This window comes from Impatiens glandulifera, chromosome 8 (genome assembly GCF_907164915.1).
Source record: "Impatiens glandulifera chromosome 8, dImpGla2.1, whole genome shotgun sequence".
In the NCBI taxonomy this organism is placed as follows: domain Eukaryota; kingdom Viridiplantae; phylum Streptophyta; class Magnoliopsida; order Ericales; family Balsaminaceae; genus Impatiens; species Impatiens glandulifera.
Genome location: NC_061869.1, coordinates 29,142,224 through 29,214,312, shown reverse-complemented (window position 1 = coordinate 29,214,312; position 72,089 = coordinate 29,142,224). Strand labels below are relative to the sequence as shown.

Here is a 72,089-nt window from a genome sequence, read left to right as displayed (position 1 = left end):
GATGAAGTTATTTCGTCGGCATCCTAAGCTCGGGTTATGGAAACACTGTTGGTTCTTGTAGCAGACTCAATTCCAAATCTGAGTCTTTTACTTGATGTCGCGCGAGTAGCTGCATGTACTCGTCTTAGATGGCTAACCGACTTTCTTTCTGTCGGTTTCGCAACGACAGATCTTCTGCCACTAGCTTGTTTTCCGAAAGCTTCGGAGTTAATCTCCTTGGTTTTATTCATCCTAGAAAATATAATGACCAACATTGACAACAGTTATGATTTTCTTGGGCTTAAAGAAGTACCTAGACCGGCAGGAACATATAAGTGCTTCATGATTCATCCGATCTATACTAAATAGCCGAGGCTTCTTTGGTATGGGAGGACACCATTTCGCTGAGAGTGTTGAACAAAACACGTCTCTAGTTGATAAGGTCACCCCTAATGATGGAACCCATCATTTCGAACTTGGATTGAGTGATGGTGTCGAAATTTCTGCCTTTTCCTTGGAGCAATTTGGATACGATGTCGAAGAGAAGGCAATATTCGTATTTTAGATCCATTTTCTTTCTACTACTGCTAACGGGAACATCGCTATCTGATAGGATGATTTGTAGATCAGATGTTACGCTGTGAGACATAGGTTTAGTAAAGTCTCGTCCATGAGTCGGATGCTTCAAAACTCGTGTGAATAGTTCTTCAGTAATGGTGAACTCGGAATTATTAACCTTAGCCCAGATATATTTTCCATTTATCTTCTCCGAATCGAATAATAATCGTACTGATTCGTTATAGGTAAGACTATTTCCTTCCAAGAAGTGCCTAAGACCGAAATCTTCAATAGATCTGAACATCAACTTCATCAAATTTGTTCTAGATTCGAAGATTTATTTGAAATCAACCTGTAAAACATTGTTAGAGGATGAGTTATCCTTAGCCATATTGAAGGATTGAGAGAGGGGCAGAAGATGAAAAGATATATTTTTAGAGAGAAGGTGGAACAAAAGTTTGGGTTTTAGGGTTTTTTAGAGGATGTTGTAATCCCAGATTTTCGGCATGCACCTCATTAAAAGGAAAATGTCAAACGTGTTTTTAACTGCCATGAATTTGAACCGTCACTTTTAATAACGCGTATTCCCAAACGCTATTAAAAGGGGAAATATGGCGCCAATTTGAAAAGTAGTGTGTTTCCAAGATAAAATGATTATTATTTTTAATCATAACTGTTGTAATGGAAATTGACGTTAATTATGCAATTTAATTAATACACATAATTTTAAATAATCCATTACTTCATTAAATAGGATAATAACATACAACTCACATATAATTTAAAAAAACTTAATTTTAACTAACCGATTTTAAAACGCAAAATGACCGATTTTGCTTTTTCAAAAATTCAAACATGTTAATATGAAGAGTTAGTGGAAGATCTAATAGGGATCTAATGACTTGAGGACTCTATACTTGATTCTTTCCTAACATTTGTCGTTTCTACCCTATCGATCCAGTTCATGACCCAGTCTTTGGTCAAGATATGGGATGATCTTAGATGGGTTCCTGGTCCAAGGTTAATGTTGTGATCTTGGAGAACGTGACCAAGCTGGGAGACATACCCAGTCATCTTCTTTGGTGAAGAGATCATTCTCTTTAGATTATCAAAAATGACTTTTGACTAGTTGATTGGAGTGCCTCTATTTATGGCGATCATCATTTCTAAAAATTTCTTTGTGTAGAAGTGTGTGGACTTTCTTTTCAACATAGATCTTGCAATGACATCGTTGAGAATCTGGAAATCAGGTCTCAACAGAGATTTAACTCCATGAGTTTCCACACAAGTGGCGGAGTTTGAGGAAAGGAATGTCATATCGTGAATAAAATTTTCTGGAGATGGATGGAACTCACAAAATCCTTCCGTAGGAAGGTCGAAAAGCCGAGCAAAAACTTCCTCATTCAGAATAACTTCTTTTCCTTCAACTTTTGACAAGATGGAATCATCAACTACTCTTGTGTTTTCGAAGAGTTCAAAGACTTCCTCTTCATGAATCAGTTGAGATCCTTCTAGGAACTTTTTTAACCCGGAGTTTTCTAGAGATAGAAATAACTGAAGAACTTCCTCGTCTTCAATAGAAAGAACGGAATCGAAATCTACGATTAAGGTGTTGCGAGCAAAAGTTGGATTCATTTGAGAAAAGAAAAAGGTTGTTTGATTGTGAGAGAGAGCTTTAGATCTTGGATTCGCCTAGAGAGATCTGAAATGGATCTATGTGAACTATTCTTAAAGAATTCATCTTTAAATAGGAGGAAATTACCACTTAAGAGTCATCCTAGAGTCTATTCGTCATAAGAATCTAACCGTTACTAGAGTATTATGTTGTTCATAAATGTAAACGTTGAGAGACATAGGTCTTCACGTTACTCGAGATTTGACCTTTTTAATATTATAGAAGAAATAAAAGCAGATGAAATTAATTAAGACAACTTTCTCATTTTGTCTTTAAAGATGATACTACCTAAATGTTTACATAAATAACTGGTTGGCTTTCTGCATGTCCTTTATTCAAGGGACCGGTCATTTGTTTTGAAGAGAAACTGAGCCGAGCGGTTTTTTGTTCAACCTTAAAATGATTGGTCCTCTTAAGCTCTAGATTGCTTGAACCGTCCGGTTTGTTTTACACGTGTCTCGATTGAATTATCTTTATTAATTTCAAAGGGGGAAAGTCACCCGGTTTTATCTACTTCAGGTTGTTTTTCTTCTATACTTATGCATGTGAGAGGTTTTAAAAAACTGAAAATTAGAAAAACCGACTAGTTTGAGAAAATACAGAAATCTTGAAAAGTCGATAAGTTTAAGGGAATACTGAAATCAAAATTTTATGCAATTGAGATATTTTGAAAAGAGAAGGCTTGTCCATGAGAATGTGCTCAGTTTTCATGAAAACAAATGTAATTAACATGTTTTTCAAAAGCAAGGGCTTCTCCCTTAATGTATGTCTGGTTTTTCATGAAGACAAATGTGATGAACCCTTTTTGAAAACGAGGGAGTTTATCCTGAATGCATGCCGCATTTTTAAAGATGTTTAATTAATATTTGTAAGACCCAAAATATTTCTAAAGTAAAAAAACTTAGTCTCTTGGAGTGGCTTGGTGGATATATCAGCCACTTGTTGATTGGTTAAGACATATTCTAGGCGGATATGTTTCTACGTCACATGATCTCGAATGAAATGGTGTCTGATGTCTATGTGCTTGGTCCTTGAGTGCAACACTGAATTATAGGTTATGGAAATCGCGTTGGTGTTGTCACAAAATATTGGGAACTCTATAGCCTCGACACCGAAGTCTCTTAGTTGTTGTTGAATCTAAAGCAATTGGGCACAGCACCTTCCTACGGCAAGGTATTCTGCTTCAGCTGTGGAGGTAGCTATTGATATTTTCTTCTTACTGTGCCATGAAACAAGTCTATCGCTAAGGAATTGACAAGTTCCACTTGTGCTTTTTCTGTCCACTTTGCAACCTGCATAATCTGCATCAGAGTAGCTAGCCATATTGAAACTAGTATCCTTCAGATACTACAGTCCCACATTTTGAGTACCCTTAAGATATTTTAAGATTATTTTAGCAGCTACATAATGAGATTATTTAGGATTGCCTGAAATCTTCCACAAACTCCAACAGCGAATAATTTGTCTAGCCTGTTTGCGGTTAGGTAGAGTCAAGATCCAATTATCCCACGATAAGCAGTTACATCAATACTTTAACCATCTTCATCCTTGTCAAGATTGACTAAAGTACTTATTGGAGTTGAAGCAGTAAAGCAGCTCCTTTGTGTACTTTGCTTGGTTGATGAATGTGTCTCCTTCAAGTTGACGAAGTTGAAGGCCCAAGAAGAAACTTAGCTCCCCCATCATGCTCATTTCAAACTTATCTGTCATTAACTTAAAGAATTTCTCACACAGTTTGGGGTTAAGTGAACCAAATATAATATCATCCACATAAATTTGTGCAAATAAAATATGATCATTTTTCTCGAATTTAAATAGTTGATGGCCTCCACCCAAAGCCTTTGAGTTGCACCGGAGTCAGTTATCATTGATCTGGTTACCTCCTTTAGAGTTTTGTTTCTCCTTTCAGCCAAACCGTTTTGTTGTGGAGTTCTAGCACTAGACAACTCATGTCTAATTCCAGATTCCTCAAGGTAGAAAGATAGAATCCTATTTGTGAACTCAGTACCCCTATCACTTCTAATTTTATTACCTTTCATGGATTTTTCATTTTGTACTCTTTTAAATATTTTAATCAAATTAGGAGTGGCTTGATATTTTGATGGTATGAAGATAACCCATGTAAAACTAGAATAAACATCAATAATTACTAAGGTGTACCTCATTCCTCCAAAGCTTAATACTCTAATTGGACCGAAAAGATCCATATGTAACAACTCTAAACATCTTTCAAATTGAATTTTTCCTTTACTTTTGAAAATTGATTTAATTATTTACCCATTTGACATGCAGAACATACTCTATCTTTTGAAAAGGTTAATTTAGGGATACCTTTAACTAGTTCTTTAGAGTAGATAGTGTTAATAGTTTTAAAGTTTAGATGATGTAGTCTCTTATGCCAAAGCCATTTTTGATCATGTTAAGCTATCATGCAAATAGAGTTAGTTGCCTTATTTTTCCAGTTAATATTGTCAACAAGGTACTTCCTTGTTGATACTTAACTATGCATGATTGTCTAAGGAATTCAACAGTATATCCTATATCACACATTTGACTAATGTTAAGCAGATTGAAACACAGATTTTTAACAAGTAGCAAATTGTTTATGGTTAGATTACCATGGACAATCTAACCCTTTCCCACAGTCTTACCCTTGGAGTTGTCGACGAATTTGACTGTTGATCCAGATTTCTTTACAATGTTGGTTAGAAGTTTGTTATTTCCGGTCATAATCCTTGAGCATCCACTATCCAGATACCATTATGATTTCTCCAAGAAGTTAACCTGTTTTTCCTGTAAATAAAGTTATTTACACCTTTGGTACCCATATTTAATTGTGTCCACGGTTAATTAGTCCATTGGGGATCCATACTTGTATTATTCTTATGGATCTCAGGGTGTTAGGCTCAATAACCCTACTAGAATTAGGTTTGACATCTCTCTGTCTTCTTTTGAATGATTCATCGTGTTTTGAAGGTGGGTTATGATGATACCTCTTTGGTCTTTTGTCATGTCCATACCCAGCTGAACGACTGAGTTTCCTTCTCTCAGGATTAAGCCAACGTGACTTATCGGTTGGATCCACATATTTTAGTTCCTTTTTAATTACTTCCTCATTTGAATCGTGACTTGGTTAATATACCCTTGACAAAGTTTATGAAAGGAAGCTTTCCTTTCTTGGGTTTAAACTCTTTTCATGACATACTTGGATTGTTGTTATTATAGCCTAGACCAAATTTGCAGTTTGCGGTCCTCTAATGACTCGTCATCTGATTCATAGCATCGCCATATCTCATCCATACATCAATCACATACTTGGTTCTTTCGTTTTCCTCAGTCAACGATTGAACTGTCTCCTTGAGCTTCTCATTCTCAAAGGATAGTTCAGTTGTGCTACCACTCACTTTGGTAGGTTGGTTTGAAACGAGCTCGGACAGATTCTTGTACTCAATGACCATGTCATTAAGTGCAGTAATTAAATCATCTCAAGTAAACTCTTTAGTGGCAAAATCAAATACATCTTCTTCGTTGGCCATGAGACATCTGACTTCATTATTGTCACTATCGCTTGACTCTATATCACTTTGAGCCTATTTGTCTCTACTTTCCTCTATCATCATTTCCTTTTGATCCTTGTTGGATGATTTTTTATCTTCCTTATTCTTTAGTTCGGCTGGATTTCTATCATCTCTTATTGGCTTTTGACATTCTTACTTGTAGTAACCATGAGCGTCACAGTTGAAACAACGTACATTAGCCTTGTAGTCATTGTTGTTGTTGTAGGATGAGTGTGGCTGACTCTTCTTCATGAATCTTTCAAATTTATTTGCGAGCATAGCCATTTCATCTTCGCTGAATTGTTCAGTTGACTTGATAGGTATAGGGACTACTGGTTCCATAGATGATACCAAAGGTTTGGTCACATTTAAAGTTCATGGATCATCTTCATTTCTTGAGTTCATCTCGAACTCCTAAGCTTTCAAATCTTCAAATACATCGTGCAACTTCATCTTATTAAGTCTTCTGGATTCCCTCATTACCATTGTCTAGACATCCTAAGCGTTGGGAAGAGCTCTTAGCGCTTTGACGATTCTCTCCTTTTTTCGTAAGATTTTCCCTAAAGGGAAAGTTCATTCACAATACTTGTGAAACGATCACCGAACTCTTTCATGGTTTCTCCAGGGCGCATCTCTACGTTGTCAAATTTCTAAGTGGCCACCATGATCTTGTTTTCCTTGATTCGTTCGTTGCCCTCATTAAGTTGGATGATAATCTCCTACACTTCCTTGGAAGTAGTGCATGCTTTGATTTTTGCAAACGTGTTTTTATCCAAAGTGTTGTAGATAGCATTCCTGGCCAGATTATCAATATTCTTCTTACTCTTATCGTCATTTGTCCACTCGTTTCATTCCTTGTCAATCTTTATTGGAACATCAGACATAACGTACATTATGTCATCTTCTACTTAAGCTAAGTACACTTGCATACGTAACTTCTAATCAATGAAATCTTTACTTTCGAACATTAGGGCCTTATTGACGATAGATATATTGAAATGTGAGTGAATGAGAGTAGAAACATCTTGCCATGATACCACTTGCCATGCCATTGAACGCTTACACACACACCGTTCGATAATAACCTTGTTAGAGGTTGATTATCTCGTCTCCACTCTACACAAACCATCACAAACTTTTGAACCGAGTTCAAGTACGAAAGTGTTTGTTTCGATTTGAAGCAACAAATTATCACAAAGATCAATAAGATATGGAAAAACGCACACAACACAAGACACGAGATTTATAGATGTTCAAAGTATAAACTCCTACATCACCCATTCTTCTCAAACCTTTGAGAATGATATTCACTAGAATATTCAGTCTGTTTACAACACGTATACAAACTCAGTCGAACAACCAGGACTTAGGTACTATTTGTTTTCGACATTCCAATATACTCATTCTATTGAACATAAACGAATTTTATCAACTTAACATGCTCACCACTGACACAGAATATGTAGTATTGTAATACACTTGAGATTCTAACACACTTTGAGAACTTGTAAATTTCGAAAGCTTGAAAAATTTTATAGCAAAGGTTGAAGGTGTCCAAAGGTACTGAAGAAGATTGACTTCTATCTTCTTAGGTAGGCAAAAATATCAACGGATATATTTGCAATTTCAACGGATATCACTATTTCATAAGACATGTTGGAAAAAATTAAGAGTTAATTAACTTAAAAGAAATTGTTTGGAAAACTATGTAAAGAGTTAATTAATAAAAAAATGCTAAATATTAATCAATTGAGTTTTGATGATGTTTAGATATAAACGAAGCTAAGTAGTTACTTGTTTCTATGTAGGTGCATCAGATTTGGCTAACTTAGACATGGTCTAAATAGACTAATTACATACGTAGTTAGACGTGTCAGTCTAATAGATACGTAGTTAGACATGTCAGTCTAATAGATACGTACTTAGACATGTCAGTCTAATAGATACGTAGTTAGACGTGCCAATCTAACAAATAAGTAGTTAGATGTGCCATCTAAAGACACATAGTTAGACGTGGACGTCTAACTCCTTTAGACTTGGATGTCTAATGGAGAACGTCTAATATCTCACTTCAGCACTTGTTTGAAGTTAGCATACATGGGCGTCTAACTCCTTTAGATTTGTCTATTTACATCCAATGAATGAACGTCACGTACGTGAATATTCCTCCCACTACTTGTTCAGTATAGGACAATTGCAGAAGGATATCATGCGCACTACCGTTCAATACCGCCACGTTCCATGAGCACAGAGCCTATTGTACTTTGTCATTTAGGCGGACATCCTATGGGCGCGTGCCACATGTCCATGAAGAAGATTCGATCGATGGTGTCATTCTACTACATATAGATGCTCAAAGACAAAGAATGAATCTCTCGGTCCATCAGTTATTGAATTGAATTTTTGTTACTCATTTTCTCTTGTACTTACTAATTGTACATAATTTTCCAAGTTCAAGAGAGAATCAAAAACATTGTCTAGCTAAGAGATATTATTGATCATATTGTAAGTTGAACAGAGTGTGTTCTATTCAACAGAGTGTTAGCTATTTAGTAAACTGTATATTATTCAAAGAAGTTTAGTGAAATCCTTTCGGTTGTTGGGAGAAGGGGTGACTTAGGAGAGTTAGCTCTGAACATCCATAAACAACTTGTTGTGTTCTTTATCTTATGTCTTTCATCATTCATTGGTTAAAAGCTTCAAACCCAAACAAATAGTTTCGCACTTGAATCGTTTTCAAGAGTTTGTGAAGAATAAAAAGTGATATTAATCCCTAACATGATTTTTATCAATCCGTTTATCCGAAGTTGTTATCAATAGTCAAACCCCCGTCTCTATTTATTAAACTAATCCTATCAATTGGTATCAAAGCTCTGCTTTCTATTATCAAGCAAGAAGAACCTGAATCATGTCGAAAGATGCTAACTCTTATAAGATTCCTATGTTTTCGAAAGAAAACTACATGGTGTGGAAGAAGAGAGTTTGTGTCCATCTTGCTTCCTTGTATGATGACATGTGAAGTGTTGTCACTGAAGGACTCATCAAGATCGACAAAGAAAAATATGAATGGACAAATGAAGATAAGAGGAAGAACAACCTCAACAACTTGGCCATGGATGTCCTGTACAGATCCCTTGACGATAGCATGTTCAACTACATCATATCTTGCGAGTCTGCCAAAGAAATTTGGGACAGACTCACTCAACTCTATGAAGGCAACACGCAAACCAAAGAGAATAAGATTACGGTTGGCACCCAGCAGTTTGACAACTTCAAGATGCGTCCAGGAGAGACGATGACTGAGTTTGATGCAAGATTAAGTCAGATTGTTACCACCATATCCATTCTAGGCAAGACCTACAGCAACAAAGAGATTGCTATAAAGGTCATGCGAGCTTTTCCTTGGGAGTGGGACATCAAAAATTTTGCGATGAGGGAATCCAAAGACCTCAATAATATGGAGCTCTTCCCAAGAGTCACTAGTTGCCAATGAAGAAAAAGCATTTTCCTAGCAGCTCATCAACGACGCAGTGGCTCTTCTCATGAAGAAATTCGGGAAATACATGTAGAAGAGCATTCCTAACTCAATCTCTTCAAATAATATCAATGATGATAAAGCTAAATCAAAAGCGAATGTTAAGTGTTTTAACTATGGTATTCTAGGTCATTACAAGTCCGAGTGTAGAAAGTCGAAACGTGATGAGAAGAAGAAAGACAATGAAGGCGAGTTTAAGGCCCTCATGGTGGCAGACAACAAGGCCAAGTGGATTCAAAGCAACTCAAATTATTCATCATTCAGCGATAGACATCTAAATAAGACAAGAGCAGTTGGACGCTCACGTCTAACCAAACACACGTCTTGTACGTGTTGTTCATGCGTAATTAGACATCTATGTCTAATAGACGGTTAGACATCTATAAGACACATGATTAGACGCCTACGTCTAATAGACTCATGCATCTAACAGACGCTCGGTCCATATAGATTGTAGAAGTAAGTGAAACATCTAACTACGTGTGCCATTAGACGCTTTATCTTCAGAAATAATTGAGGATAGTTGTCCTTTATGCGATGTCGTCTAACTTTCCTGCTCAAAATATTGAACAGTCACTTCCTAGAAACTTGAAAACGCGTGTCTCTCAAGGATAAAGAAAATGACTAATATACCCTTAAATTTAATGATGACTACCTTTGGGAAAAGGTGTCTAACATTAAATTGGTGAGCCCCGTGTGTTAAATGTGACGGTTAAACCATGCAATTGTTGGGATTCTATTTAAGGACATCGTGCATGCGTCAGATGCCTTTTACGATCACTAATTTCTTAAGAACCCTAGTTTTCTCTAACTTCTCTCTATGAAATTGTTTCATCTTCTTCATTCTTTCTCAAAATGGCTAACAAGAACATCACTCTTGGTCACTACACTCTGCAGGTGGATTTCTCCTCGGTGTATTCTTTCAATCAAAAAGATGTGGTAGATATGTTCCGATCCTTGGAGTATTCCGGTCTTGGAAAGTATCTCAATGGTCCGTTTATTTTCTATGAGGAGGAAGTTCGAGAGTTTTTCAAGACGGCGGTCTGGGTCATAGAATCCATTACGACGACTGTGAATGAATCGCCTTTATCCTTTTAACGAATCTGAATATGTGGAGTTCTTTGAACTTCCAACTAAGGCCCATACCTTTAATCTTGTATTTCCTGTAGAAACTATCACGGAGATGAAGACGGTCTTCTCAAACGACGGTTCTGAAATAAGGCTGAACAGGAAGAAGAAGACTTTAAAGCCACATTTTATTCTCTTAAACGATATTGTAGCGAAGGCTCTCAAAGGCAGAGCACGCTCATTCAATTCTTATAGCCAGGATTGCTTCGACTATATGACAGCTATCTATAAAGGTATTTAAGTAAACTGGGCCTCTACACTCTTTTCTAATCTATGTGAGTCGATTTACTCCAAGAATAAGGAGAGGTAGGCTTCGCAGCCCAACTCAGTCGTTTTCTGAAGCATTTGGGTGTCCCTATGGGCGAGGGTAAAGTTGTTAACCTGAGTCACATATAAACAAATTTCTCCATGAAGAGCGCTCTTGTGAGAATGAAGCTCTCAAAGGAGATAGGTTCTGGCTCTTCCAACCAACAAACAGGTGGCCAGTCGTCACTCGTTCTAAAAGACAGGCCGCTTTTGTGCTGTCTATAGGGAAAAACAAACCAAATCTGTAATGGAGTCCGCAACGAGCACGAACAGCCAAAAGAGCTCCCTAATGAAAGATTCGGGAGTAGTTGTAGACTCCAGGGCAAGAAGAAATCTTCCTCTTATTGTCGTTGTTCCTATTTCATCTCTCTCCATCCCTAGACCGTTGTAGAAACCGGCTAAGCCATCTGGTCCTGCTGCAGATCAGAAAAAGGCGTCCAAGGAGTCTAAAGTATTTGGTGCGTCTAAGGCATCTAAGGCATCTAAAAATTCCAATAAGGTAATCTACTCCACTTCTTTTTCCTCTGAGCCCATTTGTGATGTTCCTGTGACAGAACAAGCTGCAGGGCCGACTGTTGAGCCAGTCGGTCCAATTATTGAAAATATTGGCATGGTTCCTTCGCTTGTCCGTCCCGAAGTGCCAACGGCTATTGTCGCTGCTAGTATTATTGAAAATCCCACTGAAACAGAGCAGGTCATTGTTCCAAGGTCTGATGTTGTTGAATTATCTGAGCAGAGTCCTACTCTGCCGGTTGTCGAGCCTCTTGCTACCAAGATTGTTGAAATACAATCTACTTTTATAGGGAAGGGCGTTATGTTTGTTCTTCAGGAAGGGGTGTTACCAAAGCCTAATACCTCTATCGAAATTATGAGACAAACAAGGGGAGGTGCTGACATCACTATCCTTGAACCTCTGCCTACTCCTAAACCTAAACCTGTTGAGGTTCCTGGAAAAGGAAAGGGGATTGTCGTTGAATCTCCTAAGAAGGTGTTTGAATTTAACTGCAAGTTGAACTGAAGGCTGTTGAGAAAACCAACATCTTTGACACTTGGGTGAATTAAAGAATGGAAACTCAATTCGATGAGATGTTCTCAGAAGAAAAGATCGTGAAAGAATGGAAGAGTGTAATAAAGAATGAAAAAAGAATATTAAGATATACTATGACAGACATGGTTACTGAAGCCCTCAATCGAAAGGAACTGGTGGTGGCAAACATCATGGTACATATCCTTCTTCCCATGATTGAAAAGAGAAAAGACAACTTTAACCCTCTGGACAGAGATGCTCGTACAGAGCATAATACTTTGAAGAGGTTGGATCTCATTATGCATAGTTATTGCACAACCATTCTCCAACAGGCTCATAGTAGAGACTCTTCTAGTTTAAGTTTATTTCATGATTCTTTTGATGAAGACGAGCCTATGGAGATTTTTTATGTTGATTAGTCCGGGTTAGGAGAAGATGAGCAGGCTGCTGTCCATCTTGTTGAAATAGAAAATATCTCTTTTGAAGAGACGCGTCTATCGGACCTAATGACTACTTAACAAACCCCTATCTTGGGTCAAGATGAAACTATTCTAGATGAAGAAGATGAGGTTTCTATTGAGGCTATTCTTTCTAATATTCAATAGAAGGAGACATCAGAGGTGGCTCCTATTATTCATGAAACTGTGGAAGAACCTTCGGTGGGAGAAAAAAACATGAAAGATTGCTGATAAGTCTTCTGGATCAGACACTGAGGTGGAACCATTGAAGGAGATAGACTTGGAGAAGAATCCCTTTGTTGAGGGGGAACAAAATGACAAAGAGGATTCTTTTGAGGGTATTCCTTTGGAAGAATGCTTAATTTTAGGCTCTCCTTTTCCTCGTTCATCCCCTATCAGGACAACTACAAACATTGTTGATTACGTTAATAAATTACTTCTGCATTCTGACGATATTTCAGGAGGAATTCAACAAGTATGTGCTGATATTATTAATGAAGAAGACAAATCCAAGGATGCGTCCAGGTCCCATCTTCTCACTCCAAGGATAAAGAACTTGAATGTTCTTTACAAGTGAACACGTATATAAGTCCAATTCGGACCACTCTGGCTCATTCTCAAGGTGTGTCCTCAGATGCTCAGTCTTTCGAATAGACTTTTCATGGAGATGCAAAATTTTGTTCTATAATGCTGGATGCAATAAATTCCATCAATCTGAATATGACGAATATGCAGTCCATATTGGTAAATCTTGAAAAGGGATCGGTGTTAAGTCATAAAGAGATGTCATCATTCCTCGCTATTCAGAAAGAATTGGAGAAGACTATGCACAAAAACACATACGAAATCAACATTGCAAATTCCAAGTGTAACAAGTTTGAGAAAAGTGTTATTAATACTCAAACATAGAAGCATGCCGAGTCAAAGTCTTTCAACTTGGAACTTTATCAGGTCCTCGTATCTTCAATAGATCTCCTTCAAGCTTAATTGGTAGAAGTGACCAAATCAATGAGTAGAGCAAAATCAGAAAGAATGAAGCATGTTGATTCTCTTGTTAGGTCTATTCAAGCCATTGAACTGGCCGAAGCCAATGCCTCTAAAGAAAGAACTCGTGTTGTACTCCCTGATGCGGCTATAGTTGATAATGTTAAAAAAAGGGAAAGTAGCTCAAGAGGAGACAGTTCAAGAGGTGGAGTTGCTAGAAAAGCTGCTTCTAGAGGAACTCGATCCAAACGAAAAGTTGTAGAAGAGAATGAAGAAGGTCTAAAACCACGAAAGAAAGGCTCGGGTCGTGGAAGCGGCAGAGGCGGAGGAAGTGGAGGCGGTCAAAGTGCTTTCACTCATTATCACAACCTCCTAACTGGCTATTCTCTAGATGAAGACAATGCAGACACAAACGTGAAAAGGGAAGGATAATAAATCTCTTTCTTTGCTTCTCTCATTCTCATTCTAAAACTTATGATTGGAAGATTTTAAAACTTATGTTGGTTTAAAACTCATGTTGGGATATTTTTGTGAACTATTTTGATCGTATTTGCTGGATGTTTACACTACTTCATTTAAGATTGCATGGTTTTAACATCATCAAAAAGGGAAATTTTTAAGGAAATGTTTTTGCGATTAAATGAACTCAACTGATTTTGATCATTTAGTTTAAATCATTAAAAAGGGGAAAATTGTTGGGAAAAATTAAGAGTTAATTAACTTAGAAGAAATTGTTTAGAAAACTACGTAAAGAGTTAAATAACATAAAAATGCTAAATGTTAATCAATTAAGTTTTGATGATGTTTAGATATAAAAGAAGCTAAGTTGTCTAATTGTTTCTATGCAGGTGCATCAGATTTGGCTAACTTAGATGTGGTCTAAGAAGGCTAATTCGACGTGTTACGTAGTTAGACGTGCAAGTCTAACAGATACGTAGTTAGACGTGCAAGTCTAACAGATGTGTAGTCAAACGTGTCAGTTTAACAGATACGTAGTCAAACGTGCTAGTTTAACAGATACGTAGTTAGACGTGTCAGTCTAACAGAGACGTAGTTACACATGTTAGTCTAACAGATACATAGTTAGACATGATAGTCTAACAGATACGTAGTTAGACGTGTCATTCTAACAGATACGTAGTTAGACGTGCTAGTCTAACAGATACGTAGTTAGACGTGCTAGTCTAACAGATACATAGTTAGATGTGTCAGTCTAATAGATACGTAGTTAGACGTGTCAGTCTAACAGACACGTAGTTAGATGTGGGCGTCTAACTCCTTCAGATTAGTCTGAAATGACTCATAGTTAGACGTTTGCGTCTAACTCCTTCAGATTAGTCTGAAGTGATATGCAGTTAGACTTTGCAATCTAACTCCATTAGACATGGTAGTCTAATAGGATGTGAAGTTAGACGTTGCAGTCTAACTCCATTAGACGTGGTAGTCTAATGAAACTCACTATTAGATGTTGGCGTCTAACTCCCTTTGACTTGGTAGTCTAATGAAGCACGTCTAATGCCTCGCTTCAGCAGCTGTTTGAATTTAGCATACGTCTACCCACGATCAACTAGTTGTACGCTACTCCTACTCCACTTTCTCTTGCAAACCAGTATGCCAGCTATTTGCATCCAATGAATGAACGCCACGAACGCGACTATTCCTCCCACTACTTGTTCAGTACAGGACAATTACAGAAGGATATCCAGCGCATTACCGTTTAGTACGGTCATGTTCCATGAGCACAGAGTCTGATGTACTTTGTCCTTTAGGCGGTCATCCTATGGGCGCGTGCCATGTGTCCAGGAAGAAGATTCGAACAAATGTGTCCTTCTATTACAAATAGATGCTCAAGGACAACGGACGATTCTCTCATTCCACCAGTTATTTAATTGAATTCTTGTTACTCATTTGCTCTTGCATTTACTGATTGTACATCATTTTCCAAGTTCAAGAGAGAATCAAAAACATTGTCTAGATGAGAGATATTATTGATCATATTGTAAGTTAAACAGAGTGTATTCTGTTCAACAAAGTGTTAGTTAATCAGTAAGTTTTATTTGATTCAAAGAAGTTTAATGAAATCCTTCCGGTTGTTGGAAGAAGGGGTGACGTAGGAGAGTTATCTCCGAACATTCATAAACAACTTGTTGTGTTCCTTGCCTTCTGTCTTTCATCATTCATTGGTTCAAAGCTTCAAACCCAAACAAACAGTTCCGCACTTGAATCGTTTTCAAGAGTTTTTTAAGGTTTGCAAAGAATAGAAAGTGATATCAATCCTAACATGATTTCTATTAATCCGTTTATCCGAAGTTGTTATCAATATTCAGACCCCCTCCTCTATTGATTACATCGATCTTATCAAGACCATTGTCTTCACTTTGATTTCTTGAAGTCCAGAGTAGTACAACGTATGGTATATTCTTTGATCTTGACTGTACTTTGGATAATAGTAAGCCAAATTCTCATTAATGCGATTTCAATCTCCAATGAGATTATAATTCAGAATGTTTGATATGTCGGATTTTGGTTCTGTTAGATTGAGAAGATCTTCAGCAATATTTGCACTTAAATGGAAATGCTTATTTGGGAAGTATAATGCTGACATCTGATATTTCCGGAAATATTCATATATATATTCCCTAGGTTGACTAATTATGGAAGTTGTAAAATATCGGGTGCCGAATTATGGAATGCCGAAATGTGGAAAGACGGAATGTAGAATGTAGAATGTCAGATATGCTTGTAGAAGGCCGATTTTTAGAAAACCAGAATGTCTAGAATGTCAATTTGTACCGGAAGCCGATATTGCCAAGAAACCGATTTGTACTGGAATTTCGATATGCCTCGGATGTTGATTTGTACTAGAAGCCAATATGCCTCAGATTTCAATTTGTACCAGAAGTCGATATACCTTGGATGCTGATTGTACCAGAGGCCGAAATCCTCTAAATGTCGATTTCTCCATAAGCCGATATCTGCCAACTACCAATATCTCCAAAAGCTGATATCTACCAACTATCGATATATCCAAAATCTGATATCTCCAAAATCCGATATCTGCCAACTTTCGATATCTTCAAAAGCCGATATCTACCAACTACTGATATCTCCATAAGTCGATTTTGTTTAGTCTTCATATGATAATTTTGACACGATTAGATTCTTATTTAAATAGTTAATTAATATTGGTACTTAATTAACTATTTTAACTTATCACTAGAGGACATATCTAGTAAGTTCTATTGCATCGTGCCCAACGCATCCATAAACGCCTTGTGGAGGCTCACATCTCTCGGAGAGGCTTTCTCAGAAGAACTAGGGCAGAGAAGACAGTCTGCAAACCAGTAGGAACAGATCGAATAGGATTGGCATGAAGACTAACTTGAATCTAGTGCTCTGTTCTTGGTTTTTGGCGGGTACTTGGGGAGCAATTACCATTGCCTTGGAGTCATCTTTAGCTCCTTGGATCTCAGCACAAAGCTCATTGACGTAACCTAAGATGTCATCAGAGCGAAGAAGATGTTCAGAAAGATGTTCATGAAAAGAGTCGATTGTCCTCACAGGAGATAAGTGATGAAAAGTTGAAAGAGTGGGCATCCTTTCTTCTAACGTCTTCTCTTCGGACAAAGAGAAAGACTTAGCAATTTTGGATTTAGGAGCCCCTTGGGAATGGATATATTCCCCCTCAGCAGACAGGTTTTTCTCTTGTTCAGATGACTTTGAGAGTTCCCCCTCAGCGAATGGAATCGGCCTTTGTTCGGATGACTTTGAGGTTTCCCCCTCAACAGACGGTGACTTCCTCATTTCAGACGTCTCCTTCTAAATGGATTGTGTCTGCTCAACTTCAGAAGCAACAACCTCCTCTTCCTCAAAGCGATGAATCTCTTGTTGAGCTTCAGACGGGAGGGGTCTCTACTCAACATAGTGAAAGGCCTGAGGAGCCAGCATGTCAGAAATTTTCTATTCAACCCTAAAATATATGTCGGGGGCTCGCCTTGAGGAGTCAGCATGTCATCGATGGATATCATGTCCTCATCGTCGTCTGAGCAGTTGAGATCTTCGCGTGATGGTTTGATCTGAAGACCAATTGATTAATACAACTTCGTGCCATGAACGAATCGGCTAGAAGTGGAGCTATAGGACTCCATGAGTAAACGGATGCGATTTAGAATATTCGCGTCCACTTAAGCTGTCTTATAAAGAAGTTGAATTTTTCTTTCCATTGACAGTAATATGGGAAGAGTGCTTTCCCTATTGTGTTTTCCACGACAAGCTCTCTTCGCTTAAGAGAGCTTCATGGACATTCTTCATTTTCGTCTAGGAGAAGATAGACTTCTCCGTTTTTAACAATTCCTTCCACTCTTTCGCTATATTCTTACTGGTTATCATCTTAGTGAATGGAGATTGGAATATGTGGCTCATCCATGTATCGAAAGCTTCGATTCTTTCAACTACTTTCACTTCAACCTCTTCCATGATAAGGTCGATTTGCAGAAAATCGGAATGTCTAGACTGTCGATCTGTACCGGAAGCCGGTATTGCCCAGAAAACGATTTGTACTAGAAGTCAATATGCCTCGGATGCTGATTTTTACTAGAATTCGATATGCCTCGGATGTCGATTTATACCGGAACTCAATATACCTAGGATGCCGATTTTGACCGGAAGTCGATATCTCCAAAAGCCGATATCTCCAAAAGCCGATATCTGCCAACTGCCAATATCTCCAAAAGTCGATATCTGCAAACTGTCAATATCTCCAAAAGCCGATATCTGCCAACTGTCGATATCTCCAAAAGCCGATATATTCAAAAGTCGATATCTACCAACTACTGATATCTCCATAAGCCGATTTGGTTTAGTCTGCATATGAAAATTTTTACACGATTAGATTCTTATTTAAATAGTTAATTAATATTGCTACTTAATTAACTATTTTTACTTGTCACTAGAGGAAATATCTAGTAAGTTCTACTGCATCGTGCCCAACGTATCCATAAATGCCTTGCGGAGGCTCACATCTCTCGGAGAGACTTTCTCAAAAAAAATAGGGGCAGAGAAGACAGTCTGCAAACCAGCACGAACAAATCGAATAGGATTGGTATGAAGACTAACTTGAATCTAGTGCTCTGATTCTTGGTTTTTGGTGGGTACTTGGGGAGCAATTACCATTGCTTTGGAGTCATCGTTAGCTCCTTGGATCTCAGCACACAGCTCATTGACTTAACCTAAGATGTCTTTAGAGAGAAGGGGATGTTCACAAAGATGTTCATGAAAACAGCAAATTAAGATAAGTGATGAAGGGTTAAAGGAGTGGACATCCTTTCTTTTGACGTCTTCTCTTTGGACGAAGAGAAAGACTTAGCATTTTCGGATTCAGGAGCCCCTTGGGAATGGATATGTTCTTCCTCAGCAGATGGGGTCTTCTCTTGTTTAGATGGCCTTAAGAGTTCCCCATCAACGGATAACGCATGTTCTTGTTCGGAAGGCTTCGAGGGTTCCCCTCAGCGGATAGAATCGGCCTTTGTTCGGATGATTTTGAGGTTTCCCCCTCAACAGATGGTGACTTCCTCATTTCAGACGTCTCCTTCTAAATGGACTATGTCTGCTCAATTTCAGGAGAAACAACCTCCTCTTCCTCAAAGCAAGGAATCTCTTGTTGAGCTTCAGGAGTGTCTGCTCAACATATTGAAAGACTTGAGGAGCCAGCATGTCAGAAATCATCTGTTCAACCCTGAAATATGTCGAGGGCTCGTCTTGAGGAGTCGGCATGTCATCGATGGATATCATGTCCTCATCGTCGTCTGAGAAGTTGAGATCTTCGCGTGATGGTTTGATCTGAATACCAATTGATTCATACGACTCTGTGCCTTGAACGAATCGGCTGGCAGTGGAGCAATAAGACTCCATGAGTAAATAGATGCGATTTAGAATCTTCTTGTCCACTTGAGCCGTCTTGTAAAAGAAGTTGAATTTTGCTTTCCATTGACAGTAATATAGGAAGAGTGCTTTCCCTATTGTGTTTTCCACGACAAGATCTCTTCGCTTAAGAACTTTATGGACATTCTTCGTTTTCGTCTAGGACATTCTTCCTTTTTTAACAATTTCTTCCACTCCTTCGTTATATTCTTATTGGTTATCATCTTAGTGAATGGAGATTGGCGTCTATGTCTCATCCACGTATTGAAAGCTTCGATTCTTTCAACTACTTTCACTTCAACCTTTTCCATGATAAAGTCGATCATTTGATCGACTTCAAATGTGTATTCAGGAGCAAACATAGCCACATCTTTTCCTTTCCCTAGAACTTCGGCAGGTTTAGGGGTAGGAACTAGTTCTCTGAGAAAAATGAGACATTTCCTTTACAAAAGCATTTTCTGGAAGAGTTCCAGCAGACGGGACAACAACATGGACAACATCGGTCTGAATGAGTGCTTCTTCAATAATAACAATAGAGGATGAGGGCACAGCCTCCTACTCTTATTTAGGAATAGTTACTTCAATGAAAACAACGGCTTTGTCAAATACTGGTTCAGCAGAGAAGACAATCGTGTTTTTCTCCTGAAATTTCTCAATATGTTGACAACCTGACTCCATAGTTGGTCCATCAGCTTGTTCCACCACGGGAACTTCAATATTGGGCACTACGGCCACAAGGACAAAGGGGTTACCTTGAATGGCGTCTGATCCCCAGCACGAGAAAGCGATTCTATGAGCATGTTTTGCTAAAAAGTAAAAATTCCACTCATGGTTGTAGGAGTAGTGACGTTGGAGGACGTCTGAACATCTTTAGACGCCTCCATTGGATTCTTGTTGATTTTTGTCTTATCAGCAATAGGATCAGACATCTCAGTCTACTTCTTCTTTGGACTAGGCATGATGTTCGCTGATTGTGATAGCGAGAGCGAGGAAAGAGGAATAGTAGCGATGGGGGGTTTCTCTCATCTCGCCCTTTTAAAGATTGAGTCAACTTCTCCAGAATCCCTAATCGGTGTCCTCTTCTTGATGATTGAACTGGAAGCGGACTCCATAACGGAAGGCTTAGCCCACTTTGTAGGCGTCTTGCGGTTAGAGGACGCCGGGCGCTTGGACCGAGTGATCAACTGACCACTCGTCTGAGGAACAGAGGGTTCAGACTTTAACTCCTTCACGAGTTTCATCCGTGCCAAGAAGCCCTTCACAGAAATATCCGTCAATATTTGGCAAGGATTAACAGTCGCACCCCTACCTACTAGGACATACAGATGCTCCAAGAGCCAGTCGAGTTGGACTGAAAATACCACACTCTACTTGCTCGATTGAGAAACCATCTAGAAGAGAGTTGAGAAAAGAAATGATGCGCATTTGACTGGCATCCCTCTAATTATAGCCACCATATACTCAAATCGTTCTTGAGTATAGAGATCGAAGGACCCTTGAAGCGATTTGACTACACTATCGTTTAGAATGCATAAAATGTATTTTAGAACTTTCTTCTTCCCATTGATGTTAACCATATTTCCTATGTCCGAGAAGAGGGTATGCATTTATGAAATAGTCTAGGCCGGAATCGCGACGTTAAAGACACGACCCTCCGATGGAAGTTGGAAGAACTCGGCGAATAAGGCTTCAAAGAAATAAATTTTTGCACTGTACACCGTCGCTTCGATAGAGTCACCAACAACTTTCCCTGACTTGAAAAACTCTCAGACTTCTTCTTCATAGAGAATAGAAGGACTTCCGAAGAATTTCCTGAGGCCAGACGCCTCCAGAGTTTTGAACATATCAACAATATCTTGTTGTTCATGAGAATAGACAAAATTAAAATCTACCTGTAATATGTTTTGAGAGAGTGACACAATTTCTTATCAAACATATTGGAATCAGAAGAAAAAATGATGAAGAAGTTAGGTTTTTTTTAGAGAGAAGGCAGAGAAGAAATTAGGGTTTTCAGAAAGAAATCTCAAGGATGGCGTGAAAAAGTCTTTTTGGCATGCAATATGTTCTTAAATAGAATTTGAATAGTCACGTATCTAAAAGACATCATTAAATATCCGTCAGTTAATTTAAGAGCCTTTTCCAAGAAGAGTCATCATTTAAAAATCTTTCATAAAATCTCTCATAAATGCAAAAAAAATTGTTTTATAAAGCCATTATAAATATTAGTCATATTTTTAACATTAAAAGACACGTGTCTCAATGTTAATTGATATTTGGAAATATTTATCAGATTTTATTTTATCTAATAAATATATTATCTCCAAATAATTTCGAAAACAGTGACTGTTTTTACTGTTTGAGTGGAAATTAAAGTGACAGCGCATAGAAAATAACAATTGTCCTCAACTCGTCCGAAGATGAGACGTCTAAGGACACTCGTAGTTAGACGTCTATGATATCCGCATTCCTAACGTCTAAACTGGGTAGATGTCTTGTTCGGACAGAGTCTAACTACGCAAGGCTATAGACGCTTCAGACAATTGTCTTCACAATTAGACGTCTAACCAAGCCTATATGCAAGTTGCTTAAACATAACTCGCCTAAGTACATGGTTTTTCTTTAGATGACTGATCTAATCAGTCCGATTGAAACCTCCGTCTACACACGTCTTTCCAACCACTTTAAACAAAAAATTTATCCCTCAATTTGTGCATGTGTAATTTGAATAACAATTAATTGAGGTCTACAAGACCCAAAATATTAAGAAAACTTAGTCTCGGTGAGTGGCTTCATGAACACGTCTGCCACTTGCTAATTTGTTGGGACATATTCTAGACGAATATGTTTCTAACTAACATGCTCCCAGATTCCTCCATGCAACTGACCTGTTGTACATATAGAAAGACATATTTACATATTTTTGGTACCCACATTCACTTGAGGCCTCGGTCAATCAGTCCTTTGGAAATCTATATTTGATTTATCTTGATAGATTTCTCATGTTGTGTTGTGATTAGTGCGTAGATTTTGTCTTAGCAGACGTCTTCCTACTAGCAGCTGATCTGTTAACCTTGAGGATAGTTTTTGTCTAAAACTCCTTGACTTCCTTTCATGTTTTGGTTTACCAGACTTATTGGCTGCTCTCTTTCTGGGCTTCATCCAACTTTCAGTTGGCTTTACATAAATAATCTCATCATTTATTGTTAAGTCCTCACAACTTGGATTAGTCCCTTTATCAATTAAACTACCCTTGACAAAGCTTATAGTCTAAAGCTTGACTTTCTCCGGGTTTAACTTCTTTAACGATTGGTTTGGGCTGGCATTCTCAAATCCTAAACTGGATTTGCATCCGACGGGCCTCAGCATACTTATTTGTTGTCTAACTACATTTCCAGACCTCGTCCAGGAACTTACCACATAAGTCAAACATTGGTTTTCATAAAATAGTGTTTAAACCTTTTCTTTGAGCTTCTCATTCTCATATGAGAACTCAGCCACTTTGTTTTCAAAATCTTTTGGTTCTGAAGTTTGGATGAAAATGATTTATCACTTTCATATTTCATTCTCATTTCATTACAAGAGTCTGACAACTTCTTGTACTCAATGACCATGTCATTAACTGCAGTATTTAATTCATCTCTTGTGAACTTTTTAGATGAGAAGTCAAATACCTCATATTCTTCTTCTGCCATGAAGCAAATGAATTCTTCATTATTGTTTTCGCTGGATGATGAATCATTTGAGTCACTTTGAGCCCACTTGACTTCGTTATCTACAGCCATGAGAGCCTTCATCTCCTTCTGATTCTTCTTGTCATCTTTCTTCTTCTCATCTCGTTTTGGCTTCCTGCATTCCATTTTGAAGTGTCATAGTTTATCGTAGTTGAAAGATTTCAAGTTAGCTTTATAGTTACTCTTATCAATATTGTTTTTATTTGAAGAGCTTGAGTTAGGATTGCTCTTCTTCATGAATTTACCGAATTTTTTCACGAAGAGAGTCATAGCGTTGTTGTTGATCTACCCTGCAACAGTCTTCACAGTCGTGGAAGCAGGTGGCTCCTCAACAGTCACCAATGCCTTGGTAGAGATGACGGATGTGGAATATTCCTCTTCGTTCCTAGAGTTTATGTCAAATCGTAGGCCTTCAGATCGGCTAACAAATCATAGAGCTCTATTTTGTTGAAGTCCTAAGATTCCTTCATCGCCATCATCTTAATATCTAATTCTCTGGGCAGAGCACGCATGAATTTGATCGCAACCTCTCTATTTCTGTAAGTATTGCCCAAAGTGGATAGAGTAGTGATGATTTTACTGAATCTCTCATTGAACTCATTCAACATCTCTCCAAGACGCATCTGTAAGTTATCGAACTATTGTGAGGCAATCATGAGTTTGTTTTCTTTGGTTTGCTCATTGCCCACAGTTGTGTCAGCTTCTCCCAAATTTCTTTGGTAGTGGGGCATGTGATGATCTTGTTGAACATGTTATCATCCATAGTCTTTTAGATGATGTCTTTAGCCATGTTTTTGAGGTTATTCTTCCTCTTATCTTCACTAGTCCATTCAGATCTTGGCTTCTCAATCTTTATCGAACCATTGGTGATGACAAACCACATGTCATCATCTATAGCAGATAAATGAGTTTGTACTCTCAAATTCCATATGTTGTAGTTTTCCTTACAAAACATAGGAACCTTGTTGGTGGCAATCATAGACATGATTTTGGATTTGATGATGCTTGATAATAGAAAACAAGGTTCTGATATCACTTGTTAGGATCGGTGTTGACAATAGACATTAGGGTCTGGCTATTATAACAATTTATGACTTCAATTAAGTTTTAACTCTTTTAGAAGTTAAAAACATGTTTCTATTTTCGTAAATCTTCACAAACTCTTGAAAAAGTTCAAGTGTGGAACCATTTATTGGATTTGAAGCATTAGATGAACGAATGTAAATGGTAGAAAGTAAAGAACACGGGGAGTTTTATGGATGTTCGGAGATAAAACTCATATATCATGCCTTCTACCACAACTGGAAGGATATCCACTAGAAGGATTTGGTTGGTATAGAACACACTACACAAACCCAATCAGAAACCATAGGGCTTAACAATTGCCTACTTCTGAACTTCTAGCTAACTCTCTGTTGAACAGAACAACCTTTATTCAACTTACAACACGAGATTTCATACAGAAAAGACAGTATATGAATTACAGTATGATCACAACTTGATAATAAGTAATTTACTCTAGAGCTTTTAAAAAGAGATTGGACAATAAGATGGAAAGAGCAAGTATGTGAGCAAGTGATTTCTTCAAGTTGTTCTCCCATTTTCCATAAGTAGCAATTTATACTTGAAGTAAACCAACGATCGAATATTCTTTATGGACACGTGTTCTCCTTTTGTTAGATAACCGCTAATAGTACGAGAGTACATCAGATTCTGAGCATTGGAATCGTAGCCTTACCAGACAGGTAGTGCACCGAATATCCTCTAAATTGTCTTATACTTGAGAGATACAACGTGGGCAATTTGAGTGATAAACGCGTACATGGAAGTCTTTAATTTGTTGGCTTGTCAAACTATTGAAAACGGTAACTACAGATGAGATGAATGAGTACGAAGTTAGACGCTCCTTTGGACGTCTAAGAGAGTTAGACTGCGTCTAACCGCGCTTCCCTTTAAACCACTTCTAAAGGAGTTAGATTGCGTCTAACTGCGCTTTCCTTTAGACCACGTCTAAAAGAGTTAGTCGGTGTCTAACTGTGCTTCCCTTTAGACCATGTCTAAAGGAGTTAGACGACATCTAACTACGCTTCCCTTTAGACCACGTTTAAAGAGGTTAGACGACGTCTAACTGCGCTTCCCTTTAGACCACGTTTAAAGGAGTTAGACCGCGTCTTACTGTGCTTTCCTTTAGACCACGTCTAAAGGAGTTTGACCGCGTCTAACTGTGCTTCCCTTTAGGTCACGTCTAAAGGAGTTAGACCGCGTCTAACTACGCTTTCCTTTAAACCGCGTCTAAAGGAGTTAGACCACGTCTAAATGCTCTTTTCTTTAGACCACGTCTAAAAGATTTAGACCACGTCTAACTGCACTTTTCTTTAGACCATGTCTGAAGGAATTAGACCGCATCTAACTAGACCGTCTTCTTTAGATCTGTACCTGCACAAAGACAAATAACTTAACTTAATTTTGTTCAAACCATATCATCAAAATTATGTTATGCTTATACATTTACGTTAATTAATTGTTTTTTTCTTAATTATTTTTCTCTTTTCTTAGTTTAATTTGAACCAACACACTTTAACAATGTTGTATACTTTGGAAGAATTCACATATAATCAATCACTTATGTATAGTGGTAATGGTGTATGAAAGAAATATTAGAGCAAGATTTAGGTAGATATAAGGTAATTAATATAATCAAATGATTACATGATTACTCTTTAGTATGTATAAAAATAATATGTATAGATATAGACTATTTTCAAATTATCAAAGCCTCCTATTGTTTAAATGACGGTATTTGACTTGTTAGTTGATATTTGAGTTAATGTATAAAGTTTATGTTTTTGGCATATCATGAAAAAAATTTCATCCAAGTTTAGTAGTCATGCCAAATATAAGTTGATAAAAAAAGATGAATGTTGTGTACCATTCATTTACTTCTAACGAATGTGAGAGCAGGTGGAGTAAATTCATTAAATAATTCAATTTGGGGGGAATGATTGGTTGAATTCTCTATATGAAATCCGTCATAAATGGTTGTCAACTTTTGTGAAAGATAAATTTTGGGTTGAGATTTCAACGAGTTAAAAAGTTAGAGTATGAATATATTTTTTGATGAGTATTTTCATTTCGAAACAATTGAAACAATTTTATGTACATTATGACAATGGCATGAAAAATAAGATTGAAAAAAAAAATACTTTTGATTTTATATCTTTCAATTCTTGCTTTCTAGTCATTAAGTTTTATTTAATAGAAAAGCAATTTCAAAAAGTCTACACCATAAGATATTCACGATGATTCATGATAAAATTAGAGATTTGATGTATTGTTACACTTTATTAGTGAAGTGAGAATGATCCACTATTGTGTTTAAAATGGTGGAAACAATCTTTGGGAAATGGGGTGGAAATGGAAAGGACAATTCAATTTGGGTGCACTTTAACGAGTCACGGTGTGAGATGAAGTTGAAAAAAAAAATACTTTTGATTTTATATCTTTCAATTCTTGCTTTCTAGTCATTAAGTTTTATTTAATAGAAAAGCAATTTCAAAAAGTCTACACCATAAGATATTTACGATGATTCATGATAAAATTAGAGATTTGATGTATTGTTACACTTTATTAGTGAAGTGAGAATGATCCACTATTGTGTTTAAAATGGTGGAAACAATCTTTGGGAAATGGGGTGGAAATGGAAAGGACAATTCAATTTGGGTGCACTTTAACGAGTCACGGTGTGAGATGAAGTGTTTGTGTCGCCTCTTTAAGTTTTGAAGAATTGTGTGTAGATATTTGATTTATGTTCTTTTTCAATTAAAAATTACTAGAATTTTATACAAGTATGTTTTGAGTCGATGGGGGAAAGATGTTAAGAGTGGATGTCAGGGAATGAACAATATTTATGATGACGCATGTCATATTAAGGAAGATAGACAAAGATCACTGTGAAATGAAATCTCAAACCTTGGGTAAAAAAATGACGAGAGGTTGTTGATTGTAAATGAGATGTTGAAAGAAACAAAATAAAAGATAATGGATGTTAATGAAATTCATTCTTGAAGGGTGATGAGAGTAGATTTATGAAGAGGTTGCACAACCCATTGAAAATAAGGTTTCGTGGACGTCCACTAACGGAAAAAAAGAAAAACAATCCAAGCTTGAGCAAATTGTGAGCAATAAGGTGGCCAATCATCGAAAAAACGTTTGGATTGTAATTTTAGTAATAATTGTTTCTAGTTTTTATTTATTAACACTAAATGTAATATATCATAGAAAGAAGTAGTATCAGTTTTGAATCATTCAATTAAGACATTTAATAATTTATACAGCCAGTCAAAATGTAAGTTAAATATATTAAATTCATTGAAATTTTTGTTTAGCATTTTCAACTTTAATTGCCTATAATTTTATTAATCTTCTCTTTTTTTTAGGTTGTAGTAAAATCGGTTGTATATGATAGTGCCCATAATTGAGAAAAAAGAGAAAGTAATGGACCTTCAAACATCATTATGTTAATGTATTGTATTGAATATAGAGTTCTTTCTAATTAACTTGGCATATTACTGTATTTGTGAGCAAAATTAGTTTATTATGACCAATTATGCTTATGTTTGTAATTTGTTTCTATTATTTTGTATTCAATTTAAATTATGAAATAACTAGTAAGATTCTAGTGCGATACAAACAGATCAAATAATTATAATAAATAAAATATATATTCAATGTTTAAAATTTTTAATAAATCACGAATAATAAATTAAAATAAAAATAAAACACTCTTATTTCACATTTTATTACTTCGGTAAAATAACTCATTTCTTACATATCTGATAACATATTTTTTCTCAATAGGACTTTAATATCGTGAACCTTACACTTTCACTTTGGACAAATCAAAAATCTCAAACATTACCAATCTATTGTTTACCTTCAATTTAGCCCATCAATGCTCAATCGAGCTCTCATCTCGTGACCTTAAAGCAATCCGACTGACCAATCTTTTCATTCCACAATTATCTACAAATTCAAATTGAACTTCTCATCTCGTGATCTTAACTTTTTATTCAAATAACTTATAATATTCTTGCACATTTTAACCATCAATGTCAATTTCTTTTCAATCGACATCTATCTCTTTACCTTACTTTTACTTCGACTAATCAAAAATCATCTAATTTCACATTTATCCACCAGTCCTAATCAATCTCTATTCTCTCAAAGGCATTACTTGCACTTAATCAAACAATTCATTTTCTCACATGTTTTTGTAATATACAACCCATATTTTTATCATCACTTCAACTAACCATACATCACATTTCTTATCTTCTCACGTATCTCATCACATATTTTTTTCTCAATGAACCTCTCATATCTTGACCTTACACTTTCACTTTGGTAAAACATTTAATTCATATTTTTTAACATTTTACAGAGTCACCTCACACTTTGGTCAATCAAATATTTGATTTATATTTTTTAACTACTTTCAATTATTACCTAACTATTATCCTTCGACAAACCACATCCCAATCACATTTGGTTAAAAAATTATCCCAATCACATTTGGTTAAAAAATTATACTTATTTTGTTATGATGTAAATTCAAAACATATATATAACATTTTAATTTTAATTTTAACCGTTTTAAGTTTATGAGTAAGTCAACCCACAATCCAACCTAAATATTCATTTACTCGCACATATAGATCTAAATTAATCACAACTCTCGATCCCACAATCTGTACACTTTAAAATTAAGTATCAATTTATATATATATATATATATATATATTAAAAGTAAAACTTATATGGTTAAAAATATCTCGCGTTTATCCAAGTTAATGTTAAAATTAAAATATAAAATCTTATTACTTAAATGGTTAAAAGATTGTACTTGTTTTTGTTAATTTGTAAGTTCGAAACATACTTATATCATTTTTATTTTAATTTTAAGTATTTTAAGTTTATGGGTGAGTCAACTCATAATCAGACTCAAATATTCATTTCCTCTCACATATATATCCAAATTAATCACAATTCTCGGGTATTTAAAATTAAGTATCAAAATATATATATTAGATTCATAAATGGAAATAAAAAAAATTAAAAATATACTAACAAATCAGAACCCATCACAGTCGGAGGCAAAGGAGAGAAGGGAGAGGCACACAACTCCTATACCTATATATAACTTGATCAACCTGATCTCTTAATACAATAATAAATAATCACAAATCCCATACCTATATGGAAGCCATTAATCCCTACTCTCTTCTAATTCTACTCCACATCATGCCTGCGCATTGATTTGTAACAGTATAAGTTTACTTAAGCTCAAGTTAATTCCATTCATGCATCGATTATGTATATTCCAAACAGGCGGTAATTGGTATTTTCTATAAGAAAAAATTAAAATTATATTTTTTAACTGTCAATATTTTGATGGGTAAAATCAAAAGATTTCAAAACTTCTAAAAATTGAAAAACTTTGAAGGAAGGCTATGAGACAAAATACAAAATTAAACTCATAAATAAACTTTCATATAATTAGTAGACTAACTTCAACTATTATTTTTTATATAAACTGTGAAACTCTTTTGACAACAAAAATTTACTATAATTTTTTGTTCAAACTCTCACCTACATTAGACCCATTTTGCTGAGTATACCTAATTTCATTGTCATATGGATAAATTTTAAAATAAAAATGACCTTTATTAGGTTTAAAATTGGCCCATATGATTCAAAAAAAGGCTTATTCGTCAACATTTGTTAATGTATTGGTGAGAGTTTGAACAGAATAAATTTTCATTATTTCAAAATTTGAATGAATGATTTTAAAATTGGAATATTTTGAAATGACTTATTTATGAGTAGTCAATTTTATAATGATATATGTTTTTTTAATTTAAGAAGCTACCTGAAATCGAACTCTTGTCACTGAATAATAGCACAAACATGTGATTAAAACATGTGATTAAATTGCTTCAAAATACATTTTGATTGTTCTTATTTCTCTTTATATTAGCTGGCCACTTACAGCGATAGAGGTATAGAAGCTGGCAGTGGAATATCTACCAGACGCTCGATTGTTTGCAGTTGATCATAAGGAGCAATCTGCATGGTGTAGGTAGACAAAACTGTTCGTATAAGAACAAATAAGGAAATAATGACTTGATTTAGAAACATATTTCTCAAATGATTAACTAAAATGATTTATAATATAAAATATAATATATTAACTAAATTCATTTATAATACCTACTTGGTCAATAGGAATATAAATGGAAAGAAACTTTAGTCGGAGATCTATTAATGCGCTTATGAGATATGGTGGGAACAGAATGTTAATCACTTCGCCAAGACAAGAAGACAAGGCAATGAGATATGAATTTTATTTTACACAAATATGATAATTCAGAGTAAAATGTGGAAGCATAGTCCACCAACTGGACAATGTGCAAAGAATTGGGAAACACATGTAGTTAGCAATTAGCAATGTAGCTAATTAAACAAGATTGATAATTTTGTATTAAATTGATAAATTTTAATAAAGTTTCACTTTTCAAAACGAAAATTGAGTATGTTTTGTAAATTTCATTTATATATAAATTTGAAAAAAAATGAAATCATGGGTCCCTATATAGAACTTGTGATGTATAATGGATTATGTATTTTATAATAGTGGGGACAAAATGAGGTGAGACAAGAACCTGGCTAAATCCATCTGGCCAAGTTATAGATACGGCATAGTTTCCCATTGGACGAATTTCTTCAGGTTCAATATCTTCTGAAACATCTGCAAATTGCAACTTCTGCTCCCCTGTCCACTCATCCTATAATAATAATTGAAACTTCTGAGATTGAATTCTACTAGAAAAAATGTCATTTAACACAATCAGTACAAGAAATTAAGTTTAAGTTTCTCCTTACTACACTTTGGGCAGAACGATCATTTCGTCTTACGGTTGCAGGATGCAAAAGGAATTCTTCATCTGAATTTGGTACCTTGACCTTTATTACCTTGAGGGATTTATCATAGGTTACTGCTGTTGAAACTGAAGACAAACACAAATATTTCTGAAACTAATAGAGAAAATGAAGCAAATACATCAAATAATTCTATATACATATTCAGCATTATTGGAGGTAATAATTGGATTTTGCATATAAGACATGAAGAAGCATTTTGATGCACTATCTCATTTGGATAAGTTTGGTATTACAACTTAAAAGGTGTGGTTGACTGATATGCTTAATAAGAACTAAAAATAAAAATGCACCATCTTCAATCTTTGCCATGAAACCTTGCAAACCCAATCCCATTCATATTCACACCCAGATGAGAAAATTGTGTTTTCAAATAAAACCATTGTTTTTTCTAAAAACAATTATGCATTCGGGTTTGTTTGACATGGACCATCTATCAACGCCATCATCATTTTCCTTACATTACGTTCAACACCCCTAACTCTAATTTCTGGCTTCGTCTAGGCTATATCTAATAAGTGCATTTTTCATCAGATAAAGAGTAAACTAATTGGAGAATACACTCATTTTGCCTAGGGTATGTAACAACAGACATTTCTTAAAATCCTGGACTACAGTTCTTTATTGAACTTTCTACTTAGTTAGTAGTTATCCTATGAATAAAACACTAAAAGGATAATTAACCTTGTTGCCGGATTTTGGCACACTGTTGCACAACACAAACACCAAGGTCTTGGAATATCTTGGCGACTTCGCTTAGTGGATCGGCTACTACATCGGGAATCCCACTATCTCCAGATGCAGATAGCTAGTGGATTAAGCGAAAAATGTCATCACTTAACTATGTCGCAGATGAAATTATTGTTAAGAAGTATAGTAGTTACCGTTGGTCTGATTGGAAGATCAAACAGATTGGGGATTCCAAATTGCTGAACAACCTGCACCAATGAAAAATATTGAATTAAATATAAGCAATAATACACACCCAAAAATTATGAATCATTCATTTATATAATGAGTCTAGATATATTCAGATCGAGGGGGACTATGGTAACCTACAACTACATGATTAGTGAGTTTTTTTGTGCTCATGTTGTTCAGACTTGTATACCATGTTGTGGTTTATCATAATTGTTGTTAACATTTTTTATTGGCGACGGATGGGGTTGGGAGCTTCTTTGTTAGATATTTATCCATTTTGTATCATTGTGTTGTTTAGTTACCACCTTTTTTTCATGTTAATCATGATATCAAAAATCTATATTTGTTATGTTTTTCAAAAATCACAATAATTTAAAAAATAATATGATCATGATCCAAAAGTAACTTGATTATGATGAAGAAAAATATATGTATACTAAATGAATCACAAAACATATACTATAATTTGGATCTTATTAAGAAAATAATTTGTATATTAAATGAAGTAACAAAAGTTCTACAATAACCAATCGGAAAAAATGACTTTCAGATTTAACTTGGACAATCTGTCAATGAGATCTTGATTGACAAAATATTAGTTTTCTCGAATATCATTTGCATCAGATCATGTGTTTTCTTCTAGAAAAAATTATAAAAGATCTTGCGTTTTCTAGATTGTATTTATCCTTGTAGACAGATGTGATCTTTGAGTTTTCTGACATTTTTAATAAAATTTTCATTTCGAAAAAGCTCCAAACCAATGAATTTCCATACCTGAGAGCCTGAACCTCTGCCAAACGGATAGTAACGTTTCTCATCAGCATCAAAATAGCACATGTTTTCAACTACAGCTACACATGGAACCTGGTCAATGAACAGAAAAAATTCATAAAACGATAAAAGAAAAGTGAAAAGGAAAAGATGATTTCAAGTGCCATGATTAATAGTCTTAACAGTTTTCCAGAAAACAGACCTTCAGCTTTGAAAACATTCTAACTCCTTTCGCAACATCAATGAAAGACAGCTTCTGAGGCGTGGTAACTATGACAGCAGCAGTTAATGGTGCCACCTGAAAATTAAGTGTAATAGTCTTATTTAATAGCAATTGGGGACTATATTGTTCATATTAAAGTTTTGTTTTCATTTTCCTTCATTTCGGAAGGCCTTTTCTCCAGTTATAAAAAAAACACATGTTTCTTTTAAGCCATACATCATATCTCCATTCAATGTGACCCACTCTGAAAGAAGTCATCCTCTTAAAGAACTTACTTTCATTATTAATAAAATTAAAGAAAGGAAAGATGAAAAGCAATAAAGGCTGACCTGGCATAAGGTGAGATGTATATCACCTGTTCCAGGTGGCATGTCAATAACAAGATAATCTAGTTCCCCCCTACATAAGTTCAACTTTCATTGAAGCATTGTCTTACAAAAGCTTCACTATAAAAAAAAACTTCTCAATGTGTGAAAGCAGCCGTACCAATCAGCTGTGGTCAGCAATTGGTTGATGACTCCTGACACCATTGGACCCCTCATTATTGCACGACCTTGTCCAGCAAATCCAAAAGAGACCAACTTTACTCCCAAGTATTCAGTTGGAATGATAGACTTCTTCTCTGGATTCTACATAACAAGTTTTGGATCCCAATTTTAATGTTATCAACTTAAATTGATTATGAAAAACATCTGAAGTTGTTATTGGAGCATTACCATTTCGAGTACCCTATTTTCGGGAGAAACCATTGTTGGTAAACTAGGGCCATAGACATCAGCATCAAAGATACCAACTCTAGCACCCATACCAGCCAAAGTGTATGCTAAGTTTACGGCTACAGTTGACTTTCCTACTCCTCCCTGCAGTTAAAGAGCTCGTACATGAGATTCAAATTTGTTCCGGACAGCACCAAAACAAATATATAGACAAGGTCAGAAGATGGATCAAGATTTTCACATCTGTTCAGGAACTTTTATAAACCACACACAATTTGACTATCTTAGTCGTTGACACAAGCCTTTCCCATTTGGATACACTTTCTGTTTCTGTTTATGGATCTAGATCCGGATTTATAAGAGAAACCGTCAATACTAAGTATTGTTTTCAAACGTGATCTCATTTGGATCCACATCCAAATGAGAAATCTAACAAAAAAAAAATGTGTTTCCAAATGGGTCCAATCGTATTGACTCACATCCTTATGGAGTATTCGGAAGAACTTGACAATGCTTCAGGACTTTAAACCTCTAAACACCAAGATTTAGTTGGTAATTTTTCTCATTGATTTCTTAGTACTTTCATAGTGTTGTACCAATATTTGCAGCCTCAATTAATTTTTTTTATTTGATCTTCAGTTTTCCCAATTTAACATCCTGGTTTTCATTTTGAACTATTCCCATGTAAATAAATCTTTTATTATTTTCTTAAATCAGGGATATTTTTCCTAGAGAAAGGCAGGAAGCTATACAAATTGTCACATTTCAATACTCTTACCACTTGAGTTACCATGCGTGAGTCATTTATATATTTAACAAAGTCTTAAACTAACATGTTAGAATTTCAGAAGTTTTCTACCTTGCAACTTGATACTGCTATAATATTTGATATTGTTTGTAGCCCAGCAGGAAGTTGTCCCACAAAAGCAGGTTTTGCTGGTTGTGCGGACATTGTAACGTTGACCTTTTTAACCCAGGGAAGTGCAGCCACCACCTCATTTGCTTTTTGCTCAAACTGCAGAATGAACAGATAAATTACTTCACTGATTATAAGCTTCAATACATAACCTGAAGCATCCAGAAAGCATAGGATTAAACATAGGACATTGACTGGGATGCACATGATGAACTAAGATTGATTCGACATCTCTATAACAGAAAAGCAATAAGAATAATAAGACAAAAATATTAACAGAGGTCCATCCTGAATTATCAGCACCAACTTCAGATTAATGGGGGTATAAGGGAAAGAATTCCATCATTTTAAACATACACCTTTCTTGATCAAACAATGGTGGTTATGTTTCATTTACCATGTCCTTGATCGGACATGCTGGTGTAGTTAGCTCTAACCGAAATGAAACCTGAGATTCAAGGTAAAGAACTTTTGAGTAAGGAAAACAAAGTTTACATAGATAATGGAACTTATCACATCCATGATCTACATGACCTCTCCAGAAGCTTTGTCTATATTCATATCCTTCACAAAACCACATGAAACAATGTCCGTCCCAAAGTCAGGGTCAATAATTTGAGATAAGGCTTTTAATACATCTTCCTCTGCAGCCCTAGTAGACACTGTGTAAGGATAAACTATAATCAGAAAAACATACCATAAAATTGTCAAAACGTTGAATCAAAATACAAGGAAACTAGCAACAATTCCAGATCAGGAAGCAATTTTACCAAACTAATAGAGTACATATATTAGGATATTGATGGGCAATCAGCTAGAAGAATTATAATACTTCTGATTGCTGTCAATTAATGCCATAGAAACGTACTGCTGCAACATAATCATATTCAAGTCTAGACTAGACTCCTACGTATTGCAGTTGCAGAATATAATATGGATCGACAAATATGATCGAATTTCGACTTCCGTTGTAAGATATTTGTATACAAATTATACAATGAGTTTCACTCAAAGAACACTGACCGTATAATTCCGTAAAATCTACTTCCGTCGCAGTTAAGCTCCATAAATGGAGCTGATAATAAGATTAAACAAATACCTTGGCCGACATTAGCTGTAGCAGAAACGGAGCTCAAAGCAGAGCATTTGCGCGATGTCCACACTCGCCTAACATTCCTCTGAGCCTGAGAACCGGGTGATAAAGCAAACGGTTTCTCTTGTTGAACAAGTATCGAACCTACAAGAGAAGACATTAGACATGGATGGAGTGTTTCCAGGAAATGAACAAACCTTGAGGCGCGGGAACATGTAAGTGAAAAGGAATGATCACAAGTGAATGAAAACTCGAACCTCGGAATTGGTAAAGCGAGTGTGGAGACGATGGAGCCTGTAGAACTTGCATTTTATAGAGAGAGAAACTCGTTTATTGCTGCCGGAAAGCAGCAGGAGGAAGATGAAATGCTTGGGACTGGGAGGAGGGAGGAGTGAGGGAAGGAGAAGTTGGAGAGCAAATTGTGAGGCTCAAAAGCTCGTTGTGCCACCTCACAGGATTCGTTTGATAATCTTCTCATCTGTTGTTCTCTTAACCAGACGACGCCGTATTCTGCTTCTTAAGCCCAAAAATTAAATAATTCATTATTATAAAATTGATAAAAATGGTCACCTTATTTCTTATGAGTGTTAACGTATAAAAATAATTCGCGGATGACACTTTTTTTTTAGGACGATTTTACCTATGTTGTCAGACGTCTATAATAGCGAAACGCAACTGACATTCACCAGACGAACCCGGCATTCGCAAGATGCAAAATTTATTTATTTTTTTATTATTTTTTTTTTTACATTAATCTCGCGCTTGCCGGTTGCGTCTCGCGAATGCCGGTTGACGCAACCGGAGGTTGCCCGGTTGCGACTCGCATCGGGGGCATTTTCGTCATAAAAAAAAAGAAAAATGTCACCAACGCATTTAATTTTATACGCTGACACTTATAACAAATAAGATGATTTTTAGTGAAATTTCATCCATTTTCCCAATTATATCTTTTTCTTATACCCCTCAATTAATTAGAGTTTTAAAATTAGTTTTCAATACAAATATTAATAATGTGATTCATGTAATTTGCACTAATAAACTCTTAAGAATGAGTTTTTTTTAATTACATTATCATTTTATGATGATTGACATTATAATTGAGTTATTGATGAGTAAACAAATTCAAATAAATTATTAAAAAAAATAAAATATTAAGAAATAAATATCTTATTAGAATAATTAAAAAATTTCATTATTATAGTATATCTGGAAAAAAATATTATTTATATATAAATATTTTATATATAAATAATATTATTCAAATTTAATTAATTTTAGTTTATAAAAATTCATTTCAATCTAAATTTAATATTAATATATATTTTTAATTCAAATAGTTTCAATAAATAAAATTACAGTCAGATTTCATTTGCATCTTTTATAATACAAAGCTGTACAAAAGAAGGTACGTGATGAATGTACTGTGGTTTAATCTAGATCTTCTACTATCGATTGTTGTGTCCCCTGTTGCGGACCAATCAGATTGCAGCTTAATTATTATATTAATAAATTAAGCTGGGTTGAAGAGGGGTGGAGAATTCGGAACCCGGGTTTCATTCCGGGTTCACCCCAAACGCCGATAACAGAATGTCTAGTTAATGTACGGAGCGAATCTCCCTTCCCCCAGCTTCCAGTTCAAAAGGAATCGAGATATGTTGTTACCAGCGAAGTTAACTTCTTTCCAGGCGCCATGTGAGAAGGAATGGAGAGAAGCGAAAGGAGCGAAACTTACCCTGCCCAGGAGCCCTGTTTTTAATAACCTGACATTCATGTAAAACCTCTAACCCACTAATGAAAAGACCATTTACCAATCATGTAAATACACTTACTAATTATGTAAATACCAAAATTTACAAAAATATAATATTTCTATATTAAATATTAAATAAATTTATTAAAAATAACATTCAGCGAAAAATACTTCGCTTCAATTACTTATTTTTAATTTAAAAATTTTTTATGTAAATTTTATTTACGAGGAGACGCTTTGGGGCGATTAATTCTTCGCTTCAATTATGTATTTTTCTATTTAAATTTTTTTATTTACGAGGAGACGCTTTGGAGCGATGAAATCTTCGCTTCAATTATTTTAATACTAACGTACCTTGACGTTCATGTAAAACCCCAATCCACCCATGAAAATCCACCCATGAAAAGACCGTTTACCTATCATGTAAATACACTTATTCATGTATGTAAATACCAAAATTAACAAAAATATAATATTTCTATATTAAATATTAAATAAATTTATTAAAAATAACATTCATCGAAGAATACTTCGCTTCAATTACTTATTTTTAATTTAAATTTTTTTTATGTAAATTTTATTTACGAGGAAACGCTTTGGAACGAAGAATTTTTCGCTTTAATTACTTATTTTTATATTTAAAAAAAATTAAATTTTTATTTACGAGGAGACGCTTTGGAGCGATGAATTCTTCGCTTCAATTACTTATTTTTATATTTAAAAAAATTAAAATTTTGTTTACGAGGAGATTCTTTGGAGCGATAAATTCTTCGTTTCAATTACCTATTTTTATATTTAAAAAAATTTTAAAATTTTATTTACGAGGAGACGCTTTGGAGCGATAAATTATTCGCTTCTATTACTTTTTTTATATTTTAAAAAAAAAAATTTTATTTACGAGGAGATGCTTTGGAACGAAAAATTCTTCGCTTCAATTACTTATTTTTATATTTAAAATTTTTTTAAAATTTTATTTATGAGGAGACGCTTTGGAGCGAAGAATTCATCGCTTCAATTACTTATTTTTATATTTAAAAAAAAATAATTTTTTATTTACGATGAGACGCTTTGGAACGATGAATTTTTCGCTTCAATTACTTATTTTTATATTTAAAACAATTTTAAAATTTTATTTACGAGGAGACTCTTAGGAGCGATGGATTCTTCGTTTCAATTATTTTAATTCTGACGTACTCTAACGTTCATGTAAAACTCCAACCCACCCATGAAAAGACCGTTTACCTATCATGTAAATACACTTACTCATGTATGTAAATACCAAAATTAACAAAAATATAATATTTCTATATTAAATATGAAACCACAAACCATGTAACGAATATAATATTTTCGAGCGAAGACTCGTTCGCCCAGGTCCCATCTAAAAAGGATTGAATTGACGCTTTTCGTGAGAAGACTTCTTCGCCCAGTCTAGGTGCCATGTGAAATGAAATGATTGTGAAGCTAGCTTTGTTTATTAATTTAAAGACTCAACTTTGTGTCGTTAATGTTATAATTTCTGTGAAGTTATAATCGCTTTATGAAGGATTGAAACATATATTTCCCGCTACAAATCCCACTCTTATTAGAATAATTAAATTTTTCATTATTCTAGTATATCTGTAAAAAATATTATTTATGTATAAATATTTTATATATAAATAATATTATTCAAATTTAATTAATTTTAATTTATAAAAATTGATTTCAATCTAAATTTAATATTAATATATATTTTTAATTCAAATAGTTTCAATAAATAAAGTTTCAATAAATAAAATTACAGTCAGATTGCATCTGGTTCTTTTATAATACAAAGCTGTACAAAAGAAGGTACGGGATGAATGTATTGTGGTTTAATCTGGATCTTCTACTATCGATTGTTGTGTCCCCTGTTGCGGACCAATCAGATTGCAGTTTAATTATTATATTAATAAATTAAGCTGGGTTGAAGAGGGGTGGAGAATTCGGAACCCGGGTTTCATTCCGGGTTCACCCTAAACGCCAATAACAGAATGTCTAGTTAATGTACGGAGCGAATCTCCCTTCCCCCCAGCTTCCAGTTCAAAAAGAATCGAGATATGTTGTCACCAGCGAAGTTAACTTCTTTCCAGGCGCCATGTGAGAAGGAATGGAGAGAAGAGAAATGAGCAAAACTTACCCCGCCCAGGAGCCCTGTTTTTAATAACCTTACATTCATGTAAAACCTCTAACCCACTAATGAAAAGACCGTTTACCAATCATGTAAATACACTTACTAATTATGTAAATACCAAAATTTATAAAAATATAATACTTCTATATTAAATATTAAATAAATTTATTAAAAATAACATTCAGCGAAAAATACTTCGCTTCAATTACTTATTTTTAATTTAAAATTTTTTTATGTAAATTTTATTTACGAGGAGACGCTTTGGAGCGATTAATTATTCGCTTCAATTATGTATTTTTCTATTTAAAATTTAAAAAAAATTTTATTTACGAGGAGACGCTTTGGAGCGATGAAATCTTCGCTTCAATTATTTTAATACTAACGTACCTTGACGTTCATGTAAAACCCCAATCCACCCATGAAAAGACCGTTTACCTATCATGTAAATACACTTATTCATGTATGTAAATACCAAAATTAACAAAAATATAATATTTCTATATTAAATATGAAATAAATTTATTAAAAATAACAATCATCGAAGAATATTTCGCTTCAATTACTTATTTTTATATTTAAAAAAATTAAAATTTTGTTTACAAGGAGATTCTTTGGAGCGATAAATTCTTCGTTTCAATTACTTATTTTTATATTTAAAAAAAATTTATTTACGAGGAGACGCTTTGGAGCGATAAATTATTCGCTTCAATTACTTATTTTAATATTTAAAAAAAATAAAATTTTATTTACGAGGAGATGCTTTGGAGCGAAAAATTCTTCGCTTCAATTACTTATTTTTATATTTAAAAAATTTTTAAAATTTTATTTATGAGGAGACGTTTTGGAGCGAAGAATTCTTCGCTTCAATTACTTATTTTTATATTTAAAAAAATTAATTTTTTTTTACGATGAGACGCTTTGGAGCGATGAATTTTTCGCTTCAATTACTTATTTTTATATTTAAAAAAAAATTAAAATTTTATTTACGAGGAGACTCTTAGGAGAGATGGATTCTTCGTTTCAATTATTTTAATTCTGACGTACTCTGACGTTCATGTAAAACTCCAACCCACCCATGAAAAGACCGTTTACCTATCATGTAAATACACTTACTCATGTATGTAAATACTAAAATTAAAAAAAATATAATATTTCTATATTAAATATGAAACAACAAACCATGTAACAAATATAATATTTTCGAGCGAAGACTCGTTCGCCCAGGTCCCATCTAAATAGGATTGAATTGACGCTTTTCGTGAGAAGACTTCTTCGCCCAGTCTAGGTGCCATGTGAAATGAAATGATTGTGAAGCTAACTTTGTTTATTAATTTAAAGACTAAACTTTGTGTCGTTAATGTTATAATTTCTGTGAAGTTATAATTGCTTTATGAAGGATTGAAACATATATTTCCCGCTACAAATCCCACTCTTCATTTTTATAAGAAATTGTTCATATTCTTCTCTCACTATCTCTCATCGATCATCTTTATTTGAACGTTAAACCCTAGAGTTTTCTTCTATTCTACAAGGATTTCTTGTGAAAATGCCAGAAAACCAAGGGAACAACATGCAAGTGGATACTTCCGACACATGAGAGATCGTCTTGGCAGTTTGTAACAACATAAACGAAACACCCCCAATCCTGTATCCAACGTCAATCTCGACAATAAACCAGAGAGGTAGGTTAATCATATTTTGTTTATATATTTTTGATTAATATTACACCCGTTCATTCCATTTCCTTTGTGGAATACTGATTTATGTTATCCCACCGAAAATAATGCGTTCGAGGTTTTATTTGAATAAATATGAAATGAAGAGGAAGAGAAATACGAAGACGAATACGAAATCATTGACTGATGAATCAGTTTCTACAGTTGTTGTCGAAACTACTAATATTTCTACAGCTTCTACACATGTCGATGAAGATTTACCACCACCTCCCCCCCCCAAAAAAAAACCCACTGATATTGCTACATCTACTACACCTGTCGATGAAGATTTACCACCGCCTCCCCCAAAAACCACTAATATTTCTACAGCTACTAAACCTGTCAAAGAAAATTTACCACCATCTCCCCCAAAAACCAAAACTATCAAAAAAAGGAAAGTGAAATTTCTAACAATATCATCCCCTCATGGCCTTTTTCACATGATTCCTAAATTGAGCGTAGAATAGAAGGAAGCCGTGAAACAAATCGGGTTTAGTTCTCTTCTTACATTGGGTGTCTCCAATTGCCCGAGTCATTTTTCGAAACACGTAATCAGATGTTTCGACCCGGATAAGAGTTCTCTGGTATTGGCCAACGGTGAGGAGATCCTTATCTATGAAGATCTCGTCCAGCTCGTGCTGAACCTCCCGAGAGGGTCAATGAACGTAGTTGAGTCCGCTGGGAGGACAAGACTAAGGACCCTGATTTTTTTTTAATTTGCTTGAGGGATTAGAAGACGATATGGAGCAAGGAAGAATCAACTTCAGCTCCTGAAACATGTTCTATGATACCCAAAATATTAAGTAACACAAGTGCAGACAATGATTTCAAAATCGACTTTGTTGTCTCAAGTTTTTTATGTCCAGTTCAAAATTTACGAGCCAGGTAAACATGTATTCAAACCTATTATATATCTAATTGTATTTGTGATTACTTACACATTTATTCTATTAATTCAGGTTCAAAATTCTCAAATCCTTAATGGATGTTGATAACATAAATAAGCTGAACTAGTGCCACTTCACACTATAACGATTGGTTGAAAGTGTAAGAAGTTGGAAAGAAAAAGAAAAAAAGATAAAAATCCATATTTTGATGGACCTTTAACCCTTTTATTGGTAAATAATTACTCTCTTGTATATGATTTATAGTTATGAAATATTTACTAACATGTTTCCCATTCCTGTACTTCAGATTTGCTACCTAGATGGTGTTTTTGTGAAAGGTGCACTTCAGCCTTATGAAAGGTCTTTTCAAATCATCTCTTGCTGGGATGACATCACATTGTTAGAAATTACTAAATTTGAAGCTCGTGCAGGTGGTTTTGGGCTGGGCAGGGCAAGGGCACGCCTAACCGATAAAGAACCTGAGATTCTAGTTAATTTAGTGGAATTAAATGAAGACGATGATCAGGTATGTTGAAACAAGAAATTGACTCACATTTGTCTATACTTTCTTGTTTTTGAGACTAATGAAATATGTTTTTAATGATCTACAGATGTTAACATCCAAAATCTTACAAACTTTTAAAGATACAACACAACAACTTAATTACCTATCAGGGGAGTTGGAGAAACGCAATATCAATCCTATGCCTTTTTTTGAGGCTGGTTTCCTGAACCTAAGAGAGTCTGAAGGGTTCATGAAACACTTGTAGGTGAATAATGTTAAGGTGTGTGTAAGTAGGGAAGATCCTCCAAGTGAGGCACTTGGGGACACTTTAGAGAGTGCGGGCTTGAAAATCAATAGTCCCCTTGTTGAATACCCCTGTGAGGATGCAGTTGAGGACAATGAAGATAATCCATCACCCCGTGTTAAACCAAATGATTTTGAAGATGCAGTTGAGCACAACGAAGATAATCAATCACCCCTTATTGAACCGAATGATAAGAGTGAACGGAAGGAAGAGGGTGAGGAAACCAAAGATTTCGAAGCTTCTAAAGCTGATGAATCTTCTGAAGATGAAGATGAAAATGACGGGGGATGCGTCAACATTAGAGAGTACCCTAAGAGGAAGATAACAAAAATTCCGGTGCACCTTCAATCCCCTTATATGAAAGACGGTGCGAAGAAGTTGGACCAAAAAATAACTAACAAGGAACAGAGATTGGCCGATGTTGTGTTTTGTGAAGACCTGGATGAAAAGTAACTTAAGCATGCTTATCTAAATTTATAATATTAAAGTAGTTATGTTCTAAATGAATCTATTTTACAGGGACGTACTGTACGAAGGGCCTCCGGGTAATATGACCCGTAAAATATTGTAAACAATGAAAGATAAAGAAGAAGTTGCGAGCGAAGTGGTGGATGCTTGGGACATACTTTTGCACTTAAAATTCAGTAGGTTTGCAAGGCATGAAAAACGAATAATTTGTTTTTCAACAATATCATATGTAAGTGCTTCTCTTGTTGTTGTGCTATGTATTGTTCAATGTTTATGATTTTGATACTCTAGAGTTTATTCACAGGTTAATCTGGAGTTTGAGTGCACCTTATTTTGCGTTTGCATTGAAGAAGACATGAAAAACTTCAATATAACAATAAAAGACCTAAAAAACGCTGACATGGTATGTACATATCCCTCAATTCCAAGTAACGAGTATGAAATCAAATAATTCATGTTTGTATTCTTTTTACAAATATTCCTACCGGTCGTCCATTCCCATCATTACTTTCTTGTATGTGTCAATATTTTTGTTTCCATAATCGAAAATTCTGGACAAGTATACCAATTTGATTAAACACATTGGTAGTTTTGGGACTTTCTTGGAAAGTCAAGGCCTAGCACAACTAGGTGAAAAAATTAGATCATATTGATGTTTATAAATTTCAATGATTATATTTCACATTCTGCTCTTCTCGTACCCATATTTTTAATCGTTACTACCGGACAAAGGTATTGAAAAATAGCTATTCATGAATGTGAAATTCCTTCATGAAGCGATTTTAACTTCACAGAAAATATAACATTACAAGTTCAGTTTTTAAATTCATAAACGAAGTTAGCTTCACAAGTAATGTTTTTAAATTCATAAACGAAGTTTTCTTCATAAGTTCAGTTTTTAAATTTATAAACCAAGGTAGCTTCACAAGTTATGAAGCGATTCTAACTTAACAGAAATTATAACATTAACGAATCCAACTTCACAATGTTAAGTTATGAATTTCATAAACGAAGCTAGCTTCACAAGTTCGGTTTTTAAATTCATAAACGAAGTTAGTTTCACAAGTATAGTTTTTAAATTCATAAACGAAGCTAGTTTCACAAGTTCAGTTTTTAAATTCATAAACGAAGTTAGCTTCACAAGTACAGTTTTTAAATTCATAAATGAAGCTATCTTCACAAGTTCAGTTTTTAAATTCATAAACCAAGGTAGCTTCACAAGTTATGAAGCGATTCTAATTTCACAGAAATTATAACATGAACGAAGTCAGCTTCACAATGTTAAGTTATGAATTTCATAAACGAAGCTAGCTTCACAAGTTCAGTTTTTAAATTTATAAACGTAGTTAGCTTCACAAGTACAGTTTTTAAATTCATAAACGAAGCTAGCTTCACAAGATGTAACGCCCCTACCGAAGTTATGTAAAGATGTCAATTCTCGAATGAAAAATCATTTATTACTTCAATAGTAGCTATTATCATCATCCATTTAGTCTCTAACTCTCACTCTGTCTTTCTATTTTGACTCTCTCCTTCCTAAATCTCTATCGGTGTTTAGGTTCTTTGACTACCTCATTCATTCTCTTCATTCATTTAGTGTAATACTCATCTTAAGAGGCAGAGATGAACATAGAGATGTTTGTTTTATCGCAGCAACAACTGGAGCGATACTTAAGTTTGATCAACGATGACCCTATCCCTTTTGGTGTCTATCATGTAGATGAGATTCTACCTCTTATCTGAATAAACGTTCATGACGGTATGAGGGCCCACATGTAAAGCAGATGGAATACGGACACTCGTTCTTTTGTCATCGGGGACATGCACATATGTCCAACGATTGAAGACTTCACATCAATTCTTAGGTGTGGGTGTCTTGCACTCATTATTTTGTCTATCAATCCTGAACCTCATTTTACATTCGAAACTTGCCATAACTTCTATGCCGTGGATCACCTTTGGTTTTATACCTCTAGTTGTTATAAAGATTGCATTGGTTGCCCCGTTCTTCAATTCCTTACCCTTCCTTTGCAAATCTACAGTTGCAAAGGATCGCTAGAATCGGGATTGAGAATTCTATTTCTGATATTCACCCAATTCGGTTCATTGTTCTGTGGTATCTCTTTAGTCAAATAATGTACGAGATGAGGGGTTCTCCATTCATCATTGTATTGGGCTTAGAGGGATCTACCTCCTACAGCACATCTACCATATATCAACAATTTGACCTACGGAATCCCCTACCTTCGAATGCACTCAATCCTCCGACGGACTACGGACTTGATGCCTATTTCTCCTGATCTTTACCTCGAGTACGCATCAATAATGGATCTTTCTCTTAAAGTTTCTTTCCCCAATCGATGGATCAATGCTGTGAAAGAAGCAGGTCAGCTATACATTCTACCCGTCGTCGAACAAGAAGTCGTATCGATGACGGGACCGAATGACGAGTCATCCTCTGATGAATCAGATTAGGGCTTAATTTATATTTGTGAACTTCTATTTGGTTGCTTAATCTGTGTAGTAATTATATAAACAAATTATGAAATGTTTTTGTGTTTTTTGGCACTTCAATGAAAATCAATTGTTGTGAAGTTATATAACTCGAATCAATGTCGTTATGTTTGATTGCAATATGGATGTCATTTTCAATTAAAACTATAATGTACAACCCCTAATGCATTCTTGTAAAACCCCTTATGTATTCTTGTGAAAACATAGAACGAAGCTTTCTTCGCTTGATAGAACCGTTTATAATGATTCAAGCGAACAAAGATAGCTTCGTTTGTTTGTTAGTTTATTACAGTGAGCAAGTTCTTGAGAACGAAGCATAATTCGCTTGTTAATTATATTTAAATTAATTTGTATTTGTAACACGTTCATGTAAAACTCTAATGATTTTAGGGAACGAAGCTTGCTTTGCTTGTTATAATAAATCTGAATTGTAAATAAATATATATATATATATTCCTTCCTATTTTTTCGTTATTTTATAATTGACATAATTAAATCTGAATTAAAATATATATAACAATTATTTTTATAATTCGATGAACTACATTTCATTATAATGTTTCATAAACAATTTTACATTATATAAATATTCATCTGCATTACAACGTTTAATAAACATAGTTGTACATTATAACAATAATCATCTGCATATCCATTAAAGCAACCACGGCGGATCTCACACGACTAATGAATCCCACCTGTTAAGATATCTCTTACTTGAGATATTTTCCACCTCAGGGAATCTCCTACAGTTGGCTCTTCCCACCAGCGGTGAACATGTATGATCTTCATTTGGTCGGTAGTTTCTACTTCAGGTATGAAGATTTTCTAGTAACTGAAGATGTTTTCCACCACAACCGAACTTTCTTCATCTTCATTGAAGACGTTTTCCACCACAGAGAATCTCCCGAAGAGTAGATCCGAACAAAATATCTTAAACCAACACACACTCACAACAATGCTCATGCTCACGAATTTCATGTGGAACAACAAGATGGGTTAAATCACCCTTGTAGCAAATAGAAAAGTTTTTTTTAACGATTGAATCAGATTCATTCAGAAAAAGTAAATTTCCCGTCATCAAATATCAAATCGGTCCAGTCCTTATTACTCATCATTTATAATTTAAATTTTATTAATGAAAAAGTAAAAACAATAACATTGACTCTTAGGGCCTGTTTGATCTTTGTGTGTTTGGGATAAAACCCAAATTTTATCCCAAAACTCTCAATCTTCCCATCATAAATCAAATCATTCATTTTATTAATTAAAATATATAAATTACCCTTATTAATATTATATATATTTTATTACATTATAAAAAAATTTCAAAGAAGGAATTTAATTAAAAAATTATTTCTATAAAAAAAAAATATATGAAATATAAATAAGTTTATAATTATATTAAATATAAAATTATATTAAATACAAACAAACGCTTGATATTAATGAATTGAAGCTACAAAACATTTTTGTCATGTCAATTCACTTGTCTTGTATTTCAATTCGTAGGACAGTCTCAGTCTGTAACCTGTATACACGACAAGAAATTTCAACTGCTACCATCCAATCAAATGTCAATCCTCAATATTGAATTATATTAAATATCTCCAGAGCGAAGCATGCTTCACATAATTCGGCGTTAACAAGCGAAACTTTCTTCGCCTATTCGAGTATCTTTTATTTTCAAAATGTTGAATTATATTAAGGATTTCCTGAGCGAAGCATGCTTCACATAATTCCGGCATTAACAAGCGAAGCTTTCTTCGCCCATTCGAGTATCTTTTATTTTCAAAATGTAGAATTATATTAAGGATTTCCTGAGCGAAGCATGCTTCACTTAATCCGGCGATAACAAGAGAAGGTTTCTTCGCCTATTCGAGTATCTTTTATTTTCAAAATGTTGAATTATATAAAAGATTTCCTAAGCGAATCATGCTTCCCATAATCCAGCTTTAACAAGCGAAGCTTTCTTCGCCTATTCGAGTATCGTTTTTTTGTAAAATGTTGAATTATATAAAAGATATCCTGAGCGAAGCATGCTTCACATAATATAAAGTTCATGTAAAACCACAAATTCATTTTTGTAATAACCTAAACGGCCTCATGAAAATCCATTCAATTTGAGCAAGTATTTTGAAAATAGAATTTCTCAAGCCCGACTCTGGCTGTTTTACTCCCATGTTACTCTTCTCTACTCTTTCACTTAGCGTTGTTGTTTCCGTTCGTTCAAATCCGAAGCTATTTCTCTTCCGGTTTGTATCTTCTACTGCTGCGATAATGGTAAGAAGTGTTTAGGGTTTCATGTGTTGGTCTTTCTCGTTTGCTTATTTGTATTTGTTTGAATCTAAATGTGACTTTATCATTTTAGAATCAGGATTCCGAAAAACAAATAGTTCTAAATTGTTGGGTTAAGATTTTTAATTGATTTAAAATAACTTAACAATTTTGATTTGATGATTGATGAAATGGTTTTGATAATAAATGGATAAAACTAAGTTCAATAATTGTTAGTCATATCAAATATATAAATATATATTTAGATATCAACATAGTCTGTGGTGTAGTGGTAAGTACACCTTCCTATCATGCTGGTGACCTGGGTTCAAATCTCACCAGACACATAATTAATAATTGGATTTTTGTTAATTTATAGGCATAGATCAAAGTCAACGCGTAGTTAGATGTGGGCGTCTAATAGATGGGGCGTCTAACGTGTGGTTAGACGTGGGCGTCTAATGCAAAATGCATCTAATTAGATGGACGACTAAGAAGATGAACAACCGAGATGAGACATCTAATAGACTGTTAGATGGGGCGTCTAATTAGATGGACGGCTAAGATGATCAGATAGGGGCGTCTAAGTAGATGGACGACCAATATGATCAGATGGGGGCTGCTAAGCAGATGGACTGCCAAGATGAGGTGTCTAAGTAGATGAACGTCTAAGATGATCAGTTGATCAAATGGACGTCTATGATGATTAGATGGGCATCTAAGATAAGAAGATGGAATCTGAAGGAAATAGACGTCTAGAGGTTGGGCATCTAAAGGTAGATGCTCTCTAGACAGCTGGCATTAGAGTTCTACAGACAGCAGGCAACAGAGCTCATCAAATGAATAACTACCACGTTTGCCAAAATTCAAATTGCCTGTACTGCCTTGTACTACAATGATCTCAAGAATCTTTTCCTGCTGTACTACCCATTACCTCATGGATAGTACATCCAACGTAAAAATAACATGTGTCCAAAAGAAGGATTTGACCGTTGAAACTTTTCAAGAATAAATTGCTGCCTCAGACAACGGACAAATTGTTGGCTGAAAATATAAGAGAGAAAGTTGCTTCATTCATTTATTTATTCAAGATAGTTCCCGAAATCAAACATCTCACTTATCATATAGCTGTGAATACATTGTAATTACATACTGTCTTTTATGTGAGAAAACTTTAGTGCTGTAAGTTGAACAAAGGTTGTTTTGTTCAACAGAGAGTTAGCTAGATTAGTTAACTGTATTTGATTCAAAGAAGTATAGTGAAATTCTTACGGTGGTTGGAAGAAGGGGTGACGTAGGAGAGTTTGCTCCGAACATCCATAAACAACTTCCTGTGTTCTTACTTAGTAAATCTCTATTGGTGTCGTCGATCCTATCAATTGGTATCAGAGCCTCGTTTTCTATTCTTAAGCTTCTAAGCAATTTGAATCATGTCTATGGCTATCATCAACAATGTTCCCATGTTCTTAGAGGAAAACTATGTCGTGTGGAAGGCGAGAGTCCACGCTCATCTAGTTGTCATAGATGATGACATGTGGTTTGTCATCACCAACGGTCCGATAAAGATTGAGAAGGCTAGATCTGAGTGGACCAGTGAAGATAAAAGAAAGAACAACCTCGACAACATAGCAAAAGATATCCTCTACAAGACATTGGATGACAACATGATACACAAGATCATCACATGTCCCATTGCCAAAGATATTTGGGAGAAGTTGACTAAACTGTGTGAGGGCAACGAGAAAACAAAAGAAAATAGACTCATGGTTGCCACTCAACAGTTCGATAACTTCAAGATGCGTCCTGGAGAGACGATGACTTAGTTCAATGAGAGATTCAGTAAGGTTATCACTTCTCTATCCACTCCGGGCAAGAATTACAGCAATAGAAAGGTTGTGATCAAGGTGATGCGTGCTTTTCCCTGAGAATAGGATATTAAGACGATGGCGATGAGGGAGTCTAAAGACCTCAATAAGATGGAGCTCTTTGACTTATTGGCCGATCTGAAGGCCTATGAGTTCAACTTAAACTATAGAAATGAAGAGGAGCACCCCACATCCACCATCATAACGAAGGCATATGTGACGGCTAAGGAGCCATCTACTGCCACTACTGTTAAGGCTGCTGCTATGTAGATTAGCAGTGATGCCATGGCTCTTTTCATAAAGAAAATATGCAAATTCATGAAGAAGAGACACTTCAAGGAAGGAAACAGCAAGCCGAAGCTTGATGAGAAAAAGAAAGATGAGAAAAAGAAAGATGAGAAAAAGAAAGATGAGAAAAAGAAGAAGAAAGAACTGAAGACTCTCATGGCGGCTGAAGAGAAAGCCAAGTAGGCCGACATCGACTCAGATGATTCATCATCCAACGTTAGTGGTGATGAAGAGGTCACTTGCTTCATGGAAAAAGAAGAAGTTGACTCTGAGGTAATTGATTTCTCCTTTGAAAAATTCTCAAGAGATGAGTTAATTACTGCACTCAATGATATGGTCATTGAGTACAAGAAACTGTCAAACTCTTTTGATGAACTAAATTTGAAAAACAAATCTGACAACTTTTCTTCATCTCGAAACAATGATTCTGAACTTTTTAAAAATAAAATGGCTGAGCTCTCATCTGAGAATGAAAAGCTCAAGGAAAATGTTCAAACTATGTTTTCTGAAAACCAACGTTTGACATATGTGGTCGGTTCCTGGACGAAGTCTGGAGATGCATTCAGATAGTAGATAAGTATGCTGAGGCCTGCCGGATGCAAATCCGGTTTAGGATTTGATGTCAATGACTCAGACAAGTCTTGTGAAAATTTAAACCTAGAAACTGACAAGTTTAAGTCTATAAACTTTGTCAAAAGGAGATTAACTGAGAATGGAACTAATCCAAGTTGTGATGAGCTAACCTTAAAGAATGAGATTACTTATGTTCCGCCAACTGTTAGTTGGCTGAAACTTAAGATGAAAGCAGCCAATAAGTCTGGCATATTAAAACTTGATAGGAAGTCAATGAGTTTTAAACAAAAATCATCCTCTAAGATTAACATTTCAGTTGTTAGCAGGAAGACGTTTGCTAAGCCTAAATCATATGCACCGATCACAACATAACATGGGAAATCCATAAAAATAATCAAAGTATGGATTCCCAAGGGTCTAATAAGCCATGGACCCAAACAAAATTGGGAACCAGATTTATTGTCTTTAAATACAGGTAAAACATGAAAACAACTTGGAAGAGCAAGTCGACATTTGGACAGCCGGTTGCTCGAACATAGCATATGACATTCAACAGCCTGAAGTGGCTGAAATCTTCACGAAGCCACTTCCCGAGTCTAAGTTTTCTTACCTTAGAAATATTTTTAGGATTGTTAGATTACGATAATGCCTAGATTATATTTAAATCATGAACTCACCTTGTTTTGCTAATTTAGTTTAAATAATCAAAAAGGGAGAAATTGTTGGGTTCAAATTTTTAATGTTTAAACTTGTTTTGATAATGTAGTTTAAATATCAAAAAGGGAGAAATTATTGGGTTAAGATTTTTAAATGTTTAAACTGATTTTGATAATTTAGCTTAAATAATCAAAAAGGGAGAAATTGTTGGGTTAAGATTTTTAAATGTTTAAACTAGTTTTGATAATTTAGCTTAAATAATCAAAAAGGGAGAAATTGTTGGATTAAAATTTTTAATTGATTTAAAATAACTTAACAATTTTGATTTGATGATTGATGAAATGGTTTTTGATAATAAATGGATAAAACTAAGTTCAATAATTGTTAGTCATATCAAATATATAAATATATATTTAGATATAAACATAGTCTGTGTTGAAGTGGTAAGTACACATGCCTATCATGACCTGGGTTCAAATCTCAGCAGACGCATAATTAATAATTGGATTTTTGTTAATTTACAGGCATAGCTCAAATTCAATGCGCAACTCAAAGTCAACGCGTAGTTAGACGTGGGCGTCTAATAGATGGGGCATCTAACGCGTGGTTAGACGTGGGCGTCTAATAGATGGGGCGTCTAACGCGTGGTTAGACGTGGGCGTCTAATGCAGAATGCGTCTCTAATTAGATGGAAGGCTAAGATGATCAGATGAGGCGTCTAAGCAGATGAACGACCGAGATGAGGCGTTTAATAGACTGTTAGATGGGGGCGTCTAATCAGATGGACGACTAAGATGATCAGATGAGGCATCTAAGCAGATGAACGACCGAGATGAGTTGTCTAATAGACTGTTAGATGGGGGCGTCTAATTAGATGGACGACTAAGATGATCAGATGGGGGGATCTAAGCAGATGGACAACCAAGATGATCAGATGGGGACATCTAAGCAGATAGACGGCCAAGATGAGGTGTCTAAGCAGATGAATGTGTAAGATGATCAGTTGATCAAATGGACGTCTATGATGATTAGATGGCATCTAAGATAAGAAGATGGCATCTGAAGGAAGTAGACGTCTAGAGGTTGGGCATCTAAAGGTAGATGCTCTCTAGACAGCTGGCATTAGAGTTCTACAGACAGCAGGCAACAGAGCTCATCAAATGAATAACTACCACGTTTGCCAAAATTCAAATTGCCTGTACTGCCTTGTACTACAATGATCTCAAGAATCTTTTCCTGCTGTACTACCCATTACCTCATGGATAGTACATCCAACGTAAAAATAACATGTGTCCAAAAGAAGGATTTGACCGTTGAAACTTTTCAAGAATAAATTGCTGCCTCAGACAACGGACAAATTGTTGGCTGAAAATATAAGAGAGAAAGTTGCTTCATTCATTTATTTATTCAAGATAGTTCCCGAAATCAAACATCTCACTTATCATATAGCTGTGAATACATTGTAATTACATACTGTCTTTTATGTGAGAAAACTTTAGTGCTGTAAGTTGAACAAAGGTTGTTTTGTTCAACAGAGAGTTAGCTAGATTAGTTAACTGTATTTGATTCAAAGAAGTATAGTGAAATTCTTACGGTGGTTGGAAGAAGGGGTGACGTAGGAGAGTTTGCTCCGAACATCCATAAACAACTTCCTGTGTTCTTACTTAGTAAATCTCTATTGGTGTCGTCGATCCTATCAATTGGTATCAGAGCCTCGTTTTCTATTCTTAAGCTTCTAAGCAATTTGAATCATGTCTATGGCTATCATCAACAATGTTCCCATGTTCTTAGAGGAAAACTATGTCGTGTGGAAGGCGAGAGTCCACGCTCATCTAGTTGTCATAGATGATGACATGTGGTTTGTCATCACCAACGGTCCGATAAAGATTGAGAAGGCTAGATCTGAGTGGACCAGTGAAGATAAAAGAAAGAACAACCTCGACAACATAGCAAAAGATATCCTCTACAAGACATTGGATGACAACATGATACACAAGATCATCACATGTCCCATTGCCAAAGATATTTGGGAGAAGTTGACTAAACTGTGTGAGGGCAACGAGAAAACAAAAGAAAATAGACTCATGGTTGCCACTCAACAGTTCGATAACTTCAAGATGCGTCCTGGAGAGACGATGACTTAGTTCAATGAGAGATTCAGTAAGGTTATCACTTCTCTATCCACTCCGGGCAAGAATTACAGCAATAGAAAGGTTGTGATCAAGGTGATGCGTGCTTTTCCCTGAGAATAGGATATTAAGACGATGGCGATGAGGGAGTCTAAAGACCTCAATAAGATGGAGCTCTTTGACTTATTGGCCGATCTGAAGGCCTATGAGTTCAACTTAAACTATAGAAATGAAGAGGAGCACCCCACATCCACCATCATAACGAAGGCATATGTGACGGCTAAGGAGCCATCTACTGCCACTACTGTTAAGGCTGCTGCTATGTAGATTAGCAGTGATGCCATGGCTCTTTTCATAAAGAAAATATGCAAATTCATGAAGAAGAGACACTTCAAGGAAGGAAACAGCAAGCCGAAGCTTGATGAGAAAAAGAAAGATGAGAAAAAGAAAGATGAGAAAAAGAAAGATGAGAAAAAGAAGAAGAAAGAACTGAAGACTCTCATGGCGGCTGAAGAGAAAGCCAAGTAGGCCGACATCGACTCAGATGATTCATCATCCAACGTTAGTGGTGATGAAGAGGTCACTTGCTTCATGGAAAAAGAAGAAGTTGACTCTGAGGTAATTGATTTCTCCTTTGAAAAATTCTCAAGAGATGAGTTAATTACTGCACTCAATGATATGGTCATTGAGTACAAGAAACTGTCAAACTCTTTTGATGAACTAAATTTGAAAAACAAATCTGACAACTTTTCTTCATCTCGAAACAATGATTCTGAACTTTTTAAAAATAAAATGGCTGAGCTCTCATCTGAGAATGAAAAGCTCAAGGAAAATGTTCAAACTATGTTTTCTGAAAACCAACGTTTGACATATGTGGTCGGTTCCTGGACGAAGTCTGGAGATGCATTCAGATAGTAGATAAGTATGCTGAGGCCTGCCGGATGCAAATCCGGTTTAGGATTTGATGTCAATGACTCAGACAAGTCTTGTGAAAATTTAAACCTAGAAACTGACAAGTTTAAGTCTATAAACTTTGTCAAAAGGAGATTAACTGAGAATGGAACTAATCCAAGTTGTGATGAGCTAACCTTAAAGAATGAGATTACTTATGTTCCGCCAACTGTTAGTTGGCTGAAACTTAAGATGAAAGCAGCCAATAAGTCTGGCATATTAAAACTTGATAGGAAGTCAATGAGTTTTAAACAAAAATCATCCTCTAAGATTAACATTTCAGTTGTTAGCAGGAAGACGTTTGCTAAGCCTAAATCATATGCACCGATCACAACATAACATGGGAAATCCATAAAAATAATCAAAGTATGGATTCCCAAGGGTCTAATAAGCCATGGACCCAAACAAAATTGGGAACCAGATTTATTGTCTTTAAATACAGGTAAAACATGAAAACAACTTGGAAGAGCAAGTCGACATTTGGACAGCCGGTTGCTCGAACATAGCATATGACATTCAACAGCCTGAAGTGGCTGAAATCTTCACGAAGCCACTTCCCGAGTCTAAGTTTTCTTACCTTAGAAATATTTTTAGGATTGTTAGATTACGATAATGCCTAGATTATATTTAAATCATGAACTCACCTTGTTTTGCTAATTTAGTTTAAATAATCAAAAAGGGAGAAATTGTTGGGTTCAAATTTTTAATGTTTAAACTTGTTTTGATAATGTAGTTTAAATATCAAAAAGGGAGAAATTATTGGGTTAAGATTTTTAAATGTTTAAACTGATTTTGATAATTTAGCTTAAATAATCAAAAAGGGAGAAATTGTTGGGTTAAGATTTTTAAATGTTTAAACTAGTTTTGATAATTTAGCTTAAATAATCAAAAAGGGAGAAATTGTTGGATTAAAATTTTTAATTGATTTAAAATAACTTAACAATTTTGATTTGATGATTGATGAAATGGTTTTTGATAATAAATGGATAAAACTAAGTTCAATAATTGTTAGTCATATCAAATATATAAATATATATTTAGATATAAACATAGTCTGTGTTGAAGTGGTAAGTACACATGCCTATCATGACCTGGGTTCAAATCTCAGCAGACGCATAATTAATAATTGGATTTTTGTTAATTTACAGGCATAGCTCAAATTCAATGCGCAACTCAAAGTCAACGCGTAGTTAGACGTGGGCGTCTAATAGATGGGGCATCTAACGCGTGGTTAGACGTGGGCGTCTAATAGATGGGGCGTCTAACGCGTGGTTAGACGTGGGCGTCTAATGCAGAATGCGTCTCTAATTAGATGGAAGGCTAAGATGATCAGATGAGGCGTCTAAGCAGATGAACGACCGAGATGAGGCGTTTAATAGACTGTTAGATGGGGGCGTCTAATCAGATGGACGACTAAGATGATCAGATGAGGCATCTAAGCAGATGAACGACCGAGATGAGTTGTCTAATAGACTGTTAGATGGGGGCGTCTAATTAGATGGACGACTAAGATGATCAGATGGGGGGATCTAAGCAGATGGACAACCAAGATGATCAGATGGGGACATCTAAGCAGATAGACGGCCAAGATGAGGTGTCTAAGCAGATGAATGTGTAAGATGATCAGTTGATCAAATGGACGTCTATGATGATTAGATGGCATCTAAGATAAGAAGATGGAATCTGAAGGAAGTAGACGTCTAGAGGTTGGGCATCTAAAGGTAGATGCTCTCCAGACAGCTGGCATTAGAGTTCTACAGATAGCTGGCAGCAGAGCTCATCAAATGAATAACTACCACGTTTGCCATAATTCAAATTGCCTGTATTGCATTGTACTACCATGATCTCAAGAATCTTTTCTTGCTGTACTACCTAGTACCTCATGGATAGTACATCCAACGGAAAGATAACATGTGTCAAAAAGAAGGATTTGACCGTTGAAGCTTTTCAAGAATAAATTGCTGCCTCAGACAACGTACAAATTGCTGGCTAAAAATATTAGAGAGAGAGTTTCTTCATTCATTTATTTATTCAAGAAAGTTCCCGAAATCAAACATCTCACTTATCATATAGTTGTGAATACATTGTAATTACATACTGTCTTTTTTGTGAGAAAACTTCAGTGCTGTAAGTTGAACAAATGTTGTTTTGTTCAACAGAGAGTTAGCTAGATTAGTGAACTGTATTTGATTCAAAGAAGTATAATGAAGTCCTTCCGGTGGTTGGAAGAAGGGGCGACGTAGGAGAGTTTGCTCCGAACATCCATAAACAACTTCATGTGTTCTTTACTTTCTGCCATTCATCTTTCATTGCTTCAAAACTTCAAATCCGACGAACATTTCCGCACTTGAATCTGTTTCAAGAGTTCGAAGGATTTGCGAAAAATAGAAAGAGATATTAATCCCTAATAGGATTTCTATCAAACTCTTTATCTGAGATCGTCATCAATAGCCAGACCCCCGTCTCTATTGGTGTCATCGATCCTATCACATATACTGAATCGACGATGAAAGTTAAAACACTGAGGTAATTATACTAATGTTAGAAATTGTACATATTTTCTTTATTTCTGATTATGTAGTTCATCAATTGTTTTGTATAAACGAATTGCACACAAGTTAATGTAGGGTTAAATAAAAGAAAAGAAAATCTGAGGCATCAAGTACGAATGGATATACTGGCCACAGCTGCGAATGAAGCACTTATTGAGAAATAGGTTAAGAAAAAAAGAAGAAAGACTCGTGATCCTGATGTTGATTTTAAGACCAAAACATCTCCATCGGGCCTTCAATACTTGGTTAACAGGTTATCCGAAGAACAAAAGGATGCTGTGAGGGACATAGGATTTGGTTCACTTCTTTCACTGGGCATATCAAAATGCCCACTTGAATTCTCATGGTGCATTGTGAGTCTCTTCAATCCCAGAAGGAGGAGCATCGTCCTACATAGTGGAGAGGAGATTCAGATTTATGATGAGGATGTTCAATGTGTATTGAACATCCTTAGAAGGGAATTAGAAATCGTAGAGTGTTTAGGAATTCGCACGGACGACCAGGAGTACAAGGACAATCTCAGGGCGTGGAGAAAGAGATGGGGATTCGAGAACAGTGGAGGTCCTTCGACCTATACAATGCTAGACAAAATTCTACAGAATACAGTCGGAGACAATAAATTCAAGATGGACTTCGTTGTGTTTGTTGTATCCAGTTTTTTGTGGATATCGCAAAATCCACATTGCAAGTATACCCCAAACTACCTAGCAGTAATTCTATAATTTCATTTCGACCTTCTTGTAAAATTAGTTGGTCTTGGTTTGAAACCCACTTCACTATCATGTTAAATGATTTGAGGCTTTCTGTTTTTCTATACAGATTCAAAATACTAAAATCCCTACAGGATGTATCTAAAATTAAAGACTACAATTGGTGAAAGTTTACTTTAAACGATCTTGTTGAAAGTGTTTATAAGTGGGAAGAAAAAAAGACATCATATTTCCATGGACCACTAATGTTTCTTTTGGTGAGTGTAGAAATTTATTTGTTGTAGGTTCTAGCTTCATAATTTTTCATTTAGTTTAACGTAATATATATTTGTTTATGCTAATGTATCAGTTGTACTACTTGGACCGGGTCGCTGAGTACAAGGTAAACAATCAGATCTCAAGGACTTTCCCTATTTTGGGATGCTGGGACGAGCAAAAAATGTACGATAAGGTTGGTTATGAGGCTGCCCATGGGGGGTTTGGACATGGTAGGGTAGTTGCTCGCATATCCATTTCGAATGAGCAACCACCGATTCAACAAAATGTGGAGCCTCCCTTAGAACAAACTGAGGATGACAATACATCCAATCTTACTGAGCAGCCACCGATTCAACAAAATCCTGCATCATGTTTGAGGAACGTTGTGACCGCTTCAGAAGAATTGGCACAAGGGGCTAAATATCTAAATGAGGTGCACCAAATTAACGTAATTGAACTTGTACAATCTACTTTTGAGCCATTTGCGACTGTCCTAAACTCCCATTCAATCCTGAGGGAAGGCTTACAATGGAGCTTGGACAAGACAAAACATCAGCAACCAAGATAACAAGACAATCCTCCCACAACCCAAGCCAACAAGAACAACATTACTCCGAAAACCGCCATTACTCCCAAAACCGATTCCAACAAGAACATCATTCCTCCAACAACCCAAGCCAACAAGAACACCATTACTCCCAAAACCGAATCCAACACGAACATCATTCCTCCAACAACCCAAGCCAACAACAAAACCAATACTCCCACAACAGAATCCAAAAAGAACATCATTACTCCATAACCCAAGCCAACAACAAAACCTATACTCCCACAACAAAAGCCAACAAGAACACCATAACTCCAACAAAATAAGCCAACATGATCATCATTACTACCACAAACCAAGACAACAAGAAAACTATTATCCCTAAAATCCAAGACTTGCCTCCTACCAAAATTTTTCAACAAACAGAAGCCGGACCAACGAAGACCTTAAATGACTGTAGAAAAGTCCCCCGAAATTTGAAAACCAATTGGTTAACCGAGGTTATCAACACCGAAACCAACGACAACTCTCCTTCATTGTCGATAGTAAAAACTGAAGAACAATGCATCTCTAGTCTACCACCGCCACTTAAACCTACATTGTCTCGTCTACAAAATAATGATGGAAGAAGGAAGGAATGGCTTGGAGGATTAAAATTGCCCCCAATATTGAATACCCCATTTTTCGATAAAATATTTAGGGATGTCAATGAAATATCAAACATTCAGAAGATATTTGTGGGGTTCATATTTGCTAAAGGACTTGAAAAAAGGTAATGTTTCCTCTACATTCTTACTTATTCTGAAAAAATGTACTTTGTACCTCATTCTGAAACATGTTTTTCTGGTCTTATGCAGTGATATGTTATTTTTTACTGATAAACTAACTCTCCACCTGACGCGCGCGGACATGCTTTCAATGGCTGATCAAACCTGGGTAGACAATATGATTATTGATATTTGGTCGTATATTTTGAACGACATTTGTAGGAGAAATTTAAACGCGCACACAATAAGATTTTCTTCACAACCGCGCTTACCGTAAGTTGTACTAACACTATTATTTATTAATTATGTTATTCGTGTTATAATATAGACTATGCTGTAATCATATTTTTCGTGCAAATGAGATTACTACGAAAGAGCAATTCGATTTGAGATTCTGTCGAGAAGGTCGGAATTTCAACATTTCGAAAATGGACCCTCTTGAATATGGACCTTATAAGTAAATCTCTTGTTGAGATATCATTTAATAGTATGTACACCTCTATGCAATCTTATTTGTTTTAATTATATTCGCAGATGTTTTTTCCAATCATTGATGACTCCCATTTTTACTTTGTTTGCTATAACTTCATACAAAAGGAAATTCAAGTAATTGACAATAGGGAGTCACCTATGCAATCGCCATTTGAGAGAAGATATAAGAATGTCCTAATTTTGGTAATACACTAAAATTCGATTTTCAACTAGTTCAATCGCAATTACTTTTTGCACTTATTTACATTACATCATGTTGTTCATTATGTACCAGGATGATTATATTCAACAATATATGAACGACGTAGACCCCATTCTTGCTATAAAGTATGACACTTTGGAAAAGAAATATTTGAAATTGTCATGGAAGGATTCCAGGAATTACAATGATTGCGACATTTTTGCATGAAACACATGGAGTCATATGAAGGTCAAATCAAGGGTTGGAGAAGTGGCTTCGGCGTTAAACAAAAAGTGCGCACAAAAATAAAGACTTTGAGGATGATATATAGTTGGCGTATCATTGGCTTAGAGCTCAACAAAATCAGGAACAAGGTCAACGAGGACTGCAATAAATGGCTTAGTGGTTGAATTTGAAAATATATACAGATTGTGTAATTAAAAATTTTATATAATTTTACTTGACATTTTTACATTAATGAAAATGTATACAGATTCTTTTAAATGAAATTTGATTTTTGTAAATTAATTTATTTTCAATACTGTAACATTCATGTTAAAATGTTTTCACAGGAATGTGTTGGATGTGTTACATGAACATGTAGGTATAACAAAAATAATTGAAGCGAAAGAATCTTCACTCTATACCGTATCTATCGCTTCCTTATTACATTGCACCTGGACAAAGAAAGTTTTGCTCCATATAGAAGCGAAGCATGTTTCACTTCAAACTGTATTTTCATAAGCTGTCTTGTTAACGTAAGGAGCGAAGCTTACCCTACCCAGGAGCCCTGTTCTTAATACTCTAACATTCATATAAAATCCCCAACCCACCCATGAAAAGACCGTTTATCAATCATATAAATACACTTACTCGTGTATGTAAGTACCAAAATCAACAAAAATATAATATTTCTATATTAAATATTAAATAAATTTATTAAAAATAACATTCAGTGAAGAATACTCCGCTTCAATTACTTATTTTTATATTTAAAGAAATTTGAAAATTTTATTTACGAGACGCTTTGGAGCGAATAATTCTTCACTTCAATTACTTATTTTTATATTTAAAAAATTTAAAAATTTTACATTAAACCTGGACGAAGAATGTTTCGCTCCATTCAGAAGCGAAGCATGCTTCACTTAAAACTATATTTCCATAATTTTCACATTGTACCTGGACGAAGAATGTTTCGTCCCATACATTATCTCTACTTTCCGTTAAGAGTGTTTATGACTTTACATAGTAAAACGTAGACGTAAAAATTAATGCTTCATTTCTAGTTGACATGAACTGCTCAATAGGTTTTCATTCATTTGGTATTACATAAAACCTCCCATGCATACATTCTACATTCTTCATGGTTTCAAATCAAATATACATACAAATACATTTAAGATTTCACATTAAGCTGGAATTCGATAGTTGAGATGACAAAAGAACAGTGAACAGAGTATCGGCGTCCATGCTGAAACTTTCGTCCCATTGTTGAGGAGTTGAGAATTGAGTAGATTTTGTTGGCATTATATTTGATGGCTGGAACGGTATAACAATGTAAAGGTTGTTAATAAATGAAGAGTAATAACTCAATTATTATTAAAGTGGTTATGTCATCAAATTCATACCAAATTTTGTGATTCTCTTGTTTTTCTTGTTGATTTTCTTTTCTTGAGTTCTTCTCTAGTCCACATTTCCTTCTCTTACCAGACTTTGTTGTATTCTTAGTTTTGATTCTTTTCGCTTGAACATGGGCACCCTCGGCAGAACATGATACAATTGGTGGAGTTTGCGTATTTATATCCTCTTGTAGTTTTTTATCCACAAACTTACACTAGCTAAGCATATTTTCTTTCACATGCCTATACATGTCATCTCTTTCTGCTGCCTTTGTAAATAAATGCTTGGACAAGCCACACAAATCTCTGTATCTTATGTTTTCAAGCTCAGTCGGATCAATATTACTATTGTCCACAAGTGCATCAGTTCCAAATAATCCATCTTTAGAATGTGAGCACACAAAATCCTGCCAAATTCAAATTTACAGCAACGACACTCGATATTATCATCATTCTTATGAACTGTAACTGTATGAGAGTATCTCCTAGTGTGGGGGGTTACCTTATATTTTTTGTGTATGTCGACATCCTCTAACATTTCTACACCACAATCATGCGACATAAGCCATTGATGTTCAAAGCACTTAAATACCTCTGGAGTGTAAACATTGTATGCATCCTTTAAGATCAAAACTGGATAGTTCAGACTTGGTTGGCTGGTAATTGATTTGAAATCAACATTCAACACATCATATCTTCTTTCGTAGATTAGTCTTTCAAAGTGTTTGAAAAATTCTTAAAACTTGTGTTTGTAGGAGCAATACCTTTTCAACACACTGTTCATGCTCTCACTTCTCTGTGTTGTCGTCATATCAACACAAAACATAAGTCGTCCATACAATAATGCCCACTTTCGCCTAATGTAAAACATACGTTTCAACCAGTCGTTGTTTTCAAGCCCGTAGTTTATCAACATTTGATTCCAAGCTTCAAGAAACTCTATCTCTTCTTCAAAATCATATATACATGAAGAAAAATCCTTCAAAATTCATTGAAATTATGAAACACAGAGCTTAGATGTATGGCTGCATTTTGAAATATGTGACAAATACATAGACGATGATTTGTTTCGGGCCATGTAGACACTAAGGCCTTAGCCATGGCCGCGTCTTGATCTGTAAGAATGATTTTAGGTTTTTTTTCCCACGCATAGCTTTGGTGAAATTCTCAAACAACCATTCAAAATTCATGACAGTTTCATCGTATAATAGAGCTGCACCAAAAATAATAGATTGTTTATGATGATTCACACCTACAAAAAGCGCAACTGGACGACCTTCCTTATTCTTCTTGTAGGTCATGTCAAAACTAACAACATCTCCGACGTATGAATAATCAGATCGCATGTTCAAATCACACAAAAAAATATTCGTTATCAAATCGTCCACATCAAGTTGAAAAGCATTATAAAAACCGGGATCATTCGATTGTTTTTCTGCAAATACTCTAATACACCCCTGTGTCCTCAAAATTACAGTCTCTAGTTCTTTTCGTTCGCAAGTAATGTTTATAATCTTTAGGAAGAAAACCAAGATTTTCCCTTCCGCCAATTTGTTTTTACATTAGAGTATGGGATGCCTTTGGAGGAATTCCCACATGAGTGGTAATCTCGATATGTAAGCCTACAACTGTAGAAATATTCCTATGACATCTATACAAGTGAGTTTTCTTTGGACTTACAAAAGGATGACAATGCTCACTAATAAAATTTACCACTTCAAACTTTCCATTTTCTTCCCTTTTTATCCTCAATTTCACTTCACAACCGAACCTCGTCAAAGAACAGCTACGTTTCACATCCCATTTCTGTTTTACCCATTCACCCTGTACACTACAACAAAAAACTCTATCTTGTATTTTACCATCTTTGTCAACATGTTATGAACTGCGCCTTATACAAAATCCTATTAGTTTAGCGTATGCTAAATAAAATTCGTAGCCATCTTCTTCACTCTCAAATTCCAGACCTAAATGTGGATTCAAGTTGTCTACGATGTCCTTCAAAGGTTGGCCGTTTTCATCGAAATTCAATTGACGACGACAACTGGCTTATTCACTGGTAAATTATAGAACACGGAGAAAATAAATATTGGTCTCAACAAAACATAAAGATGTTTGTAAAATTAATAAAATATAAGTGAAGAGCGCTTCACTTCACTAGTATTCACAACAATCCTATAAGTGAAGAGCGCTTCACTTAACTAGTATTCACAGCAATTCTATAAGTGAAGAGCGCTTCACTTCACTAGTATTCACATCAATCATATAAGTGAAGATCACTTCACTTCACTAGTATTCACAACAATCCCATAAGTGAAGAGCGCTTCACTTTACTAGTATTCACAACAATCCTATAAGTGAAGATCGCTTCACTTTACTAGTATTCACAACAATCCTATAAGTTAAGAGCGCTTCACTTCACTAGTATTCACAACAATCCTATAAGTGAAGAGCGCTTCACTTAACTAATATTCACAGCAATCCTAAAAGTGAAGACCGCTTCACTTCACTAGTATTCAAAACAATCCTATAAGTGAAGAGCGCTTCACTTCACTAGTATTCACAACAATCCTATAATTGAAGAGCGCTTCACTTCACTAGTATTCACAGCAATCCTATAAGTGAAGAGCGCTTCACTTCACTAGTATTCACAACAATCCTATAAGTGAAGATCGCTTCACTTCACTAGTATTCACAACAATCCTATAAGTGAAGAGCGCTTCACTTCAACATGAACGAAAACATCTTATAGTATTATATTAGAGAGAGAAACACAAAAATATACCTTAAATCATGATTATCATTCTCGTTCATGTGCATTCCTTCCTAATAATTAACAAGAACATAACATTTCAAGTCAAGTATTCAAAAAACAAACAAAACGTTATGAAAAAAACTTGAGAAGAAGATGACAATGGTGTCACTCCCAACTTTTAATTTAGGAAAATGGATTTATTATAATGAAGTATAACTCCAACGAAGAAAAGGTCGACTACCATGAAGTATAACTCCGACAAAGAGAATGTCGACTACTTCGTAGACAGCAGAGAGAGAAAATTGTACAAAGCTAGCCGACATGACTGCATGGCAGCATTAAATGAAAATAGGTGTTAGGTGGGGTGAGGTGACTTGATAAAAATAATTTTTGTTTTTAATAATTAAATGAATAACATTATTATATATTAATATTAATCAATCAAGCGCTTGATCAAATAGCGAAGATTGCTACACAATATTTGACAATTGAAAAACATGTATAAAATCACATTTAATTGAGATTTGTAAATACTTATGGCACACTTATTACATAGATTTCTATGTATTTAATACAAATTTATACTTTACTTTAAGTAATACATGAAATATCCATGTTAAAAGATTTCATTTTTGTTAATTTTCATATTAAAAACTCTTGTTCATATATTAAATGAATACTGTTTAAAAAACTACAATACTAAGAACCAAAAAGCGAAATCTGAAATCACAAATATAGAAATTTAATTCAATTAGGAATGGAAATATTCAGTAATAATGACACAATTCTATGTAAACTAAGGCTACAAATCACAAGCAACAATAGATTCAAGCAAGCTTGTGTGAGGAACACCATATTCATCCAAATATGCTAACAAAGGATCCACTGCCTCAAATATCCAAATGACTTCATTAACATCGTGCCTCGTCTCATCGTATACTACTATAGTCTTGTCGTCCTCGGGCTCAACAAATGGCTTCTCCATTTCTTTAGTCGTACCTCCTCCAACAATTACAAACCCTATCATATCATATTTGTAAGCCTTGATGAATTCACCTGCAAAAATAAAGGTATAACTGTCGAACAGTTTCGACAGCTGAAATAAAATACGAATTATTTTAAGTTATAATGGAGAATTAAGTTATAGAGGAGGAATCAGACAAAACTTACATTGTTCAAATACCGCATTCTGCCAGCTCTTGGACCGCCCACAGCCCCATGATTATCTTGCTGCACCTCGTACGGTTCCTCATTAACGTAATATTTTGATCTCATTGATGATTTTATCCCTCTACAAAAGCAATTGATATTTAGTTTTATATATGTGAAAATGAATATTGGTTAAGAGTTAAGACTAACAAAGTCTCATAATCAATTGTAAGGACCCGTATCCCGTTCAATATTGCTTTCAATACTTTGATAGTTCGACCACATCCACCATTAGCATCGGTGAAAACTATGACGTGGGTTACATCGTCTCGCCACCTCATTGTCACCGTGGCACCACAGGTGTTTGCGTATTGAACCATCAAGTTCTGTGAAAGAACAATAATATTATCTGAGACAAACATGATGAAAACTTACACAATGTGATCAAAATGGATATAGGTCAAGAATAGTACTATATCTTCACTTGTTAATTGATTTGGGCATAAAATCCAGTCTTTGCCAAAAGTGTTTTGGACGATTGCGTTGTTGGTTGCCTGTACATGAAAAAAACAGTCTTTATTAATAAATACTAGGGTTTCGTGGAAATAATATACAAAATCCTAACCCTATGTATGTTTTCCTAAATACGATAGATTTTCATTAAACGTGACATTTTCGGAGTAGGGTTTCCTAAATATGAACGAGATAACGACCTCCCATAACATAATCTAGGGTTTAGTGGTTTCATAATCCTATATATGAAAAGTTTACTATTTTGGTGTACGTACCATTATCGAGACGTGAAGATCTTGCTTCTGGTCTGGTTGACGGGGAGCCGGATGCGAATTGCCGTGAAAGGAGGCAGCAACTTGAAGAGAGAGAGAGATGAATCAGGCGTAAATGTTTATAAAATAATCATATTAGAGTTTATATATATTAAAGATGTTAATCGAAGTGAAGTATTCATCGCTAATAAACTCTTGAAGCGAAGTATGCTTTATTGAAAAGCGTCTCTCCATGGAACCTGGGCGAAGAAGTCTTCTCTCGAAAAATGTCTATTCATTCCATTTTACATGGCACTGGTCTGGGCGAAGAAGTCTTCTCTCGAAAATCGTCTATTCATTCCATTTTACATGGCACCTGGTCTAGGCGAATAAGTTTTCCTCGAAAAGCGTCTATTCATTCCATTTTACATGGCACCTGGTCTAAGCGAAGAAGTCTTGTCTCGAAAAGCATCTATTCATTCCATTTTACATGGCAATCGGTCTGGGCAAAGAAGTATTCTCTTGAAAAGCGTCTATTCATTCCATTTTACATGGCACCTGGTCTGGGCGAAGAAGTCTTCTCTCGAAAAGCGTCAATTCATTCCATTTTACCTTGGACATGGGCGAAGGAGTCTTCGCTCGAATCGTTACATGGCGCCCGGGCGCAGTATTCTTCACTAGATTCTCTAGACATATAACATAATTTAAGCGAAGAATTCATCGCTCCAAAGCGTCTCCTCGTAAATAAAATTTTAAAATTTCTTTAAATATAAAAATAAGTAATTGAAGCGAGGTATTCATCGTTGAGTGTTATTTTTAATAAATTAATTTAATATTTAATATAGAAGTATTATATTTTTGTTAATTTGGGTATTTACATACATGAGTAAATGTATTTACATGATAGGTAAACGGTCTTTTCATGTGTGGGTTGGGGGTTTTACATGAATGTCAGGGTTATTAAAATAATTGAAGCGAAGAATTCTTCGCTCCAAAGCGTCTCCTCGTAAATAAAATTTTAAAATTTTTTTAAATATAAAAATAAGCAATTGAAGCGAATAATTCATCGCTCCAAAGCGTCTCCTCGTAAATAAAATTTTAAATTTTTTTTTAAATATAAAAATAAGTAATTGAAACGAAGAATTTATCGCTCCAAAGAGTCTCCTCGTAAATAAAATTTTAAATATAAAAATAAGTATTGAAATGAAGAATTCATCGCTCCAAAGCGTTTCCTCGTAAATAAAAATTTTAAAAAATTTTAAATATAAAAATATGTAATTGAAGCGAAAAATTATTCGATCGAAAGCGTCTCCTCGCAAATAAAATTTACATAAAACATTTTTAGATTAAAAATAAGTAATTGAAGCGAAGTATTCTTCGCTGAATGTTATTTTTAATAATTTTATTTAATATTTAATATAGAAATATTATATTTTTATTAATTTTGGTATTTACATACATGAGTAAGTGTATTTACATGATAAGTAAACGGTTTTTTCATGGGTGGGTTGGGCTTTTACATTAACGTTATGGTACGTCAGTATTAAAATAATTGAAGCGAATAATTTTTCGCTCCAAAGCGTCTCCTCGTAAATAAAAATATAAAAAAAATTTAACTAGAAAAATACATAATTGAAGCGAAGAATTCATCGCTCCAAAGCGTCTCCTCGTAAATAAAATTTACATAATTTTTTTTTAAATTAAAAATAAGTAATTGAAGCGAAGTATTCTTCGCTGAATGTTATTTTTAATAAATTTTTTTAATATTCAATATAGAAATATTATATTTTGTTAATTTTGATATTTACATACATGAGTAAGTGTATTTACATGATTGGTAAACGATCATTTTATGTGTGGGTTGGGGTTTTAGATTAATGTCAGGGTATTAAAAACATGACTCCTGGACGGGGTAAGATTCGCTCCTTTCGCTTCTCTCCATTCCTTCTCACATGGCGCCTGGAGAGAAGTTAGCTTCGACAACATATCTCGATTCCTTTTGACTTGGAAGTTGGGGGAAGGGAGATTCGCTCTGTACGTTAACTAGACATTCTGTTAACGACGTTTGGGGTGAACCCAGAATGAAACCCGGGTTTCGGATTCTCCCTCCCCCTCTTCAACCAACTTGATTTATTAATATAATAATCAAGCTGCAATCTGATTGGTCTGCAACAGGGGAACACGGCAATCAGTAACAAAAGATTCGGGCTGATTGTGGTTTGATATCATGTTAGTAGTAATTTCATGTATACTTGATATTTACTATTTTTTAACTCGTTTTCAGATATTTCTTAAGAAATTTTGTTTGCCATTTCACAACTGCTATAACAACTTGTGTTTGGGTTCGGAATTTAACCTAATATTTTAAAATATTTATTCAATTCCCTCCTCAACGCTTTAAAAAATAACCTACACAAATAATAATAATAATAAATATTATTATTATAAAGTTTAGATTATCAACATCAACGTGATATTTATCTAATTAAATTAAACATATTTTATTAAATTTTAACACTAATATAATATATTTCTATTTTTTTTGAAAAAATATATAAATTAATATTATACAATTATTTGTGTTAGACTATTTTCCATCTTGAATATTTTTTTTGTTAAGGGTAAACTTTCTCTGATCTGCGATCCACTTATCTGATGACTTTTATTTAGTAAATCGGGAAATCATAAAGTCAAGATCTGGCAGTTTTTATGTATTTAATCTCTAAGAGACAATTGGTACAAGGCAGTCCAACAAGTCTTCGGTTTAAGACAACCTACTCTTTAGGGTAATTTATTTATTAAAATAGTATTATATTTAGTTAAAAATTATTATTTTTTTAAACATAAAATGTTCTAATATAGTGATTTAATACAAACATTTTAAAAATTTATTTAGTTATGAGTTTAAATCTTATAAAAAATAATTATTTTATTAACTTTTTAAACTAAACATAGAAAAAAAAATACATATTTTATTTATGTAGGATTAACCAAAACTCGGTACAGATTATACTTAGATGGCGAGAGAGTGGTGGTGGTGAGGGTAACTCAATCGAATCATGATCAAAGTCAACTTCCAAAATTTGAGCTATCTCTTTAATCATCCATTGACGCAGGTATGGTCTATTGATCGGTCAATCACATTTTGCCTATTTCTTCGTCTAGTGTTTTATTTATTGTTGACATAGATATATCTTTCATCTTCTGGTAGGGTCGGGAATACATCAATGATGAACCAGTAAGTATCACGTGGAGCCGTACATTCCGATGATGATTTCTTGACTAAAGAAATTTAGTTTTAAGACAGAGCGTTCACTTTGCATGTGAACTTCCTTTACACCCTATGAGCTAAACTTTATTATTCACATATTAGTTATACATTGTGCATCATCAGTTCGGGTAAAGTTTCCTCTAGTCAGATTTAAATTGAATTATTTATTAGTATGTATTGTCAGCACTATATTCTTTTCTTCAAGATCCTTAAGTGATACAATAAGAGAATGTGTTCAGTGGCCTAGTGAGTGTTAATTTTTTTTCACAAAAGGATAATGAGGTTAAATTTTATGCCATTTTTTTAAGGTTTAACAGCTAGATGGAAAATGAACTAAATGTTTATGTTCAATATGGTCTTATATGATTGAAATGCAATGGCTAGACATTATAATTACTATTCATTTTTCATCTTTTTAAAGTTGAACATGGAAATGTCAGTCAACAACTTAGAGCTCGAGTTAAACCATTATTAATAAATAATTAGGGGTGTTCAACCGGTCGATTAACCAGTTAAACGATTTCGGTTAAGTTTAATTTTATCTCTTATTTTACAAATCAATTAAATGACCAATATTGGTATCGGTTTTACCAGTTCTGATTCTACTGGTTCAAGTAGGTTTCAGTCGGTCCGGTACAACCGTGAACCGATAATTCAATTTTTTTTAATTAAATATTAAATATATTAAATATTTGTTTTAGAAATTCTTGTTTAAGTAGTCTAATATATATAGGGGTGGGGAAAATTACCTATATTAAAGGTATATCGAAAATATCGTACCGTAATATATCGAAAATATTGACTTTTAAGATATACCGGAAAAAAGGTAAGTTAAGATACTGATACCGTAATTATTGGTACGGTAAAGGTATGAGATTTTTAAAATTTTGGTATATCGAGATATACCGTAATACCGACATAGTATTTAAAAGTTAATATATATATATATATAAATAATACTTATAAAGAAATAATTAAATAGATTTGAAATTAATTTATTTATAAAAATATAATTTTTGAATAATATCAAAATATAATTATATTGAAATATTATTCAATATATGCAATCTCTACCTTACCGATGGGATTGATTTTTTTAAAAATTAATATAATTTTTAGGTATGAAAGGTACCGATACTACCGAAAATAAGGTATACCGAAATTAAGGTAAGGTAAATGTATGAATTTTTTGTATACCGAAATTAAGGTATATCGAAACAAGGTATACCGAAATCAAGGTAAGGTAAAGGTATGTATTTTTTGTATACCGAAATTTTAGGTAAGATATAAGGTATGGATAAAATATTAAGGTATACCGTATCGACCCACCCCTAAATATATGTTTTTTTTCTATGTTATAATACATTATATTATCGTTATAATATAATATATTATAATAATATTTTATAGATATATTTAGAATTATTTTATTATTGTAACAATATAATATATTTTGAAAGTCTTCATTCTTAAACTAATATCTATATTAATAAAATAATTTTTAAAAATAATTTATACAAATTAAAATTAAAATTAAAAATTAAAAATAATTAATATATTATTAAATATTATTTATAATATATCTAATATTTACAAAAATTACTAATATAAATATATAATTAAATTATTACTGTTTTACCGATTAAACGGTTAGAAAAATAGTTCAAACAAAACCTAATTGTTTAACTGATAAATCTAGTTAACCAATAAAACGGTAAAATGAAATTGGTAATAAATTTATATCGGTTCGTTATAGATTTATATTTGTTTATAATATTTTATTATTTAGGTGTTGATTTAAGTGAATTAATGTTTGTTAGATAAATTAGATCGGTTCACAGAACTTAACACAAATAAACCTTCCATGCAGGAACAAAGAACCGGACCAGTCAAAGTACCCAACCGGTTTGAGAAAACCAACCGGTCAAACAAATGAACCGGTTAAGAAGATTAACCGGTCAAGTTATTAAACCGACCAGGAAGATGACCGCACAAAGAAAGATAGGATCGGCCAAAACTAAAAGCTGGAAACACCAGACAGCCGATCAGCTAGAAGGTAAAGGAATAACCGGAAACCGTCCGGTTAAACCAATCACACCGGAAGCCATCCGGTGAAAAGTCAAATGACCGACCAGCACAAGAAGATACTTCGGGTATCTGTTGAGAATGATACCAAAGGAACAGACTGGACATTTCCATATTCATACAAGTCTGAGGAAAGTCTGCAGGCTGCAGAAGACAGTCCTACAAGATCTTTCTACTTCAGGATAAATCAGAAAGGAAATCTTACAAGTACAGACAACTGTCTAACCAACAGTCACCATATTGAGTAAAAGACAAACCTGGCAGGTTTGTCTTACACACTAGAAGAACAGACTGCCAAGTCTGTAAAGTTGACCGTCAGGTCTGAATCACTGAACCTCTGCTCAACCAATCAAATTCAAGGAAGTGAAATATGACCGTTGGCATATTTCACCTATAAAAGGAGCAG

At 34.7% G+C, this 72,089-nt stretch overlaps 1 protein-coding gene across 1 annotated transcript; it reads right to left on the bottom strand.

The window, feature by feature from the left end:
• Positions 1–29,786: 29,786 nt before the first annotated feature.
• On the bottom strand, positions 29,787–35,670 carry LOC124911914 (fe-S cluster assembly factor HCF101, chloroplastic). The gene is made up of 14 exons (XM_047452447.1): positions 35,502–35,670; positions 34,937–35,064; positions 34,800–34,850; positions 34,346–34,501; positions 33,487–33,630; positions 33,257–33,399; positions 33,100–33,169; positions 32,750–32,845; positions 32,551–32,640; positions 31,740–31,793; positions 31,540–31,663; positions 30,799–30,923; positions 30,579–30,701; positions 29,787–29,982 (listed from the first exon to the last, which is right to left on the bottom strand). The coding sequence occupies exons 1-14, from the start codon at positions 35,653–35,655 to the stop codon at positions 29,902–29,904; spliced, it is 1,539 nt and encodes a 512-aa protein (XP_047308403.1). The 5' UTR covers positions 35,656–35,670; the 3' UTR covers positions 29,787–29,901.
• Positions 35,671–72,089: the final 36,419 nt, after the last annotated feature.

Excerpts from the sequence above, each read along its gene's own strand:
- LOC124911914 (XM_047452447.1), bottom strand. The coding sequence starts at position 35,655 with ATGTCTTCTCTTGTAGGTTCGATACTTGTTCAACAAGAGAAACCGTTT. Across the intron at positions 34,502-34,799 it reads CATGTCCGATCAAGGACATG|TTTGAGCAAAAAGCAAATGA; the intron begins GTAAATGAAACA and ends TTCATTCTGCAG. Across the intron at positions 33,631-34,345 it reads TAGCAGTATCAAGTTGCAAG|GGAGGAGTAGGAAAGTCAAC; the intron begins GTAGAAAACTTC and ends CTTTAACTGCAG.